Below are 72,089 nucleotides of genomic sequence, written 5' to 3' on the forward strand. Positions count from 1 at the left end.
CCATAACTCGTCGCCACTGTAAAGTCCTGTCCCCTCAGTACAGATTCACACGAGGCATGTAGTGAAGTCAAGGTCACTCGGGACCTGCATCTTTATTTCACAGCTCTGGAATGCTGCACTTGCCTGAGACCTGTCCTTATATACCTGTCTCTTGTAAGTGCACCCCTGGTGGTAAGGTATGCTGGTGGTTATAGGTCATATCTTATTACAGTCATGTATAGCATGTTAGGATACAGTTATATATAATAATAATGTAAGATACATGACATCACCCTCAACCAAGGTCTTATTGTCTTTATAGGTTCAGTCCCTCAGGTGGTCTACACTCTCGCGTGGAGTGTCTGAGTTGTGGTTCAGTTGTTTGCCTTGGTGTCTGTTTTTCTTTGGGTGTGGTTGCTGGTATCTCGCCTGGGCTGTCTGTTTCGATTGGTGTGATTGTTGTTGACTCGCCTGGGCTGTCTGTTGGGATTGCCCTTTCCTCAGGTTGTTCCCTCTGTCTGTCCACTAGGTGTGGTGCGAGTTCCACATTGTAGTCTGCCTCTGGTTCCGCAGTGTTGTTGGTAAATCTGCTTTTGACTTGGTCTACATGCCTCCGGCAGGTTTTGCCATCGTCCATTTGTACTACCAGTAGCCTGTTTCCTTCCTTGCCCGTTACTGTCCCTGCAAGCCATTTGGGACCCCTGCCATTGTTTAGTACAAACACTTTGTCCCCTATCTCATTCCATCTCCCCCTCGAATTTCTGTCATGGTACTCAGTCAGCTTACGGCGTTTTGCCTCAACGATTTCATGCATGTGTGGGAGGATTAATGAGAGCCTTGTTTTTAAAGTCCTTTTCATCAACAGTTGCGCGGGGGGGGATCCCAGTCAGTGAGTGCGGACGAGATCTGTATGCCAGCAGCAGTCGCTACAGGCGACCCTGCAGCGTGGGACCTTGGATTTTAAGCATGCCTTGTTTAATGATTTGCACTGCTCTCTCCGCCTGGCCGTTGGAGGCCGGCTTGAACGGTGCCGTCTTGACGTGATTTATGCCGTGGTCAATTATAAAGTCTTGGAATTCTGCGCTGGTGAAGCACGGACCATTTTCACTGACGAATATGTCAGGGATTCCGTGCGTTGCAAACATGGTTGCGAGGCTCTCCACAGTGGTGGAGGTTGTGCTCGAGTTTAAAATGGTGCATTCGATCCACTTTGAAAATGCATCTACAACTACGAGGAACATTTTTCCCATGAATGGGCCCGCATAGTCTACGTGCACTCGCAACTACGGTTTGGTAGGCCAGGGCCAGGGGCTAAGTGGAGCCTCCCTGGGGGCATTGCTGAGTTGGGCACAAATGGTGCACCTTCGGATGCAGAGCTTCAAGTCCGCGTCAATACCAGGCCACAGACGTGGGATCTGGCTATGGCCTTCATGAGAACGATCCCCGGGTGCTCGCGGTGGAGCTCCCGGACAAATGCCTCTCTGCCTCGCAGAGGCATGACTACTCGGCTGCCCCACATCAGGCAGTCTGCTTGTAGTGATAGCTCATGCATGCGCCTGTGAAAGGGTTTTAATTCCTCGGGGCAGGCATCGCGAGCCTCTGCGCAGTCGCCAGTTAGGACACATCTTTTTACGAAGGATAACATGGGGTCGCTGGCCGTCCAGGCTCTGATTTGACGAGCCGTCATGGGCGAACCTGTGGACTCAAAGGCATTGATTGCCATGACTATCTCACAGTCTGTTCGTCAGACCCTTCCGTGGTCGCCAGGGGTAGCCTGTGCCTGGTCTGTGCCTTATGGTATAGTCGTAGGACGCCAGCATGAGTGCCCACCGTTGAATTTGCGCCAAGGCGTTGGCGTTTATTGCCTTGCTCTCGGATAGGAGGGACGTGAGGGGCTTGTGGTCGATTTCTAACGCGAACTTGGCCCCGAAAAGGTATTGGTGCATCTTTTTGACACCGTACACGCACGCGAGCGCCTCCTTCTCTACCATTCCGTACCCGCGCTCCACCCGCGAAAGTGACCTGGAGGCATAAGCTATGGGTTGTAATTTGCCCGCACTATTGACATGTTACAAAACGCACCCGACCCCATATGCTGACGCATCGCATGTGAGAACTAGCTTTTTACCTGGGTCAAAGAAAGTCAAAACACTGTTGGAACACAGAAGGTTGCGTGCCTTATTGAAGGCGCATTCCTGGGCGTCCCCTCAAAACCAATCGCACCCCTTCCTGAGTAGCACGTGGAAAGGCTCCAGCAGTGTGCTTAAGTTCTGCATAAAGTTCCCAAAGTAATTGAGTAGCCTGAGAAAGGCGCGCAATTCTGAGACATTCCGGGGCCTGGGTGCCAGGCGAATTGCTTCTGTTTTGGACTCTGTTGGGTGGATTCCATCAGCGGCAATCCTTCTGCCCAAAAATTCAACCTCGGGTGCGAGAAACAGACACTTGGATTTCTTGACTCGTAGGCCTACCCGATCCAACCGCTTTAGTACTTCCTCCAAATTACGGAGATGGGAGTCGGTGTCCCTGCCCGTGATAAGTTTGTCGTCTTGAAATACAACCGTCCCCGGGATGGACTTGAGCAGACTCTCCATGTTGCGCTGGAATATGGCAGCTGCCGACCTGATGCCGAATGGGCATCGATTGTACATGAAAAGGCCGCGATATGTGTTGATGGTGGTGAGTAGCTTGGATTCCTCGGTCAATTATTGCGTCATATACGCAGATGTGAGGTCTAATTTTGAGAAAAGTTTACCTCCAGCCAATGTGGCAAATAAGTCCTCCGCTCTGGGCAGCGGGTACTGGTCCTGTAGGGAGACTCTGTTTATGGTAGATTTGTAGTCCCCACAGATTCGTACGGATCCATCAGGCTTCATGACTGGGACGATGGGATTTGCCCAGTCGCTAAATTCCACAGGTGATATAATGCCTTCCCGCAGAAGCCTGTCTAGTTCGTGTTCAATCTTTTTCCTCATCACATAGGGTACAGCTCTGGCCTTGTGATGGACTGGTCTAGCATCCTGTGTGATGTAGATTTTGACTTTGGCCCCTGGCTGAAAGAGATGTTCAAATCACTTTATAACTGTTGAGCAGGAGGTCCGTTCCTCTAATGACATGGCATGGACATCATCCCATTTCCAGTTTAGTTTTGCCAGCCAGCTTCTCCCCAGCAGTGCTGGGGGGTCTCCGGGGACAATCCACAGGGGAAGTCGGTTCACTGTCCCTTTGTGTGTGACAGAGAGCATGATGCTGCCGAGGACTGGTATGATTTCTTTGGTATAGGTCCTTAGTTTGGTGTCGACCCTTGTGAGTTTTGGTCTGTCTCTTTTATGCGGCCACAGTCATTCAAATTGTTGAGCGCCCATGAGAGATTGACTTACTCCCGTATCCAGCTCCATGTTGACAAATATCCCGTTGAGTAGGACCCTCATCAAGAAAGGAGGCGTCCTGTTGTAGGAGCAGCGGCCATTGATCGTGTTGACCCGCTGTACATCGGTGTCCCGGGTACTGTCCCCACCATCTTCTGGTCCGCTTTCCGACCCATCCGATTCGTATACCAGCCGAGCTGCCGCTTTTTTGCACATGCAGGCCAAATGCCCTGTATATTCACAATTTCTGCAAACAGCCTGCTGAAATCGACATCCCCTTGACGAGTGCCCACCTCCACACCTCCAGCACAGATCTGTTCCATTGTTCAAAGTGTTCCCAAAGAATGAGCTGCGTCTGGCTGATCTCTCTTGAGCTTCTCTCAGTTTGTAGTTGATTGCTCGCATTGTGGGTTGATGAGGTGTGAACGGCCGTTCCTGTGGCCCTTGATGGCTTCTGCCTGCTGTCAAGAGCCTGTTCTTCTGGTTTTGTCTGTGTGTGGGGGTAGCAGCTTGTTTAGTGCTGTGAACTTCTTGTTCCGATATTTCGTTAGTTGTCGTATCTGCATTGTGAATCAACCTCGTTTCTTCTTCCCCTACCAAGAATGTCTGTGCAACCAGTGCTGCTGCCTCTAAGGTCAGGTTCTTGGTCTCTATGCCTGCGTGACCTATTCCTTCAATGAAAAAGTCTCTCAGCATTTCTCTCCTCAGTTCATCGGAGAACTCACATAAACTAGCCAACCTCCGAAATTGCGCCACGAAGTCGGGTATGCTCTGGCCCACACAGAGTCTGTAGTTGTAGAACCTGTGTCTGACCATGTGTAGGCTGCTCGCTGGCTTCAGGTGGTCTCTTACCAGTGCTCAATTCTTCAAACAACTTGCTTGCTGGTTTCTCGGGTGCCAACAGATCCTTCATTAAAGCGTATGTTTTCGAGCCACAGCTGGTCAAGAGATGGGCTCTTCTCTTGTCTGGTTTATCATTGCCTAACCAGTCTTTGGTTACAAAGCTTTGCTGGAGCCTTTCTATAAAGTCCTCCCAATTGTCTCCCGCATTGTATTTTTCATCTGATCCGTTGTTCGCCATTCTGTGGATTCTGTAATCCCATAACTCGTCGCCACTGTAAAGTCCTGTCCCCTCAGTACAGATTCACACGAGGCATGTAGTGAAGTCAAGGTCACTCGGGACCTGCATCTTTATTTCACAGCTCTGGAATGCTGCACTTGCCTGAGACCTGTCCTTATATACCTGTCTCTTGTAAGTGCACCCCTGGTGGTAAGGTATGCTGGTGGTTATAGGTCATATCTTATTACAGTCATGTATAGCATGTTAGGATACAGTTATATATAATAATGTAAGATACATGACATGGGCGGACCCTTATTCTAAGATCATGCCCTCTAATTCTAGTCTCCCCTATCAGTGGAAACATCCTCTCTGCATACACCTTGTCAAGCCCCCCTCATAATCTTATACGTTTCGATAAGATCAACTCTCATTCTTCTGAATTGCAATGAGTAGAGGCCCAACCTACTCAACCTTTCCTCATAAGTCAACCCCCTCATCTCCGGAATCAACCTAGTGAACCTTCTCTGAACTGCCTTCAAATCAAGTATATTCTTTTGTAAATATGGAAACCAAAACTGCACGCACTATTCCAGGTGTGCCTCACCAATACCCTGCATAACTGTAGCAAGACTTCCCTGCTTTTATACTCCATCCCCTTTGTAATAAAGGTCAAGATTCCATTGGCCTTCCTGATCACTTGCTGTACCTGCATATTACCCTTTTGTGTTTCATGCATAAGTACCCCCAGGTCCCGCTGTACACACAGCACTTTGCAATCTTTTTCTATTTAAATAATAACTTGCTCTTTGATTTTTCCTGACACTTTCCAACATTATACTCCATCTGCCAAATTTTTGCCCACTCACTTAGCCTGTCCTTTTGCAGATTTTTTGTGTCCTCCTCACACATTGCTTTTCCTCCCATCCTTGTATCATCAGAAAACTTGGCTACGTTACACTCGGTCCCTTCTTCCAAGTCATTAATATAGATTGGAAATAGTTGGGGTCCCAACACTTATCCCTGCGGCACCCCACTGATTACTGATTGCCAATCAGAAAATGAACCATTTATGTTTTCTGTTCATTAGCCAATCCTCTATCCATGCTAATATATTACCCCAACCCTGTGAACTTTTATCTTGTGCAGGAACCTTTTATGTGGCACCTTGTCAAATGCCTTCTGGAAGTCCACATCCACTGGTTCCCCTTTATTCTCCCTGTTTGTTACATCTTCAATGAATTCCAAACATCTTTGGAAATTTTGGGCCACTTGGGGCATCGAAGGAAAAGATGGTGAAGATTTATGTTTTATTTGAATGCTTACAGTTCTATCATTGAAAGGAGTAGCATCAATAGTAAGTTTTCTTTGATCTGTTTTATTTTTAAAGTTCCATAAAGTTGATGTGAAATAACCAGGGAGTCCCTTTGGCCAGGGATAGGAGCGGGCCAGTGCGGATTTCTCTAACTGCAGGTAAGGCTTTTTCCCACTGTGTTTCTTGTGTCTGTGCACCGATTTAAAAAATATCGTTAATGAGGAAAGTTGGCCTTATGGTCCGAAATGGCACGTATGCTACTTTTCAACGTACGCGAGTGCCAGAATGTATGGCGCCAAACATTCTGCTGCTGGTAGTCGACACCGACGCCCCAACATTGGGAAACTTTAAACTAACCTTCAGCTCCAGAAAAATCGCTGGGCACTGATAAAACGGCGCCCAGTGCTGGGCAAAATTGGGGCCATAGTCTCAGAATAAGGGATCGGCCATTTCGGACTGAGATGAGGAAAATTTCTTCACTCAGAGAGTGGTGAATCTTTGAAATTCTCTACCTCAGAGGACTGTGGAGGCTCAGTCGTTGAATATATTCAAGACAGAGATCAATAGATTTTTGGATATTAAGTGAATCAAGGGATACCGGGATCATGCAGAAAAGTGGAGTTGAGGTAGAAGATCAGCCATAATCTTATTGAATGGTGGTGCAGGCTTGAGGGGCGAAATGGCCTACTCCTGCTCCTATTTCTTATGTACAAACAAAGCACTGGAGTTCATTTCTCGAGGAATAGAATTGAAAAGCAGTGAAGTGATGTTAAACTTATATAGAAATTTGGTTAAGCCACACTTGGAGTATTGCGCACAGTTCTAGTCGCCATGTCACAAAAAGGATATAGAGGCACTGGAGAAGATGCAACCGAGATTTACAAGGATGATACCAGAACTGAGGGGAAAGACTGAATAGGCTGGGGCACTTTTCCCTAGAAAGGAGAAGGCTGAGGGATGACCTAATCTTTAAAATAATAAAGTGGTTTGAAGGCAATGTTCATTCATTTATTTTTGGGTGTGTGGCGCATTTAGAATGCCGCACATGCATGTTTTTTCTCATTGAAAAGCCGGCGAGACAGGCTGCGTGGGAGGTGCAGAGATTCAAGGGAACATTGTTGATAGGATAGACGTAGAGAAGATGTTTCCACTTGGGGGGAATCCAAAACTAGGCATCAGAGTCATTAGATAGTCACCAATATATCCAATAAGGAATTCAGGAGAAACCTCTTGACCCAGAGGGTGGTGAGAATGTGGAACTCGCAGTCACAGGGAGTGGTTGAGGCGAATAGTTTAGATGCATTTCAAATGAAGCAAGGTAAATACATGAGGGAGAAAGGAATAGAAGGATATGTTGATAGGGTTAGATGAAGAGCGGTGGGAGGAGGCTTGTGTGGAGCATAAACACCAGTGTAGACTAGTGCCAAATGGCCTGTCTCTGCCTTATACATTCTACGTAATTCTCTGTAATGTATTTCAGCCTCACGAGATATCTGCACTCCTGAAACTCTGCCGTCTTGAGCATCCCTGATTATAACTGCTCAACCATTGGTGGTCGTGCCGTCTGTTGCCTGGGCCCTAAGCTCTGGAATTCCCTCCCTAAACCTCTCTGCCTCTCTACCTCTCCTTCCTCCTTTAAGACGCTCCTTAAAGCCTACCTCTTTAACCAAGCTTTTGGTCATCTGCCATAATTTCTTCTTATAGAAACATAGAAAATAGGTGCAGGATAGGCCATTCGGCCCTTCGAGCCTACACCACCATTCAATATGATCATGGCTGATCATGCAACTTCAGTACCCCATTCCTGCTTTCTCTCCATACCCTTTGATCCCTTTAGATGTAAGGGTCACATCTAACTCCCTTTTGAATATATCTAACGAACTGGCCTCAACAACTTTCTGTGGTAGAGATTTCCACAGGTTAACAACTCTCTGAGTGAAGAAGTTTCTCCTCATCTCAGTCCTAAATGGCTTACCCCTTATCCTTAGATTGTGACCCCTGGTTCTGGACTTCCCCAACATCGGGAACATTCTTCCTGCATCTAAACTGTCCAGTCCCGTCAGAATTTTATATGTTTCTATGAGATCCCCTCTCATTCTTCTAAATTCCAGTGAATATAAGCCTAGTCGATCCAGTCTTTCTTCATATGTCAGTCTGTTATCCCGGGCATCAGTCTTATGTGGCTCGGTGTCAAATTTATTTGTTTTGGCTTATAGCCTTGGGAGGTTTTACTATGTTAAAGACGCTATATAAATAAAAGTTGTTGTTGTAAATCTCTGATTACTGCCGCTCACAGTTCAATAGCCAAAAAAAATGGACTGCAGATAATGAGTGATCTTGCCTGGTTCTACTCTCGAGACCAATTGAAACACACGGAATGTATACATTTGTGTGAGCGTATGGAGTTTGAATCAATTGCACAAAGGGCAGTCCTTCAACCACGTTCATCGAATTAAACATTTCCCACTTTGAGGGGAGTAAAATAGATTTCATTATTGCTGGGCCAGAGATGGGGATAAATCAGCCAGAGATCCTGCCCCTGATCATTATACTGTCATGCTTCTAGAAGTTCGCACGTGAGCGAAGGCAGGGGTAGGGCTTGGCTGTGATGGCTCTCTTGGTTGAATGGCCCGCAGCTCCCAATACCATAGCTCATAGGGGTAATAGAGTGAGGTAATGGGGCACTGCTGTGGAACTGTACCCCAGCACAAGGACGCTTCCAGGGTGGAACAGCGCTGACAGAGACCTGCGACACTGCGGGCCACACGTGTCAGCAGCTTCCGACTGTGGAATTAACTCTTCAATAAGGAGATGGGGAGAAGACTGGAGAAAACAAACACAGCAAACCTATGTAATTATCTTTACAAACACCAACTAGTGTGCTCATCTGATAATAAAGGTTCAAACAAAATACTTGGTAAAACATATAATTATCATCATCATAGGCAGTCCCTCAAAGAGAGGATGACTTGCTTCCATGCCGAAAAGGGATGAGTTCACAGGTGTTTCAATGAAGGACCTAATATTCCAGGTCTCGAACTACATCCTGAAGGGTGGAAGATGCCTGTGCGTGGATTTTTTTAACGTGTGGTGGCCGTTGCATTTAATTAGTACAATCGCCTGTTCACAAGGTGTCCATGTGCACGATCAGCTTACGGACAATTTACACAAAATACAATACTTTTTTCACATGTTGGTAGCAGATCTTGACTTTGTGCGAGAGTGTAAAACGGGCGATAATGAATCGGCAGCCCGATTTACATCTCTCCCCGTTTTCATTTCCATTTGCAAAAAAATGGCAGACTCATCATCACAGTTTTACACTATCGGACCAAAGTCATGATCAAACCCGTTGTGCCTTCATTGGGGGTAATCTTGACTTTGGGGGATGGTGTTAAAACCGATCGCTATGGGAGCAACTGTCATGTATGTAGACCATGTATACTAACTGTATAGTTACATAAGGTGTGCCACCAGAGGGCACTGCGGTGGGAGACCTGAGCGTCATCTGTATAGGTGTTCAGGGCCCAGTATAAAAGGCTGCCCACCCATGCTTGTGCCTCACTCTGGAGTTACAATAAATGGGACTAAGGTCACAACAGCTCAAGTACAATACTAGATCTTGTGGAGTCATTCATAAGAGTATTCACGACATAACAGCAACCACCTGTTAAACACTTCTGCTGATTTTTGTTTCCATTGAAGCCAGCAGACAACGAAAATCAGGAAAGGCATTTAATGGACGACGGAACCAATACTAAGCGTTTTGGCAACATAGGAACAGGAGTAGGCCACTTCCATCCAAAGTCAAGGGCACCCCCATTTTGTGGCAAAGTGTGCTTCTCAACAAGTAATTCAGCGACACTTTGTACCTGAATTTCACATCTAACCTGTAGAAAGTGCAAACGTAATACAACGCTCAAAATGGCATACAAAACAACTTGTATTTATATAGTGCCTTTAAAGTAGTAAAACATCCCAAGGCGCTTCACAGGTGTATTATAAGACAAGAATTTGACACCGAGCCACATAAGGAGAAATTAAGACAGATGACAAAAAGCTTGGTCAAAGAGGTAGGTGTTAAGGAGAGTCTTACAGGAGGAAAAAGAGGTAGAGAGGCGGAGAGGTTTAGGCAGGGAGTTCCAGAGCTTGGGGCCCAGGCAACCGAAGGCATGGACACCAATGGTGGAGCGATTATAATCAGGGATGCTCAAGAGGGCAGAATTAGAGGAGCGCAGACATCTCGGGGGATTGGGGGGCTGGCAGAGATTACAGAGATAGGGAGGGGCGAGGCCATGGAGGGATTTGAAAACAAGGAGGAGAATTTTGATGTGAAGGCATTGCTTAACTGGGAGCCAATGTAGGTCAGTGAGTACGGGGGTGATGGGTGAGCGGGACTTGGTGCGAGTTAGTGGTTACAACTTTGGCTGCCTCACTTTGGCTCGTGTGGTTAATTTATAAAAAGGAAGTCGTTGATTGTCGCCGAGCATATCTTACAGAAAAGTTGTCAGCGTTGCTTCAGCTTCCCGTCTTGTAAACTCCCCCCTAACCCTGTCGGTGCATGCACCAGATAGCCCAGTGGAAGGAATTAAAAATACTTGGAATTCAAGCCCATAAGCCAATTGAGGCATCCAAGTGACCTCATGAAGAGTCCTACAGTTTATAAAAACAACCTGAATCCTGGGGTTAGGTTCCGACCTTTCATTCACTTTCTAGTATCTGCCGTTCCATTGAATGCCAGCTAAGATTTTAATCCCAGCAAATACCTGGGGCAAATTGGAGAGGCATCTGCCCTCATTGTGTTCGTCTCTTGCTTTCCAAGTTTTTATTGTAACTTAATATGCAAAAGTTAAAAAAAAATAACAAAATGACTTGTCAGAGTGAATTGGAACATAGGTGCAGGAGAATTCAGCCCCTCGAGCCTGTTCCGCCATTCAATGAGATCATGGCTGATCTGCAAACTAACTTCATATACCCGCCCTTGGCCCATATCTCTTAATACCTTTGGTTACTGTAATGTATACACCTGTGAGTATTCTCACAGGTTTGTAGAGGCGTTGAGGGCATTGCATGGAGCAGTCCCGTGCAATAAATTTTTAAGTCATTTCACGGGCTCCCAGGTCGCCTGCAATTTCTGTGGTCTAGAGGAATCCATGTTCCATGTTTATGTAGAGTCTGCGAGGTTACAGCCCCTGTTCCAATATTTAAAGGGGCTGCTCCTCAAATTCTGATTGCACTTCAATCCAACACTCCTGATCTTTGGGCACCCTGTGCGGAGGGGAGCGGGTAGGTCCGAAGGCCTCCTCGTAGGACTGCTCCTGGGCACGGCCAAGGGTGCCATCAGCCGGACCAGGGAGCGGGCGGTCGAGGGGGTCGTTCAGCCCGACTGCCTGCCTCGCTTCCGCGGTTACATCCGAGCCAGGGTGTCCCTGGAGATGGAGCATGCGGTGGGCGCCGGAGGGACTGGAGTGCATCATCACCCCTGGCAACCAAACTTTAATTTGAACCATGTAATGTCTAAAGTTTAATTTGTTTAAGTTTGTCGATTTTAGTTGCCCCCCCCCCTTTAATCAGGGGGCACTTGATTTAATGATTTATTGTTTTACAGATAAACCAAAATAGTTGTAGAGCTGTTGCATTGTGAATAGTTTAGCCAGTTACATGATGTTCACAAGACTCAATAAAACCCCAGAGAGTTGGGTCTAGGTCATCCACGATGAGGTATGCAGTTGTGAGCCTAGTAGATGAACTGGTAATGTGTCGTGTGATTATTAAACCTAGTTCTTAATAAATCAACTAGTTCTTAATAGCAATGTGTCGCTATGAATTCTTAAGCAAAGAACCCATGAAGTAAATACATTATAGATACAAATACACATATGCTGTCCCTTGTTGGATTTTGAACGAGTGTAACAGTGAATGAGTGATGAAGTCAAAGAAACATGCAAGAATATGGAAAATACTGAGCGAGAAAAGGTCATTTGCCCCATCCAGCCTCTTCCTTTCCAACAGACCCCAATTATTTCACCCAGTCATGGACTCAGCTCTATTTAGCTTTGATAAAGTTCTGTGAAATTTCTCCCTGACTCATAGATAATCCAGGATAACAATCTAATCTTATACCTACATTATTCAAGCACAACCAGTTACATTCCAAATGTTATGCCCCGAATGTATCTTAGGTGTCAGCCTTTGCTCAATCTGCAACACACTTGTCTCTGGGTCAGAAGGTCATGGGTTCTAGCCCCACTCCAGAGACTTGAGCACAAAAATCCAGGCTGACGCTTCCAGTGCAGTGCTGAGGATGAGACGTTAAACCGAGGCCCCGTCTGCCCTCTCAGGTGGACGTAAAAGATTTCACGCCACTATTTGAAGAAGAGCAGGGAAATTCTCTTCAGTATCCTGACCAATATTTATCCTTCAACCAACATCACGAAAACAGATTATCTGGTCATGGTCACATTGCTGTTTGTGGGAGCTTGCTGTGCACAATTTGGCTGCTGCTAAAGTCCAGGACAGGAAAGGCCTAAACTTTCCATGTGGGGATCCAGAGGAGCACGCCTGCAAGGGAAAGTAAACTGCTTACCTTTCATGACCTCTTCAACTCCCGATCCTCTTCAGAACTGCTTTGGACTAGTGGGAAAATCAAGGAGGCTTCACCACTTCAGAGATAAAATGTCGTTGGGATCTGATTGGACACAAACATGTCAATTAGGACCCCTCTGGCTTCAGGCAGGTGTGCCTTTGATGCCAGCTCCGAAGAGAGAGTTAAAACCACACACCCGGAATCCAGGCAGGTTTGCATTGGGCAAGCGACCCGGGTCCATTTTAACACTCAGTTTCCGCCGGTCGGTTAAGGTTAAAATCTCACTCCCGATGTATTCGTCCAGCTCTTTACATGGGGATTTAATTGAAGAATGAATTGCTTTTGCTGGGAGTTTGTTCAACATAATCTCTTGCTAGAAGTCAATCTCTTACTCATGTGCTATAGGGCTACGATTACACTTTAAATCACTGCGTCCCTCAGTATAATCTAGGGCTCCCAACACTTTAAGGGCCTGGATCATATCCTCTCTCAACTTTCTTTTCCGCATTGATAGGAAGTTAAAGCCCTAAATCCTGGAACAGTTCTCGTTATTTTTCTCTGAATTCTTTCCAATGTATCAAAATCCTATTGAGGATAAGGTACCGAAAAATTGTACGCAGTATTTGCAATGAACTATACAAGGTTAAAGTAGTCTGTTTCAACTTTATCAAATGTCCCAACGATGCACACAGTGCTAGATGACCTTTGTTGATGACAGGTTCATACTGACAGGATGAAACTGATAATAATGGGTACTCCCCCACACACACATAAACACAGCACCCCTCTGTTCAAAGAAAGAACTTGAATTTATATAATGCATTTCAAAGCCTCAGAATGTCCCAAAAATGTTTTAAAGCCATGTAAATACTTTTTGAAGTATTCCCTTTTGAATATATCTAACGAACTGACCTCAACAACTTTCTGTGGTGGAGAAAGTTAGATGTGGCCCTTACGACTAAAGGGATCAAGGGGTATGGAGAGAAAGCAGGAATGGGGTACTGAAGTTGCATGATCAGCCATGATCATATTGAATGGTGGTGCAGGCTCGAAGGGCCGAATGGCCTACTCCTGCACCTATTTTCTATATTTCTATGTTTCTATGTTTCATCCCTCACCCAACATCCCTAAGATGTAGTCATCATCACATTGCTGTCTGTCTGTCTGAGACCTAGCTCTGTCAAGCCTGTGTGGTGACTGGTGTGCAACGGTCAGAATCTGGCCAGGACACCGGGGAGAACACCCTGCTCTTCAAAATGGGATCCTTGACATCCACCTGAGGGAGCTGACGGGGCCTCGGCAGTGCAGCACTCCCTCAGTGTCAGCTTGGGTTTTGCTCAAGTCTCTGGAATGGGACTTGAACCCACAACCTTCTGACTCAGAGGCGAGGGTGGCACCCACTGAGCGAAAGCTGACACCTAAGATACATTCCGGGCATCTTTTATGATGCACAGTATATTTATAATTGTTCTAAAACGCGCACTGTGTCAGTGCAATGAAATGCCCCAGCCGCTCAGAAAGCTGATAGGAGAACAATGGATGGTAGACTCATAGGCCCAACAGCACATGGAGATGAAGTGTCACAGGGAAAGGTTCTGCCAAGGGAACACGCAGCTCACAATGAAAGCTAAAAACCGAGGGGAATAAAGAGCTGCTAATCTATGACAGTACATTTGCAAAGCGTTCTGAGTGGCTTCCTGTGACTCATAGAGGAATTTATTACTGAAGATTACAGAGTATCCAGATTAGTTTAAGGTTGTTTTGCAATAGATTTGCAGACTTACTCACTATACAATATAATCGACTCAGAGGACAATAGTCACTTCTCATTGAATAGCAGGGTACTTATCTGATTGAGGGTTTCAGCAAAGCTGCAGAACACAGTGGCTGTGTTTCCTTTGCCATCTTTTAACCCATTAGCTTGTATCCTGTGGAGTTGCTCACGGGTAGTTTGGGGTCGCGAGCGTACTTGTACTGCCAAAATAGAAATGATAGTCAAGTGGTTTATAGCGACCAAACAGCACCTTATCCGCAATGCCAGCTTTATATCTGGGCAGCAAGTTCAAGATCTACCCCTATGTCTTCACTCACTGCAGCGTGCAAGTCCCCAAATTTAATAGTTTCATCGCTGATCACAGTGAATATATATGGGATGCTCACTACATTTTCCCATCACATTTGAAGGTGAAACGTAACACAGCACTGAACCATTAATACAGGCTAAGCTAAAGAGTTGGATTTATTTACAGATTTTATCCAGAGAGAGAGAGCAAGGCATTAAAATGGTGCAGTGCTTCAAAACAACATAATCAGCATGAATGACACAATATTTCTTACAGTTTCTGACAATTGACTTTGGATGAAAAAATAAAGTTAGTGTAATTCGTGGATCTTCAAAATGGGACATTTCGGCTGGACCCCTCTGTTTTTAGCTTTCATTGTGAGCTGCGTGTTTCCTAGAAAGAAAGAGCATGCATTTGTATAGAACCTTTCACATCCTAATGATGTCCAAAGTGCTTTACAGCCAATGAAGTACTTTTGAAGTGTAGTCGCTGTTATAATGTAGGAAACGCAACAGCCAATTGCGCATGGCAAGGTCCCACAAAGAGCTATGTGATAATGACCAGATAATCTGTTTTAATAATGTTGGTTGAGGGATAAATATTGCCCAGGACCCCAGGAAGATCTCGAGATTTCTTATATCCACCCAAGAGGGCAGACGGGGCTTCGGGGTCTCATCCGAAAGCCTCCTTTCCTTAAGGCCTGTTAACACCACAAATTGGCGGCCACGCTGCGGAGTGCAATGGCCATCCACTTTTCGTGTAATGGCCGCCGGTATCAAAATTCCGCTCCTGCGGTATCCCAGCAGTGACCTTCTCTCCGCGCCCCCACCCCTCCGTCCCCAACCGCTCCACTGCTGCCAATCCGTGCTAAGTGCATCATCACAGTGCGCACTGCCGATGTTTCCCCCCCGACAGCGAAAATCCACCATGAAAATCTTCCTCCCTCCGGGCGGTGCCAAAACCTGCTTTTTCCCGGTGGTGCAGTAAGGTGGCCTTCTGCAATGGCGACGCGGCTCCCATTAACGGGGAGGACACACTGCCGTGCCACCATGTTTTTTTTTGTTGGCTGACTGCCATGTTGGGCCGACAATTATGCCCCCCGGGTTCGGCAAGGATGCCAACAGGTAGCCTGGCACCCCCTCTTGGATGCCAGGCTGCTGGCCCGGCCGAAACCCTCCCTGGTGGCCCAGTGGACCGAAGCTTAAAAATCGCGCAGGCTCTCCTCTTTAAGTGAAGTGGAGAGCTGTGGTGACACGGTGCCATGATGACATCATCAGTGCTACGCTGATGACTGACAGTGGCGGACACTACACACTCCCCCCCAACTTCCGCCCCTCTAGTCTACTCACCGCCATACTACCGCTACCATTATGAGCGACTTCCGGTCCGCCTGGAAAAAAAAGCCAAAGAGCAGAATTTCGCTCAAGAGGCCACCTCGTCCACTGCGGCGGTGAAAACAGTAGAGACGGGGTGCATGCACCCCATTTCCAGCAGTGGACAATTTTGGCCCCGGTACCTGTGACAGTACAGCACTCCCTCAGTACTGTGCTGTAGTCTCAGCTTAGCTTATGTGCACAAGTCTCTGGAGTGGGACTTGAACCCACAACCTTCTGCCTCAGAGCACAAGAGTGTTACCACTAAACCACAGCTGACACTACAATTTTAGAAGAGCCTTTATAAGTGCCAAGGAGTAAAAGCAAAGGATGAGTTATGTCCTTCTGACTCAGAGGCGAAAGTGAACCAAAGCTGACACATCCTCTTATAGCAGCATTGAAAGCCAACAGCCAGAGCAGTACCATTATGCCATGGGGCTTCTTTATATTAGAACCTGTTTGATTAAGATGATACCAGCAGATATATTAAACGTTTTTACACTTTGGGTTTTAATGGATTGAAAGCTTGCAACTTCCTCCGAGACTGATCTTCACACTTTATCATAAATACAAATTACAACTCCATCTCTGTGGTTTAAACAGAAACGACACGGGAAATCCTTACTTGTCCATTAAAACATTACAATTTGAATAACTTGGGATCAATGGCTTTTGAGATTTTTGTCTGGAAAGACCACCATCAGCCACCATCACACGAGTATTTGGAATTCATCTTAAGACGGATCTTGAGATTCAGCCAATTTCAAGATGACAGAGGTCCAAACTGTCTTAGAATTCCCGGCCCTGGAATTCTTGGAAATACACTGTATTCCAAACCTATCTGGTTGTCCCTGCTGGAAACCAACACCCACCCCTGTGCAAAAACAAAGTTCTATCTTTAACTCACGACAGCCCTTGATGGAACCCTTCACGCATGACACAAATGTGTGCATTGATGAGAACGGCAATTCTGCAATCCCGCCAATCGGGAGATGGGATCACTGCACGAGCATGATGTCCAGTCCTTGAGGAAATAGGGTACAGCGAGGTCAGATCATGAGGTTCCTTTCTATTTCTCACAGGCACTTGGAGGGTTGAGAATGACAGCGGACAGGAAAAGAGTTCCTGCTCCATTTAAACTGAGTGGAGCAGCAGCGATGGAATCTAATCAAGGTACCAGCGGGAAGAATTGTCCCCTTTTGGATGAAAATATATTGGATCTTCTACTAAAAAAAAAGGGTGGGAATAACAATTCTAGAGCTCGCTGGATGTCTAGAGATTTACAGGGCAGGATAAAGACAAAAAGGGAAGCTTAGGTCATACAGTGTGACGTCCGAAATCCGGAAACCTCGGGACCGAGACCTTTCCGGATTCCGGGTGTTTCCAGATTTCGGAACTTCTTTGCCGAGGCTGAAGTATGTGGGGTCGAGGGTCAGGCAGCGTCAGGCCGCTGAGGGCCAGGGGGAGGTCGAGCCGCCAAGGCAGGGGAGTACGGATTTCGGAACATTTTCTGGTTTCCGGATGACCCCACCACGGATCGGCTGGGCGTCCGGATTCCGGAACATTCTGAATTTTGGAACTCCGGATTTTGGACACTCAGCCTGTATACCGACGGTTAAATACTGTAGAATCTCTGGAGGAATATAGAAAGTTCAGAAGTAAAATTAAAAAGGATATTAGGAACGCTAAGAAAGAGCATGAAAAATTCTTGGCAAGTAAAATTAAGGAAAACCCAAAGATCTTCTACAAATATATTAAGAGTGTCATGTATGTAGACCATATATACTAACTGTATAGTCACATAAGGTGTGCCACCAGAGGGCACTGCGGTGGGAGATGAGTGTCACCTGCATAGGTGTGCAGGATACAGTATAAAAGGCTGCCCACCATGCTTGTGCCTCACTCTAGAGTTACAATAAATGGGACTAAGGTCACAACAGCTAAAGTATAATACTAGATCTCGTGGAGTCATTCATAAGAGTATTAAAGACATAACAACTGGCGACGAGATTACGAACTTTCATGCAAAAATGACTAACGTTGGTGCATTAGAAAAGTTCTCAGAGGGTGAAGATTGGGAAGCCATTACGGAGCGGCTTGACCAATATTTCATAGCCAACGACCTGGTAGGCAATGATCCGGCTACTCTGGCAGATAAGCGCAAAGCTATCCTGTTGACTAGTTGTGGGCCTGCGGTCTACGGCCTCATCAGGGACTTGTTTGCACGAGTGAAAACAACGACCAAGTCATACAAGGAGCTGAAAGTGCTAATTCAGGACCAACTCAAACCGAAGGTGATCATCCTCACGGCCAGGCATCGAAGTACACTGCTGACCTCAGGAGGCTGGCAGGACCGTGTGAATTTGGTGCATCCCTCGCCAATGCATTGCGGGACGTCTTCGTAATTGGCATCGGTCATGAGGCCCATCTTCACAGGCTACTGTCTGCCGAAACCACTGTCACTCTGCAGGTGACGTCACAGCCAAGAGGGTAAGTGATTGGCTGGTGATTGGTGAGTAGTTTTTCTTTTTTCTCTTCTATAACAGTGACTAAACTTTAACATTGTTGTAGCCAATTTAAGTGTATCTAAGGGTTAAGTAATGGCAGGAGAGCTCGGTCGGGTGTTATGCTCCTCCTGTACCATGTGGGAACTCAGGGACGACTCCGGTATCCCTGACGACTATGTGTGCAGAAAGTGTATCCACCTCCAGCTCCTGACGGTCCGCGTTGCGGAGTTGGAGCTGAGGGTGGATTCACTCTGGAGCATCCACGATGCTGAGAATGACGTGAGTATCACGTGCAGAGAGTTGGTCGTACCACAGGGAAAGGGTCCATAGCCAGATAGGGAATGGAAGACCAACAGGAAGAGCAGTGCAAGGAAGGTAGTGCAGGAGTCCCTGTGGTCATCCCCCTGCAAAACAGATACACTGCTTTGGGTACTGTTGAGGGGGATGACTCATCAGGGGAGGGCAGCAGCAGCCAAGTTCATGGCACCATGGCTGGCTCTGTTGCACAGGAGGGCAGGAAAAAGAGTGGGAGAGCGATAGTGATAGGGGATTCAATTGTAAGGGGAATAGATAGGCGTTTCTGCGGCCACAACCGAGACTCCAGGATGGTATGTTGCCTCCCTGGTGCAAGGGTCAAGGATGTCTCGGAGCGGGTGCAGGACATTCTAAAAAGGGAGAGAGATCAGCCAGTTGTCGTGGTGCACATTGGTACCAACGACATAGGTAAAAAAAAAGGGATGAGGTCCTACGGAACGAATTTAAGGAGCTAGGAGCTAAATTAAAAAGCAGGACCTCAAAAGTAGTAATCTCGGGATTGCTACCAGTGCCACGTGCTAGTCAGAGTAGGAATCGCAGGATAGCGCAGATGAATACGTGGTTTGAGCAGTGGTGCAGCAGGGAGGGATTCAAATTCCTGGGGCATTGGAATCGGTTCTGGGGGAGGTGGGACCAGTACAAACAGGACGGTCTGCACCTGGGCAGGACCGGAACCAATGTCCTAGGGGGAGTGTTTGCTAGTGCTGTTGGGGAGGAGTTAAACTAATATGGCAGGGGGATGGGAACCAATGCAGGGAGACAGAGGGAAACAAAAAGGAGGCAAAAGCAAAAGACAGAAAGGAGATGAGGAAAAGTGGAGGACAGAGAAACCCAAGGCAAAGAACAAAAAGGGCCACTGTACAGCAAAATTCTAAAAGGACAAAGGGTGTTAAAAAAACAAGCCTGAAGGCTTTGTGTCTTAATGCAAGGAGTATCCGCAATAAGGTGGATGAATTAACTGTGCAAATAGATGTTAACAAATATGATGTGATTGGGATTACGGAGACGTGACTCCAGGATGATCAGGGCTGGGAACTCAACATCCAGGGGTATTCAACATTCAGGAAAGATAGAATAAAAGGAAAAGGAGGTGGGGTAGCATTGCTGGTTAAGGAGGAAATTAAGGCAATAGTTCGGAAGGACGTTAGGTTGGATGATGTGGAATCTATATGGGTAGAGCTGCAGAACACCAAAGGGCAAAAAACATTAGTGGGAGTTGTGTACAGACCTCCAAACAGTAGTAGTGATGTTGGGGAGGGCATCAAACATGAAATTAGGGGTGCGTGCAATAAAGGTGCAGCAGTTATAATGGGTGACTTTAATATGCACATAGATTGGGCTAACCAAACTGGAAGCAATACGGTGGAGGAGGATTTCCTGGAGTGCATAAGGGATGGTTTTTTAGACCAATATGTCGAGGAACCAACTAGGGGGGAGGCCATCTTAGACTGGGTGTTGTGTAATGAGAGAGGATTAATTAGCAATCTCGTTGTGCGAGGCCCCTTGGGGAAGAGTGAGCATAATATGGTGGAATTCTGCATTAGAATGGAGAATGAAACAGTTAATTCAGAGACCATGGTCCAGAACTTAAAGAAGGGTAACTTTGAAGATATGAGGCGTGAATTGGCTCGGATAGATTGGCGAAGGATACTGAAGGGGTTGACTGTGGATGGGCAATGGCAGACATTTAGAGACCGCATGGATGAACTACAACAATTGTACATTCCTGTCTGGCGTAAAAATAAAAAAGGGAAGGTGGCTCAACCATGGCTATCAAGAGAAATCAGGGATAGTATTAAAGCTAAGGAAGTGGCATACAAATTGGCCAGAAATAACAGCGAACCCGGGGACTGGGAGAAATTTAGAACTCAGCAGAGGAGGACAAAGGGTTTGATTAGGGCAGGGAAAATGGAGTACGAGAAGAAGCTTGCAGGGAACATTAAGGCGGATTGCAAAAGTTTCTATAGATATGTAAAGAGAAAAAGGTTAGTAAAGACAAACGTAGGTTCCCTGCGGTCAGAATCAGGGGAAGTCATAACGGGGAACAAAGAAATGGCAGACCAATTGAACAAGTACTTTGGTTCGGTATTCACTAAGGAGGACACAAACAACCTTCCGGATATAAAAGGGGTCGGAGGGTCTAGTAAGGAGGAGGAACTGAGAGAAATCCTTATTAGTCGGGAAATTGTGTTGGGGAAATTGATGGGATTGAAGGCCGATAAATCCCCAGGGCCTGATGGACTGCATCCCAGAGTACTCAAGGAGGTGGCTTTGGAAATAGTGGATGCATTGACAGTCATTTTCCAACATTCCATAGACTCTGGATCAGTTCCTATGGAGTGGAGGGTAGCCAATGTAACCCCACTTTTAAAAAAAGGAGGGAGAGAGAAAACAGGGAATTATAGACCAGTCAGCCTGACAACGGTAGTGGGTAAAATGATGGAATCAATTATTAAGGATGTCATAGCAGTGCATTTGGAAAGAGGTGATATGATAGGTCCAAGTCAGCATGGATTTGTGAAAGGGAAATCATGCTTGACAAACCTTCTGGAATTTTTTGAGGATGTTTCCAGTAGAGTGGACAAGGGAGAACCAGTTGATGTGGTATATTTGGACTTTCAGAAGGCTTTCGACAAGGTCCCACACAAGAGATTAATGTGCAAAGTTAAAGCACATGGGATTGGGGGTAGTGTGCTGACATGGATTGAAAACTGGTTGTCAGACAGGAAGCAAAGAGTAGGAGTAAATGGGGACTTTTCAGAATGGCAGGCAGTGACTAGTGCGGTACCGCAAGGTTCTGTGCTGGGGCCCCAGCTGTTTACACTGTACATTAATGATTTAGACGAGGGGATTAAATGTAGTATCTCCAAATTTGCGAATGACACTAAGTTGGGTGGCAGTGTGAGCTGCGAGGAGGATGCTATGAGGCTGCAGAGTGACTTGGATAGGTTAGGTGAGTGGGCAAATGCATGGCAGATGAAGTATAATGTGGATAAATGTGAGGTTATCCACTTTGGTGGTAAAAACAGAGAGACAGACTATTATCTGAATGGTGACAGATTAGGAAAAGGGGAGGTGCAAAGAGACCTGGGTGTCATGGTACATCAGTCATTGAAGGTTGGCATGCAGGTACAGCAGGCGGTTAAGAAAGCAAATGGCATGTTGGCCTTCATAGCGAGGGGATTTGAGTACAGGGGCAGGGAGGTGTTACTACAGTTGTACAGGGCCTTGGTGAGGCCACACCTGGAGTATTGTGTACAGTTTTGGTCTCCTAACCTGAGGAAGGACATTCTTGCTATCGAGGGAGTGCAGCGAAGGTTCACCAGACTGATTCCCGGGATGGCGGGACTGTCCTATCAAGAAAGACTGGATCAACTGGGCTTGTATTCACTGGAGTTCAGAAGAATGAGAGGGGACCTCATATAAACGTTTAAAATTCTGACAGGGTTAGACAGGTTAAATGCAGGAAGAATGTTCCCAATGCTGGGGAAGTCCAGAACCAGGGGACACAGTCTAAGGATAAGGGGTAAGCCATTTAGGACCGAGATGAGGAGGAATTTCTTCACCCAGAGAGTGGTGAACCTGTGGAATTCTCTACCACAGAAAGTTGTTGAGGCCAATTCACTAAATATATTCAAAAAGGAGTTAGATTAAGTCCTTACTACTAGGGGGATCAAGGGGTATGGTGAGAAAGCAGGAATGGGGTACTGAAGTTGCATGTTCAGCCATGAACTCATTGAATGGCGGTGCAGGCTAGAAGGGCCGAATGGCCTAATCCTGCACCTAATTTCTATGTTTCTATGTTTCTAAGGCCATCAGCATCAGCCAGGCGTTCATGACCTCAAGCTGTAGCTCCAAGCAGATGATGACTCACTCCCAGGACTCAAGCCCAGCAAGTACTGTAAATAGAATGGCACCTTTCACAGGCAGAACTGTTGAATGTGAATCTGCCAAGGGCAGTGCATACAGGCCCTCGAGTCCCTTAACTCAGAGTCCGCCGTGGGGTGCAAACGTAAGTTGAGTAGCATCATGCTGGCGTTGTGGAGGTAATCACAGGGCTCATCAGTGTCGGTTCAGAGACTACGTGTGCAAAGGCTGCAGCACAAAGGGCCACCTCCAGCGAATGTGCAAAAGAGCTGTGACTCACCACGTGGAAGAGGATGGCTGTAAATCCAGCGCGGATTAGGAGGAGATGGCTAGAGAGGCAGCTCAGTCCCAGGACGAAGTGTAACCTGCATCACAGATTGTCCTCTAGTGATAATGGAAGTCGAGATAAATGGCGTTCCAGTCTTCATGGAAGTGGACACGGGGGGGCGAGTCAGTCAGTAATGAGCCAGGAAACCTTTGAGAGGCTATGGAACGAACAAGCTGAACAACCCAAACTGGTCCTGGTTCAGGCAAAGCTGCATACCTACACCAAGGAACTGATATCAGTTGTTGGTAGTGCAGATGTAAGTGTATCCCATGATGGTGCGGTGCACAATTTACCATTGTGGATTGTTTCAGGTGATGGACCAACGCTACTTGGAAGAAGATGGATGGAGAACTGGGAAGACTACATCCCTCCAGTGATTGACGTCCTTTGTGTCCAGGCAGAACAAGCCCCTACCTTCGGTTGGACCAGGCACTGGAGAGCAGATCCGCGCAGCCCCCGAGGCACAGACCGCTCATCACGACTGCGTGGCGATGATCCGGCCGAGACGACCCGAACGCACCTTCCCGGTTTCAGTGGCAGGGCTCCTGGGGAGGAAGATTGGATCCAAGGGCGCCTTCCCAGCTTCAGTGGCAAAATCCCTGGGAAAGAAGATCGCGGCAGTTGACATCATGGACAGGGAAAAGATGGCGTCCAAACCACGAGGTGCAGCGCTAATGGAGCAACGACAGGTGGTTCCACGCAAGGAAGACAATTGGGGTAAAAGTACTAAGGCTATTTTAAAGGAGGCCAGCAACCCGCTATTTTTGAATGAAGTGCTTGAAATTGGTAACCGATTTGTAAAAGTCCAGCTGTAACGAGCAAAATGTTGTTGAGCAATCAGTCAATGTAGCGGGCGAACACCTAATGGTCGTATACAGGTCCAGCGGGCTACCCAATGCTGTAGCCTGCGTCCCCGGGACCAGAACTATGTATCATAAAGTGTCCCCACAGCTGATAGAAGTAGACAAGCCCAGAGTAAACAATCCCGGAGAGCAGAGGTACCGGTAGCGATATCCTGCCTCAGATCGGTTTAACATTGCAGGCACCCGATGGCATGAACCGCCACGGGCCAAAAACAGTAAACTGCGCCTATGCTCGCAGTTGGCTACCGTCGCCCACCACCCAGGTGGAAATGGCGCAGTCCACAAACCCACTCGCCACCACGGCAATGCCCAAGAACGAAGGGTCACCCGCGACCAGCCAGGATCCCAAACTAGAGAGTGCTCACAACGGTGCCCTCAAGGAAATCCAGTCAGCAGTCCCCTGCGAACTGCTAATCAAGACAAGGCAGCCCCACCGTCGCTTAGACGAAATGCTCACTCGCTCAGACCGGTTCCCAGGGAACAGCAGCGACACTGTGCAAACGAAAAGGACAGGGAGGTCACAGACACATCAGCTGTCTTTGGGCCTGCCCGACACTAAGAGTAACGGCAAGAGCCCTGAGCTCTGGCAACTCGAACAAAATTAGCTTACCTCGCCCACAGACCCACTAGCATGGGGCGCTGCACCACCACCAGACGACCCGGATCTCATCTGGCCGTGCTGGAACTAGATTGTCCTTGTGTATCTATACTGATATACATGTACTGATCATGTAAATGTACCACACAAAAAGAAATGCAACTGTAATCCACCCAATAAATGTACCAAGATGTAAATGTGATGAACTTGAATGCAACTTGCATGTAACGGGCCATTAGCATGATCTCTGTCTGGACTCACAACCAGAAACCACTGGGACCTCCACTGACAACAAATCTCACTACCAACCCATCCAAACTAAAAGCGACCCTCCAATGGTCAACCAGGAAGTGCAAAGCCGAGGTCACCGTCAATGTACGAGTCAATTTGCATTAAAGACTTGGGGGGGAAGTGATGTCATGTTCGTAGACCATGTATACTAACTGTATAGTCACATAAAGTGTGCCACCAGAGGGCACTGCAGTGGGAGACCTGAGGGTCACCTGCATAGGTGGCAAGTTGGATTCAAAATTGGCTCAAAGGTAGGAAGCAAAGGGTAATGGTTGATGGATGTTTTTGTGATGAAGGATGCTTCCAGTGGGGTTCCGCTTGGCTCAGTACTGGGTCCCTTGCTTTTTGTGGTATACATCAATGATCTAGATTTGAATATAGGGGGTATGATTCAGAAGTTTGCAGATGACACTAAAATTGGCTGTGTGGTTAATAATGAAGAGGAAAGTCATGGACTGCAGGAGGATATCAATCTACTGGGCAGGTGAACAGAACAGTGGCAAATGGAATTTAATTCGGCGAAGTGTGAAGTAATGCACTTGGGGAGGGCTAATAAGGAAAGAGTATACATATTAAACGGTAAACCACTTAGAAGTGTAGATGAACAAAGGGACCTTGGAGTGCTTGTCCACAGATCCCTGAAAGTAGCAGGCCAGGTGGATAAGGTAGTTAAGAAGACATACAGAATGCTTGCCTTTATTAGCCGAGGCATAGAATACAAGAGCAGTGAGGTTATGCTTAAATTGTATAATATACAGGACTGGTTGGGCCGGATGCTCTTTACCTTTCCGCCATTGTTCATTGTTCATAGGTTTATATGTAACCTTCAGGGCTGCAGACCGAGGGCCGTGTGGCTCTTTAAAGCACTAAGGCCCGAAACATCGCCCATTTTTGGGTGATAGCGATCATAGTGCAATGTCTAGCTCACAGAGTTAACGTTTCGGGTTGATGACCTTTCGTCAGAACTGGCGAATGTTGGAAAAGAACACATTCTTAATCACTGAAAGAGGGAGGGGAAGAAAGAACAAAAGGGAAGGTCTGTGATAGGGTGGAAGGCAGGAGAGATTAGAGAGACAAAAGGGATGATGGCCGAATTGAAATGGTAATGATAGAGGTTAGAAAAAGGATAACCTGGATAGGGTGTGAATGGCGTAGTAATAAGTAGCTTCCACTATAAGCCATCTGACTCCCACAGCTACCTGGACTACACTTCCTCCCACCCCGCATCCTGTAAGGACTCCATTCCATTCTCCCAGTTTCTCCGTCTCTGTTGCATCTGCTCTGACGACGCCACCTTTCACACTAATACCTCTGACATGTCTTCCTTTTTCTTCAACAGAGGATTCCCCTCCGCCGTGGTTAACATTGTCCTCGACTGTGTCCATTCCATTTCCCGCACCTCTGCTCTCACCCCTTCCCCTCCTTCTCAGAACCACGACAGGGTTCCCCTTGTCCTCACCTTTCACCCCACCAGCCTCCACGTTCAATGGATCATCCTCTGCCATTTCCACCACCTCCAGCGTGATCCCACCATCAATCACATCTTCCCCACCCCTCCCTTCTCAGCATTCCAAAGGGATCATTCCCTCCGTGACACCCTAGTCCATTCCGCAGTCACCCCCAGCAGCCCCTCCCCTTCCCACGGCACCTTCCCGTGCAAGCACAGGAGATGCAACACATGCCCTTTTACCTCCTCCCTTCCCACTGTCCAGGGCCCCAAACACTCCTTCCAGGTGAAACAGCGATTTACTTGTACTTCTTTTAATTTAATATACTGTATTCACTGCTCATGATGTGGTCTCCTCTACATTGGAGAGACCAAGCGTAGATTGGATGACTGCTTTGCGGAACAACTCCGTTCATTCTGTAAATGTGACCCTGAACTTCCGGTCGCCTGTCACTTTAATTCCCCGCTCCACTCCCACTCTGACCTCTCCGTCCTCGGTCTCCTACACTGTTCCAATGAAGCTCAACCCAAGCTCAAGGGACAGCACCTCATCTTTCAATTAGACACTTTACCGTCTTTTGGACTCAACGTCGAGTTAAATAATTTCAGAACATAAACCCTGGCTATCTTTGGTTCCCCTTCGCTCTCCCCCATCTTAGAAACATAGAAACATAGAAAATAGGTGCAGGAGTAGGCCATTCGGACCTTCGAGCCTGCACCACCATTCAATGAGTTCATGGCTGAACATGCAACTTCAGTACCCCCTTCCTGCTTTCTCGCCATAACCCTTGATCCCCCTAGTAGTAAGGACGACATCTAACTCCTTTTTGAATATATTTAGTGAATTGGCCTCAACAACTTTCTGTGGTGGAGAATTTTTTTTCTTCTTTCTTCTTTTTTTCTCTTTGTCAGCTAGTTATTACCCCACCATTCACACCCTATCCAGACTAACCTTTTTCTAACTTCTGCCATTACCATCTCAATTCGACCCATCATCCCTTTTGTCTCTCTAATCTCTCTTGCCTTCCAACCTATCACAGACCTTCCCTTTTGTTCTCTCCTCCCCTCCCCCTTTCAGTGCTAAAGAATCTGCTCTTTTTGAACATTCGGCATTTCTGACGAAGGGTCATCGACCCGAAACGTTAACTCCGTGAGCTAAACTTTCCACTATGGTCACTATCGCCCAAAAATGGACGATATTTCCGGCCTTAGTGCTTTTTTTATTTTTCAGGATCGCTGGAATATCGGCCATTTTAAAAATGCTAGTTTCGCCTTTTTAATTTGGGCGATAGCCTTAGCGATGTGAAATGAACCTTAGCGATGTATTCAGTCATGCAAGGCTGGCGCCCATAGCAACGGCCTTTCTGCGCATGCGCGTTTTTTTCAGCAAATAACTTTTCCCACGATTCGGGAGGTCAGGGGTCACCTGCGCATGCTCAGAAGACTGAAAGAGAGGGAGAGAGAGAGCAGGAAGGTTTGGAAAGAAGTGTGTGGATTGGTCAAGATGTTAAACGAAGAATCTACAGATAGTATGCAGCAGGAGCTTTCAGGGAGAAGGAGAGCAAAAGCGTTCTCTGATGAGACTAATGAGGCCCTGGTTAATGAGGTCAAAAATCGGTGGGGCCAATTAACCCAGGGTGGGCATGGGAAACCTCCATCCTGCATTTATCAAAAAATATGGGGCGATATCGCCGCCCTGGTATCATTGGTCGCCCACAATAGGCGTGAGGCAGACCAGTGCCGCAAGTGATGGAACAGTCTGGTTGCATCGGCAAGAGTAAGTATTCAATTATTACATTTTAAATTGTAATAGTGCACTGACTCATTAATTAGAATGTAAATCTGCCGGATTGTAATTAAGCTGGGTAATCTTGGGTAGCTTTCCTGCTAAGATTTGGACTGGGGTCGGAACCTATGGCCTTTAAGTCTAATTTTGCAGTATTAATTATTATTATTTAAAGGCTTTGATCAAAAATTGTGGCCAAAGGAATGACTGGAAACAGGCAGACTGCAAACATTTGGCATTTCTGCCACTTTAGTTTAGAAGGAGAATTTTTGTGTGCTGTGAGCAATTCTTTAACTTGGGCACCGTCTCCTTTTGGGTTACGTTGGTGGATGAGGCACGACTGAGCACTGAGGGGTCCGGTCACATTTACCCAGCCTGTGTGAGTCTCTCTGGCTACTGTCACTCACACAGTGAACCAGCCTGGACTGGGGGAGAGCTGCCCTGGCTCACTGTCTGCCCTGGGGCACTTTGAGACATTAGCTCCACACGGAGGTCTCTGAGCACAGCCCAGGGACACGTGCCCCCTCCCATTACACTCCTGTCATTGCCGAGCTCACCAGCGGTCCTGATTCCCCCCCCCCCCCCCCCCCCGGGGGACCTCCATCAATTCAAATAGACCGCCTACCTCCTCTCAGGCGCCGAATGGCACGGTCCATGGATGGGGCCTTTCCTGGAGATTGTACGCGAGATGTTTGGTGTCAAGCATTAGTTCATAAACACGATCTTATTAAATATTTTCTCTGAATGTAGATGTTATAACCATGCATCCATTGTGGACACAAACTGCATTAGCATATAACGTTAACGTTAACAATGAATAGCATGTGAGATGATTCATTGTGGATTACAACATCTGTTGTGTTTCCGTAATAGTACCTAGTCAATTAGCTTATGCCATGCTCTTGTCACATTTGCAGAGGAAGATATCAAAAAATCGGGCGGAGCAGAGGCGAACTGGAGGAGGGCCTGCTGACCTGCACCCTCTCACCGATCTGGAGTAACATGCCGCAGCATTACTCGTGGTGGCGCCGATCCCATTGTTGCGCCACGTGAGTAATGTGTAAAGCAGTGGTAAACCAGTGGCAATTTAAAGTAATTTAATGGCAATCGATTAGAATATATGAATGATGTAATGTTATGCGTGCAGTTTCTGTACTCTCAGGTTAATTATATGTAACATCTCTCATTCACATTTATTGTAGTAGTGTTGCTCCTCGTACAAATGCCAGTGCAGCGCAAGTATTCTCATGTATCCCCTTCTCTTCTAATAACCTCAATTATGTTTTCCAGCTCCCCAAGTGCAACGGGAGGCCCCTGGAGCAACACCCGTACCGCTGCAGGTTGTGCTCACCACGGGTGAGGAACAGCAAAGTGAGGAGGAGGAGGAGGATGTAGCGGGGCCAAGCGGCTTGCAGCACGCCACGCCAAGGTGTCCAGTGCCCACGCTGACCCATGGAGGTTGAGTTGGCGAGGCAGGCACACACTGCGACGGGCAGATGTCAATAAGAACATGCTGTCACTGCCGAGGGCAAGCGTAGACATCGATCGAGAAGCTCCTCCAGCCGCTTGGTGGGTTGATCAGCCATGATCTTATTGAATGGCGGTGCAGGCTCGAAGGGCCGAATGGCCTACTCCTGCACCTATTTTCTATGTTTCTATGTTGAGTGGCAACATTGCCACACTGTCTGCAAGATTAACGGAGGGCATGGAGCAGATATTTGCGGCAATGGGGCGAACGACCGACTCTGTCGATGCCTCGCGGCACGCGATAGTTTCGGGATACGACATTGCACCCCAAGGTGCCGTACCACCAACCAGCCCGACAGATGTGAGACAGGAGGAAGAACTTCCTTCTGTTGTGGAAGACGTTTTTGCGCAAACGTCTTCTCCTCCATCCAATCCACTGAGGTCATTCTGCCGACGTCAACCAACCCCCCCCCCCCCCCCGCCGCCCCCCCCCCCCCCCCACAGCAGCAGACATTGAGGTGCTCTGCTGCAAGATGTCTTGGTCCTGTTACTCGGGGATTACATGGGAAATGGGGGGTTACAACAAGTAGGGGGTCGTTACAGGAGAGAAGCGTGGCCGCAGCTGGTGGGGGGCGCGTATATTATTCTTTGTTACTAAAAATAAATTGTTGAATGTTGACTGTTGGGGATTGTGGGAGCTGGTTCATGTTACATTGTTGTGTTAAAAATGGTGTTCACTGTTGGGGGGAGGGGTGGCATTATATATATTTGTTAAAAAAAATTTTTAAGTACCTGTTAAATTGTTAAAAAATGTTATTTAAGTTTACAATTGTTGTGAAGTGTCTTCTAATAACGTATGGTAAAACAGCAACACAAGGGTTGGAAACAATGGCCAGGCCAGCCCAGGCAAGGATGAAATAGAAATATAGGCCCCAAGTTTCCACATGATTTGCTCCTGATTTTTAGGAGCAACTGGTGTAGAACGGAGTATCTTAGAAATCGGAACTCTCCACATTTAGTTTGCTCCAGTTCTAGTCAGTTAGAACAGTTTCACTTTGGAACAGAATTTTTTTTCAAAAGGGGGCGTGTCTGGCCACTTACACCTGATTTCAAAGTTTCGTGAGTGAAAACTTACTCCAAACTAACTTAGAATGGAGTAAGTGAAGATTTTTGTACGTTCGAAAAAACCTTGTCTACACTTTAGAAAATCAGGCGTAGGTTACAAATTAGGCGTAGGGAACGAGGTGGGGGGGGGGGGGAGGGGGGGAAGGGAAGTCATTAAATTCTACAATCAATCCTTAGTTATACTTATACAAATATTATACAAATAAATCCAACCTGAATAAAAATTTATAAGCAAAGAAAAGATTAAATAAACCATGTTCCTACCTGTGTGAAAGTGCTTCAGGCAGGCCTTTCATGTTGGAGACAGGCAGGGGTGTGGCGTCAGTGTCAAGACGGCAGCGGCAGCAAGCTTCGAGCTGAGCTGCAGTGCTTGAGGCAGGCCTTCATTCTCTTCGTGGCTGGCTGCGAAGAAGCAGCACCGGACGGACCCGAGGCCATTCGGCCATGAGATATCAGCGGCGTCAGTGGCTGGCCGGCAGCCGAAGAATCAACGCAGGACACACGCAGCTCATTAAGGTTCTTGAGGCCATTCGGCCACGCTTTAGGGCCGGCGTCAGTGGCTGGCCGGCAGCCAAAGAATCAGCAGCGGACGGACGTGAGGCCATTCGGCCATAGGATATCAGCGCCGTCAGTGGCTGGCCGGCAGCCGAAGATACAGCAGCAGCCTTCGAGCTGTGAGGGGGACTGAGGCCATTTGGACAGGGAGAGGCAGCCACATCGACAGTTTTATATTTAAATTTGCAGAATGGGTGCTGCATTGTCAACACCACATATTATTGCAAAGTTGAATTGGCACTCTTATTTCTCCAAACACACAGTCCTTACTTTGCATGCACCGGTTCTGCAAGTTTAGCAGTGAAAAGCTGAACTCACTGATTTCAGCAGGTGATTTATTCAGCAGTGCTGCTGAAAGCATTCCCTCACACACAGAAATATAAAAAAAAATTACATTACAAGCCTTGGCAGGGGTCCAAGAAACAAATCTTCACTTTTTCTGCAGTACTTTAAAAAATGGCCGAGTGCCAATGTTTGTGTGAGATTGCGCGCGCGCGCACGCTCCAACGCGCACGCGCAGGGTTGCCGGCACCACGAAGGCTAATTTAAATTGTACCCGCCCCCTGCTACTTAGAAAATTGGCGCGAGTGTTAGGCTCCACCCCCTGCTGCGAAGAGCGCGCTGCGCCAAGCAGACATCGAGCTCCAAGGAGCTCGAGAATATCGGACTTTTTTTTAGGCGCAGTTTTCGGCGCGAAAAACAGGCGCCCAGCTCGGAGGTGCGCCATTTTCGCCGCGGCACGAAACTTGGGGCCATAGAAACATAGAAAATCGGTGCAGGAGTAGGCCATTCGGCCCTTCGAGCCTGCACCACCATTCAATAAGATCATGGCTGGTCATTCACCTCAGTACCCCTTTCCTGCTTTCTCTCCATACCCCTTGATCCCTTTAGCCACAAGGGTCATATCTAATTCCCTCTTGAATATATCCAATGAACTGGCATCAACAACTCTCTGTGGTAGAGAATTCCACAGGTTCACAATTCTCTGAATGAAGAAGTTTCTTCTCATCTCAGTCCTAAATGGCTCACCCCTTTTCCTTAGACTATGTCCCCTGGTTCTGGACTTCCTCAACATCGGGAACATTCTTCCTGCATCTAACCTGTCCAGTCCCATCAGAATTTTATATGTTTCTATGAGATCCCCTCTCATCCTTCTAAACTCCAGTGAATACAGGCCCAGTCGATCCAGTCTCTCCTCATATGTCAGTCCTGCCATCCCGGGAATCAGTCTGGTGAACCTTCGCTGCATTCCCTCAATAGCAAGAATATCCTTCCTCAGATTAGGAGACCAAAACTGAACACAATATTCCAGATGAGGCCTCATTAAGGCCCTGTATAACTACATTAAGACCTCCCTGCTCCTATACTCAAATCCCCTAGCTATGAAGGCCAATATACCTTTTGCCTTCTTCACCTCCTGCTGTACCTGCATGCCAACTTTCAATGACTGAGGTACCATGACACCCAGGTCTTCTTGCACCTCCCCTTTTCCTAATCTGCCATCATTCAGATAATATTCTGCCTTCGTGTTTTTGCCACCAAACTGGATAACCTCACATTTATCCACATTATACTGCATCTGCCACTCGTTTGCCCACTCACCTAACCTGTCCAATTCAACCTGCAGCCTTTTAGCGTCCTCCTCACAGCTCACACCGCCACCCAGCTTAGTGTCATCTGCAAACTTGGAGATATTACTCTCAATTCCCTCATCCAAATCATTACTGTATCTTGTAAATAGCTGGGATCCCAGCACTGAGCCCTGTGGCACCCCACTAGTCACTGTCTGCCATTCTGAAAAGGACCTGTTTATCCCGACACTCTGCTTCCTGTCTGCCAACCAGTTCTCTATCCACGTCAGTATATTACCCCCTATACCATGTGTTTTCAGTTTGCACAACAATCTCTTGTGTGGGACCTTGTCAAAAGCCTTTTGAAAGTCCAAATACCCCACATTCACCGGTTCTACCTTGTCCATTCTACCAGTTACATCCTCAAAAAATTCTAGAAGAGTTGTCAAGCAGGATTTCCCTTTCATAAATCCATGCTGACTTGGACCGATCCCATCATTGCTTTCCAAATGTGCTGCTATTTTATCTTTAATAATTGATTCCAACATTTTCCCCACTACTGATGTCAGGCTAACCGGTCTATAATTACCCGCCTTCTCTCTCCCTCCCTTAAAAAGTGATATTACATTAGCTAACCTCCAGTACATAGGAACTAATCCAGAGTTGGAAAATGATCACCAATGCATCCACTATTTCTAGGGCTACTTCCTTAAGTACTCTGGGATGCAGACTATCAGGTCCCAGGGATTTATCAGCCTTCAATCCCATCAATTTCCCTAACACAATTTCCTGCCCAATAAGGATTTCCTTTAGTTCCTCCTTCTCACTAGATCCTCGGTTCCTTAGTATTTGCGGAAGGTTATTTGTGCTTTCCTTTGTGAAGATAGAACCAAAGTATTTGTTTAACTGACCTGCCATTTCTTTATTCCCCATTATAAATTCACTTGAATCTGACTGCAAGGGACCTACGTTTGTCTCACTAATCTTTTTCTCTTCACATATCTATAGAAGCTTTTGCAGTCAGTTTTTATGTTCCCAGCAAGCTTCCTCTCATACTCGATTTTCCCCCTCCTAATTAAACCCTTTGTGCTCCCCTGCTGAATTCTAAATTTCTCCCAGTCCTTAGGTTTGCTGCTTTTTCTGGCCAATTTAACACTATCCTTACTTTCCCTTGTTAGCCACGGTTGAGCCACCTTCCCCGTTTTATTTTTGAAGTTCATCCATGTGATCTTTAAATGTTTGCCATTGCCTATCCACCGTCAACCCTTTAAGTATCAATCGCCAGTCTATTCTAGCCAATTCACATCTCATACCATCGAAGTTACCTTTCCTTAAGTTCAGGACCCTCGACTCTGAATTAAATGTGTTACTCTCCATCTTAATAAAGAATTCTACCATATTATGGTCACTCTTCCCCAAGGGGCCTCACACAACAAGATTGCTAATTAGTCCTTTCTCATTACACATCACCAAGTCTAGGATGGCCAGCCCTCTAGTTGGCTCCTCGTCATATTGGTCCAGAAAACTATCCCTAATACACTCCAGGAAATCCTCCTCCACCGCATTGCTACCAGTTTGGTTAGCCCAATCAATATGTAGATTAAAGTCATCCATGATAGCTGCTGTACCTTTATTGCACGCATCGCTAATTTCTTGTTTGATGCTGTCTCCAACCTCACTACTACTGTTTGGTGGTCTGTACACAACTCCACTAGCGTTTTCTGCCCTTTGGTATTCCGTAGCTCCACCCATACCGATTCCACATCATCCAAGCTAATGTCCTTCCTTACAATTGCATTAATTTCCTCTTTAACCAGCAACGCCACCCCACCTCCTTTTCCTTTCTGTCTATCCTTCCTAAATGTTGAATACCCCTGTATGTTAAGTTCACAGCCATGTCTCTGTGATGCCAATTACATCATATCCGTTAACTGTTATCTGCGCAATTAATTTATCCACCTTATTGCGAATACTCCTCACATTGAGGCACAGAGCCTTCAGGCTTGTCTTTTTAACACCATTTGTTCCTTTAGAATTTTGCTGTAATGTGGCCCTTTTGGCTTTTTGTCTTGGATTTCTCTGCCCTCCACTTTTACTTTTCCTCTTTCTATCTTTTGCTTCTGCCCCCATTCTACTTCCCTCTGTCTCCCTGTATAGATTCCTATCCCCCTGCCATATTAGTTTAACCCCTCTCCAACAGCACTAGCAAACACTCCCCCTAGGACATTGGTTCTGGTCCTGCCCAGGTGCAGACCGTCCGGTTTGTACTGGTCCCACCTCCCCCAGAACCGGTTCCAATGTCCCAGTAATTTGAATCCCTCCCTTCTGCACCACTCCTCAGGCTACATATTCATCTGAGCTATCCTGCGATTCCTACTCTGACTAGCACATGGCACTGGTAGCAATCTTGAGATTACTACTTTTGAGGTCCTACTTTTTAATTTAGCTCCTACCTCCCGAAATTCATTTTGTAGGACCTCATCCCATTTTTTACCTATATCGTTGGTACCTATATGCACCACGGCAACTGGCTGTTTACCCTCCCCCTTCAAAATGTCCTGCACCTGCTCCGAGACATCCTTGACCCTTGCACCAGGGAGGCAACATACCATCCTGGAGTCTCGGTTGCGGCCGCAGAAACGTCTATATATTCCCCTTACATTAGAATCCCCTACCACTATAGCTCTCCCACTCTTTTTCCTGCCCTCCTGTGCAGCAGAGCCAGCCACGGTGCCATGAACTTAACTGCTGTTGCTCTCCCCTGATGCGTCATCCCCCTCAACAGTGCCCAAAGTGGTGTATCTGTTTTGCAGGGGGATGACTGCAGGGGACCCCTGCACTACCTTCCTTCCACTGTTCTTCCTGTCGGTCACCCATCCACTATCTGGCTGCGTAACCTTTACCTGCGGTAAGTCCAACTCACTAAACGTGCTATTCATGTCATTCTCAGCATCGTGGATGCTCCAGAGTGTATCCACCTGCAGCTCCAGTGCCACAATGCGGTCTGTCAGGAGCTGCAGCCGGATACACTTCCCGCATATGCAATCGTCAGGGACACTGGAAGCGTCCCTGACTTCCCACATATTACAGGAGGAGCTAACACATCTCCGAGCTCTCCTGCCATGACTTAACCCCTAGATTAACTTAATTTGGCAACAATCATGCTAAAGGTTACTTACTGATAAAGAAAAGAAAAACTACTCACCAATCACCAGCCAATCACTTACCCCCTTGGCTGTGACGTCACCCTTCAATTTCTTTCGACTTCTTTTTTGCCTTCTCTCCCTGCTGCGGCTGCACCAGCTGGCCTCTCCGATGCTCCTCGAACTCCCGACGCTGCTCCCTGACTGATGGGTCTTTTGTCGGCCTCCTGGATCTCCCGCTCCGCCTCTCTGTAACTCCTCGAACTCCCAACGCTGCTCCCTGATTGATGGGCCTTCTGTAGGCCTCCTGGATCTCCCGCTCCGCCTCTCCGATGCTCCTCGAGCTCTCGACGCTGCTACCCAACTGATGGGCCTTTTGTAGGCCTCCTGGATCTCCCGCTCCGCCTCTCCGATGCTCCTCGAACTCCCAACGCTGCTCCCTGACTGATGGGCCTTCTGTAGGCCTCCTGGATCTCCCGCTCTGCCTCTCCGATGCTCCTCGAACTCCCGACACTGCTTCCCGACTGATGTGCAGCTCGTTGTCGACCACAAGCAAATAATCATGACAGTTAATGCTAATTTTCCAGGGAGCAACGTAACGTAAAAAATGTAACGTAACTGTAACTGTAACCAACGTAACTTCATGCAAAGCCTTCATTTATGAGCTGCTGACAGGGCTACCACAGGGCTTTTCCAGTGATGTGGGGGGTGGGGGGGCGTGGAGGCATGGGTTCATCGCCAGGCTGATTGTCCTCTCTGAGGTCCACGTGTTCCTCCTCATTCTCCTCTTCCGTCGCCCCTCTCTCCTGAGGTGGGCTGGCGGTCCCATCTGACAATTGTTGTCCTCTCCTGATAGCTAGGTTATGCAACATGCAGCACACCACAATGAACTCAGCGCCCTGCTCAGAGTGGTATTGTAGGTTGTCTCCTGAGTGGTCCAGGCGCTGCTTCAGAACTACAATTGTCTTTTTGATGATATTGCGTGTAGCTATATGGCTTTCATTGTTGCACTTCTCGGCTTCTGTCTGGGGCTTATGCAGGGGGGGTCATGAGCCAATTGGCAAGGCCATATCTTTTATCCCCTAGCATCCAACCATGACCTAGTGGCTGACTCTTAAAAAGATCAGAGACAGTGCTCTCACGCAAGGTGTGCGCATCATGGTTGCTCCCTGGAAAATTTGCATTTACTGTCATGATTATTTGCTGTGGTCGACAACGAGCTGCACATTCAGGGAGTGGAATCCCTTTCGGTTCCAAAACACCTCTGCATCCTGTAAGGTGCTCGCACGGCGATGTGCGTACAGTCTATTGCTCCCTGCACCTTGGGGAAGTTTGTTATTCTGGAGAAACCCAAAGCCCTCTCAGTCTGTGCCTCCATGCTCATAGGGGAGGTTATAAAGTCCATCCTGCAAGTGTAAAGGGCTTCAGTCACCTGTCGAATGCAGCAATGTGTGGCATGCTGAGAGTTACGGCAAATATCGTCAGCTGAGGCTTGAAAGGAGCCCGATTCGTGGAAGGAAAGTGCCGCAGTAACCTTAACCTCAACGGGCAGTGCATTCCTGATGGTGCTGGTAGGCTGCAGATCTCCCTTGATGAGCTGGCATATCTCACTGATGACCTCCTTTCGGAATCGAAGCCTTCTAACACATGTGTTATTGGACAAGTCCAGGTCTGATCGTTTATCCCTATTGGCTGTAATATCTCCTCCTCCGCAGCAGTCTGTCACCTCTTTGATTGGGCACATAATGCTCCTCAATAAACCTTCTCCCATCTCTAGTCTACAGCATGTGAGTAATGATCAATACTGGTTGAGAAATTACAGGCCACATCACTATAAATCACTATAAATGCCCTTAATTTGTCATCAACAAATACAAATGTGATTAAATGATTGGCAAGAGTCAAAAAGGCCCTGTAAATCACTCACAAATTGCTTCTCCTGACAAGCACTTCAAGCAGCCTTTTATTAAAGATCTTCCAAGTTACAAAATGGCGTCCGTAGTGCGAGTTAAGGTCAGGTGAATGCAACTTTTCTTCAGCGTCTTTTTGGGCCAGCAATCATTTGGGCGAATTACGTATGAAATGCCGAAAGTAGCACTTGGTGATAATCTGGGCCATAATCGGGCGCTAGTTTCCATTATAACCAGTATTCTCAGCCTTGCACCAAGATGACGTCATTTTTTTAAAAATAGGCCGGGAGATGCAGCTCATTCCTGTATGCTGAAAGTTGTGCCGGCGATAAATGGGCTATAATCGGGTGCTTGTTTCCATTTTTGATCAAAAATGGGCGATAGCCTGAATCTCAGTGCTTACATGGGCGCTAAATGGGCGATGATGTGCCGAAAGTCTAGCCCTGTTTTTCTCTCCACAGATGCTGCCTGACCCACTGAGATTTCCAGCATTTTCTGTTTCAATGTCACATGGTTTGGATTCAGATGGACAGCTCTCTTAATGGGCTCAATCTTGCCCAACCCCTTCAGTGCACCGACTTTGCGCGCTGGAAACGGCACTGGAAAAAAGTCGCCCCATCCTGGCCGCTCTTCTAAGTCTCCGGAGTCCCAGCGTGGCGTGCATTCTGAAGTGGGGGGCGGAGCAACAGGCCAGCGGCGAAAACAGTGCCGGCACCTGCGCACATGCGCAGTGAGGTCTTTGTAAAACAACTTACTCCAAAAAAAATTGATGCAAGTCATGGCCAAAATTGGGCCCAATGAAAGTAACGTTCTGCCAATGGAATGGGTATCTTGTTAAGTTTTGCCCACTTAGTCTCCAATTTACGTGGCTATCTAGTGGTTATCTGCCTAAATTGTTGGTTTAGCGCCTATTTCCACCTCCATAACATTGCCCATCCCTGTCCTGCTTCAGGTCTTCTGCTGCTGAAACCCTCATCCATGCCTTTGTTACCTCTAGACTTGATTACTCCAACGCACCCCTGGCTGGCCTCCCATATTCGACCTACGTAAACTTGAGGTCATCCAAAGCCCATGTCCTAACTCACACCAAGTCCCGTTCCTCCATCATCATCATCATCATAGGCAGTCCCTCAGAGTCGAGGATGACTTGCTTCCACTGAGGAATCCAATGTGGGACCTACAGTCTCTGTCGCGGGTGGGGCAGACAGTGGTTGAAGGAACGGGTGGGTGGGGAGCTTCTTTCGTTGTCTACGCTTGGTTTCTGCTTGTTCTCGGCGATGGGACTTGAGGTGTTCAGTGGCCTATCGGATGCTCTTCCTCCATTTTGGGCGGTCGTGGAGTCAGGAGCACCCCTGTCTCAGTAACCTACATTGGCTCCCAGTTAAGCAATGCCTCGATTTCAAAATTCTCATCCCTCCATGTTTACAAATCCCTCCATGGCCTCGCCCCTCCCTATCTCTGTAATCTCCTCCAGCCTCACAACCCCCCAAGATATCTGAACTCTTCAAATTCTGCCCTCGTGTGCATCCTTGATTATAACTACTCAACTATTGGTGGTCGTGCCTTCAGCTGCCTGGGCCCTACGCTCTGTAACTCCCTCTCTAAACCTCTCTTCCTCTCTACCTCTCTCTCCTTCTTTAAGACTCTCCTTAAAACCTACCTCTTTGACCAAGCTTTTGGTCATCTGCCATAATTTCTTCTTGTGTGGCTCGGTGTCAATTTTTTTTTGTCTTATAGCACTCCTGTTAAGTGCCTTGGGACGTTTTACTACGTTAAAGGTGCTATATAAATATAAGTTGTTGTTCTTCTTTGTCCATTGCCTGGAGGCAATCTGTCCAATACACCAATTGCAGCTGGTAAGCTGAGAAAGGGGATGGGCTTCTATCGGTGCTGTCCATTTCCTAGATACTGTGTTGGGACAGAGGTGGCTATCCGTCTAAGCTAAACTCTTCCTGAGTGGTATGATTGGGTCTAAACTCTTGCTATCCCTTTTACTGATGGTGCGTCCCCTGGGAGGACAGACACACCAATATTAGCGTCCTCGACCAGGCCAACATCCCCAGCATTGAAGCACAGACCGCCCTAAGTGGAGGAAGTGCATCCGGGAGGGCGCTGAGCACCTCGAGTCTCATCACCAAGAGCATGCAGAAAACAAATGCAGGCAACAGAAAGAGCATGTGGCAAACCAGTCCCACCCACCCCTTCCCCTCAACGACTATCTGTCCCACCTGTGACAGGGACTGTGGTTCTCGTATTGGACTGTTCAGCCACCTAAGGACTCATTTTAAGAGTGGAAACAAGTCTTCCTCGATTCCGAGGGACTGCCTATGATGATGATGATGTATCTGTCTGAGCTGCCCCTTTCCCTAATGGTATTGGGGAGGTAACCTTTCTCAGCTGTAACCTTTTCCGCATGGTCATAGTGGTCCATCTAAGCTGTCACTTTTCTGAACGCTGCGCATCGGTGAGGCGATCTCTCTGACCTCTTCAATTCCAGAATCGTCAAAGAAGACTTGTACAGACTCAATGCATTTTTAATTTGTTTATGCATTGTAAAAATTTCCAGGGGGAGATGGGGGGGGAATCTCCAAAACTAAAGTTCGAATAACTATAAACACTCATTCTTAAAACAGCTCACTAAACAGCAAATGTTACAAGAGTTTCAACGGCAACGGTCACAGAAACAATGTGCACCATGTCTTCAGTGCTCTGGTAAACCACTATGATGCAGAATTTCCCTTTGAGAGACTTTGTAATTTCCCTCACACAAGCGGCTTCTGAGAAGTGAAACTGCCGTCATGATGTGGGAGGAGGTGAGGAAAGAAGTTGATAGGTTATGCAGAAGAGCACCGCATTTTTATGGTTTAATTATGTCATCATAATCCCTTCAATGAGATTCGTTTTTGCATAACCAATATTTTCCATTTAATGTGCCGTCACTCTGTTCTGTGGGATTCCCTCACACCACACAATACGGCTCTGGACTCAACTGTGGTCTCCAATTACTTCATTTGGCGGGCAGAACATCTAATCTTGCCCAGGGCACTGAACACAGGGATCTCTGGTGTTTTGAAGGGCAGGGATGCAGGAACTCCCAAGCTGGGAGTCCCTACAACCCACGGCCCCACCGCTTCCTACACCAGTGGCCATGTTTGGGCCAGTCGAATGATCCAGGCATACCCAGGTCCCGGCCTAAGTTGAGGGCCTTCAGTCACATCCCTGTTGCAGTTACAGTGGGCATTTGTCAAAGTGGGATGTGGATTTTCAGCCCTATGGTGTTTACACATCAAGCCCATCTTTAACCATCATCATAGGCAGTCCCTCGAAATGAGGATGACTTGCTTCCACACCAAAAAGAATGAGTTCAATGAGTGCACAGGTGTTTCAATGAAGGACCTGATATTCCAGATCCCGAACTACATGTTGAAGGGTGGAAGATGCCTGTGCATGGATTTTTTTTAACGTGGGGTGGCCATTGCACACCAGCCACCACACGGGCTTGACAGAGCTAGGTCTTGGTCCAGTGGCAAGGGTTAACCAAGACGACTGGAGACCAGCTCTGCTGCACAGACCTAGTGCGCACACATATCGCAGTGTGGGCTGTTAGCTTTATAACACTTTAACATTACAGGCAGCATCCCCCAGAATGCTACTATGGACCTTATGTTAGCCAGTTAAGGCCAGCAATGAAGAAGGCTTGAAATGGGTCCTGATCCGCCCTTGTGGCCACATGAAGTGTGCAACCTGAGAAGTGCAGCACAAGGAGAAAATGTGGCAAAGGCAAGTGTGTGCCCTTATAAAAGAGAAGCAAGACTTGCATTTGTGTAGCATCTTTCACGACCACCGGACGTCTCAAAGCACTTTACAGCCAATTAAGTACTTTTGGAGTGCAGTCACTGTTTAAATGTGGGAAATGCGACAGCCAAATTGCACACAGCAAGCTCCCACAAACTGCAGCGTGATAATGGCTAGATAATCTGGTTCTGTGATGTTGATTGAGGGATAAATATTGGCCAGGCACCGGAGATAACTCCCTTGCTCTTCTTTGAAATAGTGCCATGGGATCTTTTACATTCACCTGAGAGGGCTTGGTTGAACATCTCATCTGAAAGACGACACCTCCGGCAGTGCAGGACTCCCTCAGCACTGCACTGGAGTGTCAGCCTAGATTTATGTGTTCAAGTCTCTGGAGTCTCCAGTTGCCCTGGGAAGGTGGTGGTTGGCCTTCTTCTTGAACCTCTGCAAGTCCTACGAACACAGTTGGCTCTAAATGACCTCGGAAATGGCCGAGCAAGCCACTCTGTTTCACAAACAATTGGTGCTCCCACAAAGAGATGCAGCAATTGTTTGAACAATGGAGTGGCTTACTAGACCACTTCAGAGGGTATCCAGAATAAACAATGTAGCGTGCCACTGGAGTCACAAGTAGGTCAGACAGGGTAGGGATAGCAGGCTCCCTTCTCTGAAGTCCATTTGTGACCCGATTGGGAGTTTATGCCAATTTTCAAGGTCATTTTTATTGAAGCTGGCTCACGAATGACCAGAATTAAAAACTGCAGTGTGGACTTCCCATTTTGTTCAAAAAATATTCTCAGTGAAGAATTTTTTAATTTGCCGTTTACTTTTCTTTTACTCCTCATTAGTGATCTCATAGCTGAAAGGCCTGAGCTCACCTAGGAACATAGGAACAGGAAGGCCATTGAACGGTCGTAGCCTGTCCCACCATTCAATGAGATCGTGGCTGATCGGGAGGTCGAGAGGCAGAGCGGCAGGTCCCAGGCCTACATAAGGCCAGCGTAAGTCGGGGAGGCCCAGCAGAAGGTCGAGAGGCAGAGCAGCAGGTCCCAGGCCTACAAAAGACCAGCATGAGTCGAGGAGGCCCAGCGGGAGGTCGAGAGGTGGAGCTTGTGCAGCTGCAGTGGGGAGAGAAAGCAAAAAAGTAGAAAGAAATCAAAAGGTGACATCATAGCCAAAGGGGTAAGTGATTCGTAAGTAGCTTTTCTTTTTCTTTTTACATCAGTAAGTAACCTGTTAACATTGTTGTCTTTTTCTTTTTATATCAGTAAGTAACTTGTTAACATTGTTGTCGTCCAATTAAGTGTATCTAAGGGTTAAGTCATGGCAGGAGAGCTCGGACACGTGATATGCTCCTCCTGTACTATGTGGGAACTCAGGGACACTTCCGGTGTCCCTGACGACTACGTGTGCGGGAAGTGCATCCGCCTCCAGCTCGTGACGGACCGCGTTGCAGAATTGGAGCTGAAGGTGGATTCACTCTGGAGCATCCACGATGCTGAGAGTGACGTGAGTATCACATTTAGTGAGTTGGTCTTACCGCAGGTAAAGGGTCCACAGCCAGATAGGGAATGGAAGACCAGCAGGAAGAGCAGTGAAAGGAAGGTAGTGCAGGGGTCCCCTGCGGTCAACCCCCTGCAAAACAGATACACCGCTTTGAGTACTGTTGAGGGGGATGACTCATCAGGGGAGGGCAGCAGCAGCCAAGTTCATGGCACCGTGGCTGGCTCTGAGGAAAAAGAGTGGGAGAGCGATAGTGATAGGGGATTCAATTGTAAGGAGAATAGATAGGCGTTTCTGCGGCCGCAACCGAGACTCCAGGATGGTATGTTGCCTCCCTGGTGCAAGGGCCAAGGATGTCTCGGAGCGGGTGCAGGACATTCTGAAAAGGGAGCGTGAACAGCCAGTTGTCGTGGTGCACATTGGTACCAATGATATAGGTTAAAAACAGGATGAGGTCCTTCAAGACGGATTTAAGGAGCTAGGAGCTATATTAAAAAGTAGGACCTCAAAAGTAGTAATCTCAGGATTGCTACCAGTGCCATGTGCTAGTCAGAGTAGGAATCGCAGGATAGCTCAGATGACTACGTGGCTTGAGCAGTGGTGCAGCAGGGAGGGATTCAAATTCCTGGGGCATTGGAACCGGTTCTGGGGGAGGTGGGAGCAGTACAAATCGGACGGTCTGCACCTGGGCAGGACCAGAACCAATGTCCTAGGGGGAGTGTTTGCTAGTGCTGTTGGGGAGGAGTTAAACTAATATGGTAGGGGAATGGGAACCAATGCAGGGAGACAGAAGGAAACAAAATGGAGACAGAAGCAAAAGACAGAAAGGAGATGAGTAAAAGTGGAGGGCAGAGAAACCCAAGGCAAAAAACAAAAAGGGCCACCTTGCAGCAAAATTCTAAAGGGTCAAAGTGTGTTAAAAAGGCAAGCCTGAAGGCTCTGTGCCTCAATGCGAGGAGTATTTGGAATAAGGTGGATAAATAACTGCGCAGATAGCAGTTAACGGATACAATGTGGTTGGCATCACAGAGACATGGCTCAGGGTGACCAAGGCTGGGAACTCAATATCCAAGGGTATTCAACATTCAGGAAGGATAGACAGAAAGGAAAAGGAGGCGGGGTGGCGTTGCTGGTTAAAGAGGAAATTAATGCAATTGGAAGGAAAGGCATTAGCTTGGATGATGTGGAATCGATATGGGTGGAGCTACGGAATACCAAAGGGCAGAAAGCGCTAGTGGGAGTTGTGTACAGACCTCCAAACAGTAGTAGTGATGCTGGGGAGGGCATCAAACAGGAAATTAGGGGTGCATGCAATAAAGGTGCAGCAGTTATCATGGGTGACTTTAATATGCATATAGATTAGGCTAACCAAACTGGAAACAATACGGTGGAGGAGGATTTCCTGGAGTGCATAAGCAATGGTTTTCTAGACCAATATGTCGAGGAACCAATTAGGGGGGAGGCCATCTTAGACTGGGTGTTGTGTAATGAGAGAGGATTAATTAGCAATAGGGAAAGAATGACCATAATATGGTGGAATTCTACATTAGGATGGAGAATGAAACAGTTAATTCAGAGACCATGGTCCAGAATTTAAAGAAGGGTAACTTTGAAGGTATGAGGCATGAATTGGCTAGGATAGATTGGCGAATGATACTTAAGGGGTTGACAGTGGATAGGCAATGGCGGACATTTAGAGACCGCATGGATGTACTACAACAATTGTACATCACTGTCTGGTGTAAAATTAAAAAAGGGAAGGTGGCTCAACCGTGGCTATCAAGGGAAATCACGGATAGTATTAAAACCAAGGAAGTGGCATACAAATTGGCCAGAAATAGCAGCAAACCCGGGGACTGGGAGAAATTTAGAACTCAGCAGAGGAAGACAAAGGGTTTGATTAGGGCAGGGAAAATAGAGTACGAGAGGAAGCTTGCAGGGAACATTAAAATGGACTGCAAAAGCTTCGATAGATATGTAAAGAGAAAAAGGTTAGTAAAGACCAACGTAGGTCCCCTGCAGTCAGAATCAGGGGAAGTCATAACTGGGAACAAAGAAATGGCAGACCAATTGAACAAGTACTTTGGTTCGGTATTCACTAAGGAGGTCACAAACAACCTTCCGGATATAAAAGGGGTCAGAGGGTCTAGTAAGAAGGAGGAACTGAGGGAAATCCTTATTAGTCAGGAAATTGTGTTGCGGAAATTGATGGGATTGAAGGCCGATAAATCCCCAGGGCCTGATGGACTGCATCCCAGAGTACTTAAGGAGGTGGCCTTGGAAATAGCGGATGCATTGACAGTCATTTTCCAACATTCCATAGACTCTGGATCAGTTCCTATGGAGTGGAGGGTAGCCAATGTAACCCCACTTTTAAAAAAAGGAGGGAGAGAGAAAACATAGAATTATAGACCAGTCAGCCTGACAACGGTAGTGGGTAAAATGATGGAATCAATTATTAAGGAAGTCATAGCAGCGCATTAGGAAAGAGGTGACATGATAGGTCCAAATCAGCATGGATTTGTGAAAGGGAAATCATGCTTGAGAAATCTTCTGGAATTTTTTGAGGATGTTTCCAGTAGAGTGGACAAGGGAGAACCAGTTGATGTGGTGTATTTGGACCTTCAGAAGGCTTTCGACAACGTCCCACACAAGAGATTAATGTGCAAAGTTAAAGCACATGGGATTGTGGGTAGTGTGCTGACGTGGATTGAGAATTGGTTGGCAGACAGGAAGCAAAGAGTAGGAGTAAATGGGTACTTTTCAGAATGATAGGCAGTGACTAGTGGGGTACCGCAAGATTCTGTGCTGGGGCCCCAGCTGTTTACATTGTACATTAATGATTTAGATGAGGGGATTAAATGTAGTATCTCCAAGTTTGCAGATTACACTAAGTTGGGTGGCAGTGTGAGCTGCGAGGAGGATGCTATGAGGCTGCAGAGTGACTTGGATAGGTTAGGTAAATGGGCAAATGCATGGCAGGTGAAGTATAATGTGGATAAATGTGAGGTTATCCACTTTGGTTGTAAAAACAGAGAGACAGACTATTATCTGAATGGTGACAGATTAAGAAAAGGGGAGGTGCAATGAGACCTGGGTGTCATGGTACATCAGTCATTGAAAGTTGGCATGCAGGTACAGCAGGCGGTTAAGAAAGAAAATGGCATGTTGGCCTTCATAGCGAGGGGATTTGTGTACAGGGACAGCGAGGTGTTACTACAGTTGTACAGGGCCTTGGTGAGGCCACACCTGGAGTATTGTGTACAGTTTTGATCTCCTAACTTGAGGAAGGACATTCTTGTTATTGAGGGAGTGTAGCGAAGGTTCACCAGACTGATTCCCGGGATGGCAGGACTGACATATCAAGAAAGGCTGGATCAACTGGGCTTGTATTCACTGGAGTTCAGAAGAATAGAGGGGATCTCATAGAAACGTTTAAAATTCTGACAGGTTTAGACAGGTTAGATGCAGGAAGAATGTTCCCAATGTTGGGGAAGTCCAGAACCAGGGGTCACAGTCTAAGGATAAGGGGTAAGCCATTTAGGACCGAGATGAGGAGAAACTTCTTCACCCAGAGAGTGGTGAACCTGTGGAATTTTCTACCACAGAAAGTTGTTGAGGCCAATTCACTAAATATATTAAAAAAAGGAGTTAGATGTAGTCCTTAATACTAGGGGGATCAAGGGGTATGGCGAGAAAGCAGGAATGGGGTACTGAAGTTGCATGTTCAGCCATGAACTCATTGAATGGCAGTGCAGGCTCGAAGGGCCGAATGGCCTACTCCTGCACCTATTTTCTATGTTTCTATATTTCTAACTCCATATCCCCGCCTTTGGCCCGTATCCCTTAATACCTTTGGTTAACAAAAATCTATCAATCTCCGATTTAAAATTAACAATTGACCCAGCATCAACTGCTGTTTGTGGAAGAGAGTTCAAAACTTCTACCATCCTTTGTCCTTGATTCCTAATTTCACTGCTGAAAGATCTTATCTTACTTATCTTATCTGGCTCTAAATGTTAGACTGTGCCTTCCAGTCCAAGACTCCCCAACCAGTGGAACTGGTAGCTCTCTGTAATGTATGTACATAAGGTCTGCCCACCAACAGGGGGCACTACCATCAGAAAACTTCGGGTCATAGGTCCACTCGTGCTGGGCCCGGTATATAAGCTGAACCTCACCTTTGTATCTTTACTTCTGGAAGCCATTAAAGACTGAGGTCACTGGCTCACAGTACATTGTATCATTTCATACACCACATTCTCTATTTACCTTATCTGTTCCCCTTCATATCTTGAAAAATTCGATCAAATCTCCCCCTAACCTTCTAAACCTTCTTCATTTAGAAAGACACAGATTAATCAAGGACAATCAGCATGGATTTGATAAGGGAAGGTTGTGTTTGACTAATATTTTGAGGAGGTAACAAGGCGGGTCGATGAAGGCAGTGTGTATGATGTAGTGTATATGGATTTTAGCAAGGCTTTTGATAAGGTCCCACATGACAGACTGGTCAGGAAAGTAAAAGCCCATGGGATCCAGGGCAAAGTGGCAAGTTGGATCCAAAATTGGCTCAGAAGCAGGAAGCAAAGGGTAATGGTCAATGGGTGTTTTTGTGACTGGAATTCTGTTACCAGTGAGGTTCCGCAGGGCTCAGTACTGGGTCCCTTGCTTTTTGTGGTATATATCACTGATTTAGACTTGAATGATTAAGAAGTTTGCAGATGATACAAAAATTGGCTGTGTGGTTGAAAATGAAGAAGAAAGCTGTAGACTGCAGGAAAGTATCAATGGACTGGTCAGGTGGGCAGAACAGTGGCAAATGGAATTCAATCCGGAGAAGTGTGAGATAATGCATTTGGGGAAGGCTAACAAGGCAAGGGAATACACGTTAAATGGTAGGACACAGAGAAGTGTAGAAGAACAAAGGGACCTTGGAGTGCAGGTCCACAGATCCCTGAAGGTAGCAGGACAGGTGGACAAGGTGGTTAAGAAGGCATACGGGATACATGCCTTTATTGGCCGAGGCATAGATTATAAGAGCAGGGAGCTTATGCTTGAACTGTATAAAACATTAATAAGGCCAGAGCTAGAGTACAGCATGCAGTTCTGGTCACCACATTACAGGAAAGATGTGATTGCACGAGAGAGGGTACAGAGGAGATTTACAAGGATGTTGCCTGGACTGAAGAATTTTAGCTATGAGGAAAGATTGGATAGGCTGGGGTTGTTTTCTTTGGAACAGAGGAGGCTGAGGGGAGATCTAATTGAGGTGTATAAAATTATGAGGGGCCTAGATAGAGTGAACAGGAAAGACCTATTTCCCTTAGCAGAGGGCTCAATAACCAGGGGTCATAGATTTAACATAGTTGGTAGGATGTTTAGAGGGGATTTGAGGAGAACTTTTTTCACCTAGAGAGTGGTGGGGGTCTGGAACTCACTGCCTGAAAGGGTGGTAGAGGCAGAAACCCTCATCGCATTTAAAAACTACTTGGATGTGCACTTGAAGTGCTGTAACCTACAGGGCTACGGACCAAGAGCTGGAAAGTGGGATTAGGCTGGATAGCACTTTGTCGGCCGGCATGGACACGATGGGCCGAATGGCCTCCTTCTGTGCTTTAAATTTCTGTGGTTCTATGGTTCTATTTTGTGTAGTCACTCCTCGTAATTTAACCCTTGGAGTCTGGGTAACATTCTGGTAAAGCTTCACTGCACTCCCTACATCTTCAAGAATTCTCCCAACTCCTTCTAAAGAATTTGCCGCTCAGAATGTGGGTCCTGAGACATAGTGGAAAATACATTCCAGGAAACAAGTTTTCCCCGGTACCGAACTGTATAACCTGTTCACATAAAATCGCTTTGTGCTCTAGTTAACACAGACATTAATCTGTTTAAAATAAGCAGTGTGCTGCCGGAGGAACTTAAGCCCTGTAATGATTGGTTAATTATAGACTGGTTTTATTGAAAACTTGCATGAACAACAAATTTGTATCCTGATGTCTGCTTGAATTTCCCAGGACAACCGTGCAAAAATGTATAACTTCTCCCGCAAAGATATGAATTATCCTCCCACCCGAGGACACAGATTTAAGGTAATTGGCAAAAGAGCCAGAGGGGAAGTGAGAAGATTTTTTACACAGCGAGTTGTTACGACCTGGAATGCACGGCCTGAAAGGGCGGTGGAAGCAGATTCAATAGTAACTTTCAAAAGGGAATTGGATAAGTACTTGAAGGGGAGAAAATTTCAGGGCTGTGGGGAAAGAGCTGGGGGAGTGGGACTAATTGGATCGCTCTTTCAAAGAGCCGGCACAGCACGATTTACTTACCCGCCTTTATTCCATATCCCTTGATAACCTCACCTAACAAAAACCTATCAATCTCAGTCTTGAACATTTCAATTGAACTAGTTACCACAGCCTCTTGGCAGCACCGGATTAATCCACAGGCCCTCATATTTATTAGGCCCTCGACTTTAGGCCCTAATTTTTATGTCATTGACCCTAAATCATTATCACAAGGTTGGTTAAGCAATATCAAAAATAACTGCATAATTATATCTTCAGAGGTGCAAAATATTGCATCCTTATGGCTCAAAGTGTGTATAAAATTCTGTGACAATCTTGAAGCATGTATAAACACCAAAAAAAATTCACGCGGAGAGTTGTGTATGCTGTTCATAGGATCAATGCATAATATCTGGTCTGATCATTGTGAACGCTTACGGAAGGATGAAGAATTTTCATTTATCTTTTGAAAGTGGAAATGTAGGTGTCAAAGTCAAATGTCAAAAGTATTTGGTAGAGTATGTATGTCCTCATAGATATCCCGCGATATCCCTCATAGATATCCCGAGATATCCCTCATAGATATCCCGAGATATCCCTCATAGATATCCCGAGATATCCCTCATAGATACCCCGAGATATCCCCCATAGATACCCCTAGATATCCCGCATAGATACCCCTAGATATCCCTCATAGATACCCCGAGATATCCCACATAGATACCCCGAGATATGCCTCATAGATACCCCGAGATATCCCTCATAGATACCCCGAGATATCCCTCATAGATACTCCGAGATATCCCTCATAGATACCCCGAGATATGCCTCATAGATACGCCTAGATATCCCTCATAGATACCCCGAGATATACTCCATAGATACCCTTAGATATCCCCCATAGATACCCTTAGATATCCCTCATAGATACGCCTAGATATCCCTCATAGATACCCCTAGATAGCCCTCATAGATACCCCTAGATATCCCACATAGATACCCCTAGATATCCCACATAGATACCCCTAGATATCCCACATAGATACCCCTAGATATCCCACATAGATACCCCTAGATATCCCTCATAGATACCCCTAGATATCCCACATAGATACCCCTAGATATCCCACATAGATACCCCTAGATATCCCACATAGATACCCCTAGATATCCCACATAGATACCCCTAGATATCCCACATAGATACCCTTAGATATCCCACAAAGTTACCCTTAGATATCCCACAAAGATACCCCTAGATATCCCACATAGATACCCCTAGATATCCCTCATAGATACCCCGAGAACCTTCATAGACACCCCGAGATATCCCTCATAGATACCCCAAGATATCCCCCACAGATAACCCTCAAAATCCCTCATACATACCCCTTGATATCCCTCATAGATACCTCTCGATAACCCTCATAGATACCCCTTGATATCCCTCATAGATACCCCAAATTTCCTCATAGATACCTCTAGATATCCCTCATAGATACCCCTAGATATCCCTCATAGATACCCCTAGATATCCCTCATAGATACCCCGAGATATCCCACATAGATACCCCGAGATATGCCTCATAGATACCCCGAGATATCCCTCATAGATACCCCGATATCCCTCACAGATACCCCGAGATATCCCTCATAGATACGCCTAGATATCCCTCATAGATACGCCTAGATATCCCCCATAGATACCCTTAGATATCCCCCATAGATACCCTTAGATATCCCTCATAGATACCCCTAGATATCCCTCATAGATACCCCTAGATATCCCACATAGATACCCCTAGATATCCCACATAGATACCCCTAGATATCCCACATAGATACCCTTAGATATCCCACATAGTTACCCTTAGATATCCCACAAAGATACCCCTAGATATCCCACATAGATACCCCTAGATATCCCTCATAGATACCCCGAGATCCTTCATAGACACCCCGAGATATCCCCCATAGATACCCTTAGATATCCCTCATAGATACCCTTAGATATCCCTCATAGATACCCCTAGATATCCCTCATAGATACCCCTAGATATCCCACATAGATACCCCTAGATATCCCACATAGATACCCCTAGATATCCCACATAGATACCCCTAGATATCCCACATAGATACCCCTAGATATCCCACATAGATACCCCTAGATATCCCACATAGATACCCTTAGATATCCCACATAGTTACCCTTAGATATCCCACAAAGATACCCCTAGATATCCCACATAGATACCCCAAATTTCCTCATAGATACCCCTAGATATCCCTCATAGATAACCCTAGATATCCCTCATAGATACCCCTAGATATCCCTCATAGATACCCCGAGATATCCCACATAGATACCCCGAGATATGCCTCATATATACCCCGAGATATCCCTCATAGATACCCCGGGATATCCCTCATAGATACCCCGAGATATCCCTCATAGATACCCCGAGATATCCCTCATAGATACGCCTAGATATCCCTCATAGATACCCCGAGATATCCCCCATAGATACCCTTAGATATCCCCCATAGATACCCTTAGATATCCCTCATAGATACCCCTAGATATCCCTCATAGATACCCCTAGATATCCCTCATAGATACCCCTAGATATCCCACAAAGATACCCCTAGAAATCCCTCATAGATACCTCTCGATAACCCTCATAGATACCCCTTGATATCCCTCATAGATACCCCAAATTTCCTCATAGATACCTCTAGCTATCCCTCATAGATACCCCTAGATATCCCTCATAGATACCCCTAGATATCCCTCATAGATACCCCGAGATATCCCACATAGATACCCCGAGATATGCCTCATAGATACCCCGAGATATCCCTCATAGATACCCCGATATCCCTTATAGATACCCCGAGATATCCCTCATAGATACGCCTAGATATCCCTCATAGATACCCCGAGATATCCCCCATAGATACCCTTAGATATCCCCCATAGATACCCTTAGATATCCCTCATAGATACCCCTAGATATCCCTCATAGATACCCCTAGATATCCCACATAGATACCCCTAGATATCCCACATAGATACCCCTAGATATCCCACATAGATACCCCTAGATATCCCTCATAGATACCCTTAGATATCCCACATAGTTACCCTTAGATATCCCACAAAGATACCCCTAGATATCCCACATAGATACCCCTAGATATCCCTCATAGATACCCCGAGATCCTTCATAGACACCCCGAGATATCCCTCATAGATACCCTTAGATATCCCTCATAGATACCCTTAGATATCCCTCATAGATACCCCTAGATATCCCTCATAGATACCCCTAGATATCCCTCATAGATACCCCTAGATATCCCACATAGATACCCCTAGATATCCCACATAGATACCCCTAGATATCCCACATAGATACCCCTAGATATCCCACATAGATACCACTAGATATCCCACATAGATACCCCTAGATATCCCACATAGATACCCTTAGATATCCCACATAGTTACCCTTAGATATCCCACAAAGATACCCCTAGATATCCCACATAGATACCCCAAATTTCCTCATAGCTACCCCTAGATATCCCTCATAGATAACCCCAGATATCCCTCATAGATACCCCTAGATATCCCTCATAGATACCCCGAGATATCCCACATAGATACCCCAAGATATGCCTCATAGATACCCCGAGATATCCCTCATAGATACCCCGAGATATCCCTCATAGATACCCCGAGATATCCCTCATAGATACGCCTAGATATCCCTCATAGATACCCCGAGATATCCCCCATAGATACCCTTAGATATCCCCCATAGATACCCTTAGATATCCCTCATAGATACCCCTAGATATCCCTCATAGATACCCCTAGATATCCCACATAGATACCCCTAGATATCCCACATAGATACCCCTAGATATCCCACATAGATACCCCTAGATATCCCACATAGATACCCCTAGATATCCCACATAGATACCCTTAGATATCCGACATAGTTACCCTTAGATATCCCACAAAGACACCCCTAGATATCCCACATAGATACCCCTAGATATCCCTCATAGATACCCCGAGATCCTTCATAGATACCCCGAGATATCCCCCATAGATACCCTTAGATATCCCCCATAGATACCCTTTGATATCCCTCATAGATACCCCTAGATATCCCTCATAGATACCCCTAGATATCCCTCATAGATACCCCTAGATATCCCACATAGATACCCCTAGATATCCCACATAGATACCCCTAGATATCCCACATAGATACCCCTAGATATCCCACATAGATACCCTTAGATATCCCACATAGTTATCCTTAGATATCCCACAAAGATACCCCTAGATATCCCACATAGATACCCCTAGATATCCCTCATAGATACCCCTCAAAATCCCTCATACATACCCCTAGATATCCCTCATAGATACCTCTCGATAACCCTCATAGATACCCCTTGATATCCCTCATAGATACCCCAAATTTCCTCATAGATATCCCCAGTTATCCCCCATAGATACCCCGAGATATCCCCCATAGATACCCCAAAATTCCTCATAGATATCCCTAGATATCCGCCATAGATATCCCTAGATATCCCTCATAGATACCCCGAGATATCCCTCATAGATACCCCTAGATATCCCCCATAGATATCCCTCAAAATCCCTCATAGATACCCCTAGATATCCCTCATAGATACTCTGCGATATCGCTCATAGATACCTCTAGATATCCCTCATAGATACCCAGATATGTCCCTCATAGATACCTCGAGATCACTCATAGATACCCCTAGATATCCCTCATAGATATCCCGAGATATCCCCCATAGATACCCCCTGATATCCCTCATAGATACCCCAAGATCTCTCATAATAACCCCGAGATATCCCCCATAGATACCCCGAGATATCCCCCATAGATACCCCGAGATATCCCCCATAGATACCCTGAGATATCCCCCATAGATACCCCGAGATCTCCCTCATAGATACCCCGAGATCTCCCTCATAGATACCCCTAGATATCCCCCATAGATGCCCCGAGATATCCCTCATAGTTGCCCCTTCGATATTCCTCGTAGGTACCCCGAGATTCCTCATAGATACCCCGAGATATCCCTCATAGATACCCTGAGATATCCCTCATGGATACTCCGAGATATCCCTCATAGATATCCTGAGATATCCCTTATAGATACCCCTAGATATCCCTCATAGATATCCCAAGATATCCCTCATAGATACCCCTAGCTATCCCCCATAGATACCCTGAGATATCCCCCATAGATACCCTGAGATATCCCTCATAGATACCCCGAGATATGCTACTAGAAACTACCAGGGGTAAAGCAGGAATATTCAAAATTAAGTTCAGAGAATTTTTTGTTTGATATCACAGTGTAAAGGCTGGAAGAAACCATTCTCTGTTTGAATTGTATGCTGTTTTCTAATGTACATTGCTTTGATTTTTGTTAGTTGTTAAATTTGAATAAATATACAATTATATTTGCTTGATGATTTTATGAATTGTATGCAATATATAGTACATATATAGGACCTTCCCTCCTATTAGCCTTAAGTCCCTCACAGCCTTAATCTGGTTCTGCCTCTTGGGCACATCCATCTCACAGATGAAGCGTCAAACCAAGGCCTCGTCTGCCCTCTCAGGTGGATGTAAAAGATCACATGGCACTCTTTCGAAGAAGAGCAGGGGAGTTATCCCCGGTGTCCTGGCCAAGATTTATCCCTCAATCAACATATCAAAAAATGATGACCTTATCATTATCACATTGCTGTTTGCTGGGCTGCCGTGTTTCCCACATTACAACAGTGACTACACTCCAAAAGTTCTTCATTGGCTGTAAAGTGCTTTGAAACGTCCGGTGGTCGTGAAAGGCGATATATATAAATGCAAGTCTTTCTTTTCTTTCTTTCACATATCAACTGTGCATTCCTGCTTTCAATGTCATTTTCTGACATTGCACTTCTGATGGGGAGCATTGCCCATCAAGAGAGCCTATTGGAAACTTGGGAACTTGCAATGCATGGTTTTCCAACGGGTAGTTTTAATAGTTGGAACATTTTGCGCAGTGCATGCCCAAATTTCCAATATGTGCTCTCGGCAAGCATGGTCAGAAACATAGAAAATAGGTGCAGGAGTAGGCCATTCGGCTCTTGAGCCTGCACCACCATTCAATAAGATCATGGCTAATCATTCACCTCAGTACCTACCACTAATATTTACAGGGATTGCCCTTTGGTTATATGGCTCTTGCTGGCAGTTAATTTCCAATCATTCACCCCCAAACTCCCACCTCTGCCCCACATTTTTTTTTCCACATTGGCATTTTCCTCCATTCCCACCTGTCGGCTCTGACCTCCCTCAGTCTTCCCCTGTTGCAAGCTCGCTACACTTTACAAGTGACGCATGTCCGCTGGCCCTGCCCCTGCTCAGCCTCACTGCAACAAGAATAAAGAAAGGTTTGCACTGGTGTGCAATGTGTGTGCTTGCGTATAGGCCTGTGAGTCCCAGCCCTGCCAGGCAATTGGCACCAGAACCAGAGGGGGAAACTAGGAGATATTTTTTTAACGCAGTGAGTTGTTGTGATCTGGAACGCGCTGCCAGAAAGGCTGGTGGAAGCAGATTCCACAGTAACTTTGAAAAGGGAATTGGATAAATAATTGAAAGGGAAAATTTACAGGGGTATGGGGAAAGGGCAGGCAAATGGGACTCATTGAATAGCTCCTTCAAAGAGCCAACGCAGGCACGATGGGCCGAATGGCCCCCTTCTGTGCAGTATCATTCTGTGGTTCTATTGCCCATCTCTGTTACGACGCATCTTTAAGTCTTAAATAAATACAATTATGAGCCCCGATATTGCTTTGCATATCGTCTGGGGGATGCTCACTTTTCAGTCACTACAGAGGGGGTCTTTGCTCTCTTTATAATGCCCTGCAATGTCTTGGGCTTCTGGGACAGGATGGAATTCCTGGCCTCCCCACTCACTTACCTCCTGTTGTGTCCTGCCCTCACTCATGTCCACGGACAAGCATTTCCCTGCACGGGTGGGTATCGTTAGGGGCCGGAAGATTGGCAGCTGCCTCCATTCCTGGGGAGAGAGAGAGAGAAAGAGAGAAAGAAAGAGAGAAAGAAAGAAAGACATTTATATAGTGCCTTTCACGACCACAGAATGTCTCAAAGCGCTTACAACCAATGAAGTACTTTTGAAGTGTAGTCACTGTTGTAATGTGGAAAATGCAGCAGCCAATTTGCGCACAGCAAGCTCCCACAAACAGCAATGTAATAATGACCAGATAATCTGTTTTTTTTGTTATGTTGATTGAGGAATAAATATTGGCCAGGACACCAGGGATAACTCCCCTGTTCTCCTTTGAAACAGTGCCATGGTTTATTTTACGTCCACTTGAGTGAGCAGACGGGGCCTCAGTTTAACATCTCATCTGAAAGACGGCACCTCCGACAGTGCAGCGCTCCCTCAGCACTGCACTGGAGTGTCAGCCTAAATTTTTTTTGTCCCTGGAGTGGACTTGAACCCACAACCTTAGTCCATTCCACTGCCACTGTTGCTAACCCAGCTGTGGTCAGCTAACTCAACACAGGCCAGTGAGCCTGAGATCTTCGAGCTCTGTGCCACACCAAGTAATGCATTGAACCCTTTAGAAAAAAAACAGACTTGAGGAAGGATGTCAAGGCCTTGGAGAGGGTGCAGAGGAGATGTACTAGAATGGTTCCAGGGATGAAGGGCTTCAGTTATATGGAGAGACTGGAAAAGGTGTGGTAGTTCTCCTTAAAGCAGAGGGTGATTTAATCGAGGTGTTCAAAATCATGATAGTTTCTGATAGAGTAAATAAAGAGAAACGGTTTCCAGTGGCAGGAGGGTCGGTAACCAGAGGACACAGATTGAAGGTAATTGACAAAAGAACCAGATCTGGAACTCACTGCCTGAAAGGGTGGTAGAGGCAGAGACCCTCATCACATTTAAAAAGTACTTGGATGTGCACTTTGATACGTCCTTACTATACAGTATAAATGCATGCGAGGCCCATGCTTGAGAGAAGGTCAGTCTGTGACCTGTCCTTTAGTCCATAGCACTCAAGTGATAGAAGTGGGTGGAGCTTCCCCTTTTATATCTGAAGGTCGAGGTTAGGAGAGTCTCCCACAAGTTCACCACCTAGTGGTCAGTGTTCTCACAGTGTACAACTTAGGTCAGATTATACATGGGTTACAATGCTGGTTGAATACATGTCACACTTGAAGTGCCGTAACCTACAGGGCTACGGACCAAAAGCTGGAAAGTGGGTTTAGGCTGGATAGCTCTATTTTGGCCGGCATGGATACGATGGGCTGAATGGCCTCCTTCTGTGCCGTAAATCTCTATGATTCTATGCGGCAACTTGGCAGAAACGCGACAGCTTTCCAAAATAGACTAATGAGAACGGCAAAATGTCACATCCAACACTACACGAACTGCAATTGCTCTGAAAATTGCTCACTCTGCTGAGCCGAGTCACAATCTGATGAGACACAAAGTTAATGAGATTTGTGCAATCTATGGCAGTGTCCATCAGTATAATTTGCTCTGAGGGTGCAGATGCCAGCAGGGTTAACCTTGCCAGTACCTAGAAAATGCTTTGTTGAGGATGAAGGGGTTGGTTTAACCTAAGCTACAGCAACTGACATAATTTCATAGTACGAAACTTGGGAATGGTACTATCAAAAAGCTGTGGTTTCGTACAGTGCAGCTTGCGAGATGAAAGAAGTGTATGAGAAAGCATTATCCTTTTGACAAGTCTCAGAGCCAGGATTAGGGATATTGCTATGTGGAGGGCACTGCCGGCTATGATGATGCTTTCATCAATGAACATTATTAATATCAAAGGGAGATTTTTATTCCTTTTTAGTTATTACTGCGGCTTCACATTTTGTGGTCCTATATATTATGGGCTGGATTTTCGGATCGTTTGAGACCCGGTTTTCGCCGGGTTTTGACCCTCTGCGGCGAAAAATGGGGCGCTCAGCTGTTTTCCGCTCGGGCGCGATCCTCGGCTCAGTTTTTGCGGTGGCGTTTAGAAGCACCGCCAGGGAATGCAGCGCTGGGTGTGTTTCGGTGACACCGCGGCCAGTTTTGAAAATCACCCGACCCGTACACCGCGAAACGCGCCCCGCGATGACTGCCTGGGAAAACACAGCGGTCCCGTCCTGTCGCCGCCGGTGAGGGGATAAACTACAAAAGAAGTGTTTATTTTTTTATATTTTTGCAACAATTTGTGAGGTAAGGGTGTTGGCAATGTTGTATAAATGTTTTCTTGATTTTTTTTCTCCCCCTCCCAAGGCCTCTCTCAGAGCGCTGCCGGCCCCGCTCTAACGTTATCGAGGTTCCCGTTTTTGCCCTGCAAAAATAGTTCAACGGCTCCCTTTGCGCTGTGCCCCAGCACAGAACCCAAATGACGAAAGTTAAGCAATTAATCGTGAACATGTATTGGGCGGTAAATTTCCTGCCCCGATTCCGTTTTCGCCCCGAAAACGGCAAAGCCGAAAACCCAGCCCTAGCTAGTTCTGGAAGTGATTGTAATGGCCACAAACCTGGTAGTTTAATTTAGTCCTAAAACAAGCAGCAAAATACTACTGTGATATATTCTTACGACATCACTAACAGAAGCACACACACACACACACACACACAAGATGGCTGTACACAGAAACTGTCATCATGTGACCTTGCCACATGACCCTTTTATTATTTACATCAGTAGTTGTATTACCACAGTAGTTCACTAGGTGAAGCACTAGTGCACTAGGGGAGCTCCATTACCACCATGGATGCTGCAAATCTGAATGGCTGGAAACACTCAGTTGGTCGGGCAATATCTGTGGAGAGAGAATCAGAGTTAACAGGCCTGAAATCCCGGTTTTGGGCTTCCCGCGGGCAGTCGCCTGAAAAGAAGAAAAAAGATGCGCACCTACCTTTTGCTCGGGCTCCCATCAGCGATTCCAGTTTTAGGCCTCTTTTTCATGCACACTGGGGCACGTTCACGTCTTACAGGTGTGTAACTGAAGCTGGAGCTGGAGTCACATGGGCCTGGACACCCAATCAAGGTAAAGTATTCTCATTCGTAGTAATAGCTCCGTAACTCCGAGTTCCTATCAATGAGGAACCCCCCCCCCCGCTCCCCGCAAACACCCAAACACAACATAAAAAATAAAAAACACCTCACATATTTAACATTAATTGAAATTAAAGTTAATGAAATGTTTTAGAAAAAATATATTTTTTTAAGTGTTGTAATTAGGATTTAAAATAAATTTACCTTATTGGACAGGTTTTTTAACGTAAAAATGTGCTTTTAAATTTTATTTTTATATGTTTTTTATATGTTTTAAAACTCTTATGCTGGTAAAAGTAGGCTATGCCCCTGCTTTTACCAGGTGCAAGAGTTTTAAGGACATTCGCTGGGCAAGAGTTGGGCAAATAGCGCAATCTCTCCCGCGCGAATGTCCCGGCTGCGGGGATGCAGAAGATCTGTCAAGCCAAAACTTGCACCAAAAAATGGCAAAAAATGGGTCAGGACGTATTCGGTACGCACCCGGCAAGGCCGGAATTTCAGGCCCAAGGTTTCAGATCGATGACAGTTCTGATGAAAGATCATCGACCTGAAACGTTAACTCTGTTTCTCCCTCCACAGGTGCTGCCTGACCCGCTGAGTGTTTCCAGTGTTTTCTGTTTTAATTTCAGTTTAATCCTACATCAGTGTAATATTCCGCAAGATCCTGCAAATCCCCTGGGAGGATAGACGCACCAACGTTAGTGCACCAGCATTGAAGCACTGACCACACTCGACCAGCTCCGCTGGGCAGGCCACATTGTTCGCATGCCCGATACAAGACTCCCAAAGCAAGTGCTTTACTCGGAACTCGTCCATGGCAAACAAGCTAAAGGTGGGCAGAGCAAACGTTACAAGGACACCCTCAAAGCCTCCCTGATGAAGTGCAACATCCCTACCGATACCTGGGAGTCCCTGGCCAAAGACCGCCCTAAGTGGAGGAAGAGCATCCGGGAGGGTGCTGAGCACCTTGAGTCTCGTCAGCAAGAGCATGCAGAAACCAAGCGCAAGCAGCGGAAGGAGCGTGCGGCAAACCAGACTCCCCACCCACCTTTACCCTCAACGACTGTCTGTCCCATCTGTGACAGAGTCTGTGGTTCTCGTATTGGACTGTTCAGCCACCTAAGGACTCATGTTAAGAATGGAAGCAAGTCTTCCTCAACTCCGAGGGACTGCCTATGATGATGATGCACTGTCAGAGTTGCCATCATTCAGATGAGACGTTAAACCAGGGACCCATCTGCCCTCTCAGGTGGGCATAAAAGATCCCATGGCACTATTCGAAAAAGAGCAAGGAAGTTCTCCCCAGTGTCCTGGCCAATATTTATCTCTCAACCAACATCACTAAAAACAAATTATCTGCTCATTATCACATTGCAGTTAGTGGGACCTTGCTGTGCGCACATTGGCTGCGCATTTCCTGCAAACAGTAATTACACTTCAAAAGTACTTCATTAGCTGAAAGGTGCTTTGGAACATCCTGAAACACTATATAAATCCAAATTCTTTCTTTTTTCTGTCTTTACATCATTCTGTATGACAGGATCATCATCATAGGCAGTCCCTTGAAATCGAGGAAGACTTGCTTCCACTCTAAAAGTGAGTTCTTTGGTGGCTGAACAGTCCAATACGAGAACCACAGTTCCTGTCACAGGTGGGACAGATAGTCGTTGAGGGAAAGGGAGGGTGGGACAGGTTTGCCGTATGCTCCTTCCGCTGCCTGCGCTTGATTTCTGCATGCTCTTGGCGACGAGACTCGAGGTGCTCAGCGCCCTCCCGGATGCTCTTCCTCCACTTAGGACGGTCTTTGGCCAGGGACTCCCAGGTGTCGGTGGGGATGTTGCATTTTATCAGGGAGGCTTTGAGGGTATCCTTGAAACGTTTCCACTGCCCACCTGGGGCTCGCTCGCCATGTAGGAGTTCCGAGTAAAGCACTTGCTTTGGGAATCTCGTGTGGCCCGTCCAACGGAGCTGATCAAGTGTGGTCAGTGCTTCAATGCTGGGGATGTTGGCCTAATCGAGAACACTGACGTTAGTGCGTCTGTCCTCCCAGGGGATCTTCAGGATCATATCTACAGGGCTGTAGTGATACCTGCCCTACTGTATGGCTCAGAGACATGGATCATATACAGTAGACACCCCAACCCCTGGAGAAATACCACCAACGATGTCTCCGCAGGATCTTGTATGGCAGGATAGCCTTTTGACAGCCACCTGAATCCAGCTCTTAGCAAAATGACTCGTTTCCTATCATTCACAGCAAGCAAGTAGATTGTATTGGACAGTGGGATTTGTCTGGGCCCTTGAGCACTGGAATACTGTGGAGTTGGTACAATGGATTTGCAATAGTACAGTGAGGGCACACAAGTTGTGACCCTCTGTTGAAATCATAGAATCATAAAACGGTTACAGCACAGAAGGAGGCCATTCAGCTCGTCGAGCCTGTGCCGGCTCTCTGCAAGAGCACTTCAGCTAGTTCCACTTCCTCGCCCTTTCCCCGTAACCCTGCAATTTTCATTCCTTCAGATACTTATCCAATTCCCTTTTGAAAGCCACAATTAAATTTGCCTCCACCACCCTCTCAGGCAGTGCATTCCAGATCCTAACCACTCGCTGCGTAAAAATGTTTTTCTTCATGTGGCCTTTGATTCTTCTGCCAATCACCTTAAATCTGTGTCCTCTGGTTCTCGACCCTTCCGCCAATGGGAACAGTTTCTCTCTATCTACTCTGTCCAGACCCCTCATGATTTTGAAATCGTGGCACTGCCATCTTACTTTAAGCTCATGAAGCAATAGAACTGCTGCAGGTATTTGTGACGGTTTTATAAAATGTACGGTAAAAATATTTAAATCAGAGTTTGGAGGGCACACAAGGTTGGCATATTAGCAGTATATTCTCTTGAGACTGGGGAAATACAAATCATATTTTTTATATAATGCGTCAGTGGTGGGACAGGGGTTTGCACATGTGATTGCTTATACAGAGATATTCCAGTTTCAGCTGTGTAGGCATGAGGAAGCTACAAGCAAAGGTCAGATGCTTGCTCACAAGGAGGAGAGCAATGAGGCAGAGAGTCCCTGCCACATACTTCCCATTGGTGGCTGGAACCCCTGGCAGATGGCCTAGATGCAGTTTCACAGGCCATTCCTCTTGGCCCATCCATTGTGCACAGCCCGGCAGATCTCTGGAGGAGAAACAGGGAGAAAATAAGTGTCGCAGGCCAAAAAAAAAAAGTTTTCTTCTGAAGCCAATGACTTTGTTATTTTTTTTAGAGGATGTAACTTCTGCTTTTCTAAAATATCCGGGAGGGCACTGAGCACCTCGAGTCTCATCGCCGAGAGCATGTAGAAATCAAGCGCAGGCAGCGGAAAGAGCTTGCGGCAAACCAGTCCCACCCTCCCTTACCCTCAACAGTGACAGAGACTGTGGTTCTCATATTGGACTGTTCAGCCACCTAAAGACTCATTTTAAGAGTGGAAGCAAGTCTTCCTTGATTCCGAGGGACTGCCTATGATGATTACATTTATGAAGGGTTGTGACAGAGTAAGTAGGCAAAAGACTATTTCCTCTGATTGGGAAGTCAGTCAGAAATCTAATTGTATTTTTTGAAGAAGTCACAAAGTTGGTGGATGCAGGAAGCCCATTGTCTACTTAGATTTCCAAGAAAGCTTTTGACAAGGTACCACACAACAGGCTTCTCTACAAGAGTGGAGCCTTTGGTATTAGTGGAAATATATTGAGCTGGATACAGAACTGGCTGGCAGGACATGGGAAAAATTGTTGGATTTGGATCTGTTTGGAGTCCAGTCACCACAGGGATCAGCGTTGGGACCGTTGCTTTTTACTATTTTTATTAATGATCTGGATTCAGCGGTTGGGGGCACAATTTGGAAATTTGCAGATCTGTAGAAGAGATTCATCTGCTTCAGGCAGATCTTAATGTGTTGGGAGATTGGGCTCAAGACTGGAAAATTATGTATCACTTAGATAAGTGCAGTGTTACACATGTGGGCAGGGAAAATGCTCAACATTCATACACCCTCCAAGGAAAGGCATTAAAGATGGTGGAGATAGAAAGAGATTTGGGCATTCTAGCGCATACATCCTTAAAGGTACACGTGCAATGCCGTGCAGCAATAGCTGGAACAAATCGGGTGTTGGGGTGTATCCATGGGACAATTGAATATAAGACGAGGCGTACTGTTTTGTCCTGTTTTGGTCTCCTCACATGGTGGGTGATATTGAGGCTCCGGGAAGGATGCAGAAGAGGGTCACTAGACTAATTCTAAGCCTAAAGCATCTTAGTTATCAAGATAGGTTGAAGGAGTTGGGACTCTTTACCTTAGAGCAGCGTAGACTTAGGGAGGGATATGATACTGAAGGGAATAGATGGTGTTCCAGCTGATCGTTTGTTTTAATTAAACAGGTTAGGCAGGACCAGGGGCACACATTTCAGTTGTATCGGGCTAGATCGAGGTTAGATGTCAGGAGGTGGTTCTTTTCCCAGAGAACAGTAGACCTCTCGACCAAACTGCCGTTCCATGTGGTGAATGCAGACTCACTGAACTCCTTCAAGCAAAAGCTGGACCTGTTTCTGGCTGCGGCAGAGATTACCTCTTACAGAAGGGAGGTACTGCAGGGAATTTAATGGCCAGAGTGATCTCTTGGACTAGTTCCGATCGCCTAGATGTATCAGAGAGGAATTTCCCAGATTTTTTCCCCCAAATTGGCCTGGGCTTTTTATCTGTTTTTTTTTTTGCCTCTCCCTGGAGATTGCATGGTTTGGGGTGGGGTGGAGTGTGTGTGTTGTGATACACAAGGTATCTCCATTGTGTGGGACAGACTCGATGGACCAGAGGGTCTTTACCTGTCCGTTATTGTTCGTATGTTCGTAACAATTAAAAATTGCGCCATTTCCACCCCGTTGGTGGGCAACGGTAGCCGGCTGAGGGCATCGGCGCAGTTCTCAGTGCCTGGCCTGTGGCGGATGGTATAATCGTAGGCCGACAGTGTTAGTCCCCATCTTTGGTTTTGCGACAAAGCATTAGTGATTATGCCTTTGCTTTCCGAAAATAGTGAGATTAGGGGCTTGGGGTCGGTTTCTAACTCGAACCTGAGTCCGAACAAATACTGGTGCACTTTTTTACCCCATAGACACAGGCCAAAGCCTCCTTCTCGACCATACTGTAGGCTCTTTAGGCCGTGGATAGACTTCTAGATGCATATGCAACTGGTGGGAGTTTGCCCGCTACATTTGCTTGCTGTAAAACACACCCAACACCGTACGACGACGCGTCACATGCTAAAACTAGACGTTTGCTTGGGTCATACAATACAAGCAACTTGTTCGAACACAGCAAGTTTCTGGTCTTTTTGAAGGCGGCCTCTTGATTTTGACCCCAAACCCAGTTGTCTCCCTTGCGTAGCAACTTGTGCAACGGTTCGAGCAAGGTGCTCAAACCTGGAAGAAAGTTACCGAAATAGTCGCGGAGTCCCAGGAACGAGCGCAGCTCCGTTACATTTCGTGGTCTGGGTGCATTCTTGATGGCCTCTGTTTTCGAGTCCATGGGCCTGATTCCATCTGCTGCAATCTTCCTCCCCAGGAATTCTACCTCTGGTGCCAGGAAGACACATTTGGATCGTTTCAACCGGAGTCCGACTCTGTTTAGTCGACTTAAAACCTCTTCCAGGTTGTGCAGGTGTTCTGAGGTGTCGCGGCCAGTGATGAGGATGTCATCCTGAAATACAATGGTGCATGTAACCGATTTCATTAGCCTCTCCATGTTCCTTTAGAAGATGGCTACAGCCGAGCGGATCCCGAACAGGCACCTGTGATACAAAAACAATCCCTTTTGTGTGTTAATGCACGTTAATTTTTTCGACGACTCAGCCAGTTCCTGGGTCATGTAAGCGGAGGTTAGATCCAGCTTGGTGAATGCCTTTCCCCCTGCTAATTTCGCAAAGAGATCATCGGCTTTGGGTAGCGGGTACTGATCCTGTAATGAAACTCGGTTGATCGTTACCTTGTAGTCGCCGCAGATTCTGACCATGCCATCACTCTTAAGTACCGGAACAATCGGGCTGGCCCACCCTTTGAATTCGACTGGTGATATGATTCCCTCACATTGAAGTCTGTCCAATTCGATCTCCACTTTCTCCCTCATCATGTAAGGGACCGCTCGAGCCTTGTGATGAACAGGCTGTGTCTCGGGGACCAAGTGGATCTGCACTTTGGCGCCTGTGAATTTGCCGATACCTGAATAAATAGGGATGGGAACTTGCTCAGCACTTGAGCACAGGAAGCATCGTCCACTGAAGATAGTGCTCTGACGTCTTCCCAGTTCCACCGAATCTTCCCCACCCAGCTTCTGCCAAGCAGCGTTGGCCCGTCGCCTGGTACAACCCACAGTGGCAATTCGTGTATGTCTCAATCATAGGATACCTTTACGTTCGCACTGCCAATAACTGGGATCACTCCCTTGGTGTAAGTGCGCGGCTTTGTCTGAATCGGGCTCAGCTTGGGTCTTTGTTCTTTATTGCCTCTCAAATGCCTTCTGGCTCATAAGTGACTGACTCGCCCCCGTGTCCAACTCCATGGAAACAGGAATGCCATTTATCTTGACTTTCATCATCATGGGGGGGACTTATGGTAGTGAAGGTGTGCACCCTGTGCACTGCTTCCTCAGACTGAGTCGCCTCTCTAGCTTGTACTGTATGATCCTTGCTGGATCGGAAACCTCTTGCCAACTCCTCTGCCACGTTTTGAGTCGCAGTTCTTCTGCACATTCGCTGTGGGTGGCCCTTTTGACCGCAACCTTTGCACACAGTGTCTGAATCGACACAGACGGACCCGATGGTTACCCTCACAACGCCGGCATGTTAAACGATTCACATTTACATCCCTTGAACGGACTCTGAGTAGGACTAATTTTTTGATCAATAGTTATTTTCTGCACAGTACTTGCCAGTGAATTTTGATTCTGGGAGAATCTCAATGTTGAGGTCGTGATCGCCTGGCTTAAGGCGATAGTCCACTTCACGTCCCGTCTCGTCGGGAAAATGTCCCGCAACACATTATTGAGGAGTTCGCCAAATTCGCACGGTTCCACGAGCCTTCGTAGGTCTGCGACATATTCCGCTAAATCCTGGCCCTCGGTGCAGCAGTGTGTGTAGAAGCGATACCTGGCCAGCGAAACCCGAGTAAAGGCTTCACCCTCTGTAAACTTTTCTAAACTACCAACGACAGCCATCTCTGCGTGTAAGTCCGTGATCTGTTCTCGTCGCCAGTTAATGTGTCGCTACTTATCTGTAGAATAACTTCACAAGGCCTCGTGCTGTGCTTGAACTGCTGTGACCTTAGTCTCTGTATTGTAACCCAGAGTGAGGCAGCAACGTGGTGACCAGCCTTTTATACAGCTTCTGCCTGGGCCTCCCACAGTTGCACCCTCTAGTGGTACCAGCATAGTATATACAGAGTATACATATATGACAATCAGTGTTCTCGATCGGGCCAATATCCCCAGCATCGAAGCACTGACTACACTCGACCAGCTCTGTTGGATGGGCCACATCATCCGCATGCTCGACACAAGACTCCCAAAGCAAGTGCTCTACTCGGAACTCCTACACGGCAGGCGAGCCCCAGGTGGGAGGAGGAAACGTTTCAAGGACACCCTCAAAGTCTCTTTGATAAAGTGCAACATCCCCACCGACACCTGGGAATCCCTGGCCCAAGACCACCCAAAGTGGAGGAAGAGCATCCGGGAGGGCGCTGAGCACCTCGAGTATCATCGTCAAGAGCATGCAGAAAACAAACACAGGCAGTGGAAGGAGCTTGCAGCAAAGACTCTTTCCTTCAACCACTGTCTGTCCCACCTGTGATAGAGACTGTAATTCCCGTATTGGACTGTTCAGTCACCTGAGAACTCACTTTGACAGTGGAAGCAAGTCTTCCTCGATTTCGAGGGACTGCCTATGATGATGATAAGCGCCATCTCTGTAGATGACTCATATGATAATGGCAAATGGTTAGCGCCATTTGCCCGATATTGGTGGCTGCCCATGATAAGCGTGGATGGTATACGTGTCGGGTACTGTGTGTGTAAATCTGAAGGCACAAGTCTCCATCTTACCACACTCCACAGCAATGAGCTGGGGCTCGAACACACTGTGCCGCTATACTGCATTGGGAAGCGAAGGGATTTGGGGGTCATTTAAAACGCATCATAAAAGTACTGAGGAAAATACTTTAAATGAACACCAACTATTTACTTCAAACTGTAAATAAGATTAACTGATTTAATAAAGTTATATCCCCCTCCTCCTCAAAAAAGAAGAATATCCTAGCGAATTAAATCAATACTCTTCTAAGATAGTGCAAGATTGACAAGCATGAATTTTAAATGAATGTTACAGAAACTTTTAATGCCAAAATCCTTAGGGGATTACTGGTGGTGGAGTAAGCAGAGTGATTTGGCAATGGAACTATCTTCATTTATAATTATTCACGTTTTACTGTCTGGCAGTCTCATTCTGGTTCCTCCGGCTGACACAAAACTGCACTATAAAAAAACGCCCTGAATTTAGAAAATACACCAACAGTTTCTGCTCTGGGAATGTAAATCAAAGAATCTTATAGCACAGAAGGGGGTCATTCGGCCCATCGTGCCTGTGCCGGCTCTTTGAAAGAGCGATCCGATTAGTCCCCCTCCCTTGCTTTTTCCTCGCAGTCCTGCAAATTTTTCCTTTTCAGGCATATGTTCCTACCCCTAACCCCAATCCCCTAACCACAATTCCCTTTTGGAAGTTACTATTAAATCTGACAATGGAAGTCCTTTTTAAATAAAATGTAGTCACTGTTGTAACATAGGAAATGCAGCAGTTAATTTGTACACAGCCAAGTCCGGTAATCAGCAGTGAGGTAAATGACCACATAATCTGTGTAGGTATTGGTTGAAAGATAAATATTGGCCAGTATACCTGGGAGAACTCCCCTGCTCTTCTTCAAATAGTGCCATGGGATCTTTTACATCCTCCCAAGAACACTGACAGGGTCTCAGTTTAACATCTTATCCAAAAGATGGAACCTCCAACAGATGGAGTATCAGCATAGATTATGCACTCATATCTCCAGAGTGATATTTGAACTCACAGCCTTCTGACTCAGAGGCAAGATTGCTATCATTGAGCCACGGCTGACAGATGTAGGAAAGTTGTTTAACTGTGGTGCTGTTTCACAAAATATCGCCTGATTTATTGCCACTTATCATGCACGGTTATGTGAGACTGTTAAAACCCCATAACATTTAGGTTATGCTTACCCTACACTACAACAGTAACTACATTGGCTGTAAAGCGTTTGACACGTCCTCAGGTCTTGCAAGGTGCTATATAAATGCAAGTCTTTCTTTTTGCCCTTTGGGTTTGGGCTGGCTGAGAGAGCTGGCCAAGTCCATTCTCTGTGCAGAGCAAATTTTAAGCAGCGTTTCCCTGGACTTACTGCATCATCAGTCGTGCCAGCAAAACAGAGAGCTGAAAAGGCAGCTTTCTGCCAGCCCTGCTGTTTCTGGAGCAGGCTAAAGAATGAGCTTGAAGGCAGCCAAAATGAATGGGAGTTAATCCAGACAAACATGAAGGCTTGAATCAATCACGTGAACTGCGAGTCCTGCGTTGGTTGTCATTTGCAGATGGCTCCACATTAGAGGACATCGGGTGAGAAATAATCCCCCTTGAGCCTCAAATAAAGGAAGAGGCAGGTGGTCATTTGTTGCAAAGACAGGGCAAAAAACACTGCATTAACAAATTGTCCTTTCACCTCGGGGACCTTTGTATGAATCCAGCCAAGGCTGACAGCATGAATGGTTTCCTTTCCCCAGATGGGTGTAATGTGTTGGGGCCGTCTCAGTTCGGCTTCTGGCAAGAACGAGCCCACAGAGCAAAACTGTTCTTAACTCAACACTGGTTTGGTGCTGATAAGGTTCCACAAGGTAGACTGGTCATGAAGGTTAAAGATTGATGGATGTTTTTGTGACTGGAAGGATGTTTCCAGTGAGGTTCCGCAGTGCTCAGTACTGGGACCCTTGCTTTTTGTGGTATGTATCAACGATTTAGCTTTGAATATATTGAGTATGATTAAGAAGTTTGCAGACGACACTAAAATTGGCTGTGTGGTTGATAATGAAGAGGATAGTTGCAGGAGGATATCAATCTACTGGTCAGTTGGGCAGAGCAGTGGCAAATGGAATCTAATTCAGAGAAGTGTGAGGTGATGCACTTTGGGAGGGCTAATAAGGAAAGGGTATACACATGAAGCTTAATAGTGCAGATGAACAAAAGAGCCTTGGAATGCTTGTCCACAGATCCCTGAAAGTAGCAGCCCAGGTGGATAAGGTGGTTAAGAAAGCATACGGAATGCTTACCTTTATTGGCCGAGGCATAGAATATAAAAGCAGGGAGGTTATGCTTAAATTGTATAAGACTTTGGTTAGGCCACAGCTGGAGTATTGCGTGCAGTTCTGGTCGCCATATTATAGGAAGAACATGATTGCACGAGAGAGGGTGCAGAGGAGATTTACTAGGTTGCTCCCTGGAATGGAGAATCTTAGTTATGAGGACAGATTGGATAGGCTGGGTTTGTTCTCATTGGAACAGAGGAGGTTGAGAGAAGACCTCATTGAGGTGTACAAAATATTGAGGGGCTTGGACATAGTGGATAGTAAGGATCTATTTCCATTGGTGAAGGGATCCATTACGAGGGGGCATAGTTTTAAGGTGGTTGGTGGAAGGTTTAGAGGGGATTTGAGGGCGGACTTCTTTATGTAGAAGGTTGTGGGGATCTGGAATTTGCTGCTGGAAGAGTGGTGGATGCAGAAACCCTCACCACTTTAAAGAGATGGTTGGATGGGCACTTAAAGTGCGGTAACCTGCAGGGTTACGGCCGAAGAGCTGGTAATTGGGATTAGACTGGATGACCTTTTGTTGGACGGTGCAGATATAATGGTAAGTACTGCAAGGAATCGAATACGGCCAGGGTGATCTCCTGGACTAGTTTCGATCGCCTGGATGGGTTGGTGAGGAATGTTCCCAGATTTTTTCTCCCTAAATTGGCCTGGGTTTTTAACTGTTTTTTTGCCTCTCCCAGGAGATCACATGGCCTCCGGTTGGGGTGTAGTGTAGATGTTTTCAGTATAAGGGCTGTTGCAGTTGTGTGGGGCGCACTGATTGGGCTGGGTGCTCTTTGCCTTTCTGTCATTGTTCATAGATTTATATGTAACCTTTAGGACTGCTGACCAAGAGCCATGCGGCTCTTTATCAGTCGGCGCGGACACGAGGGGCCGGAATGGCCTCCTTCTGCTCTGTAAATTTCTATGTTTTTATGTTTCTATCTCCAGAAGGAAGATTGTTTATTCTTTATTCGAAAATGGAAATGCCACACAGGCCCAGCAAGAGAGGAAAACATAGAAACATAGAAACATAGAAGTAGGTGCAGGAGCAGGCCATTCGGCCCTTCGAGCTGCACCACCATTCAATATGATCATGGCTGATCATTCAACCTCAGTACCCGACCCCAGCCTTCTTTCCATACCCCTTGATCCCTTTAGCCGTAAGGGCCACATCTAACTCCCTTTTGAATATATCCAATGAATTGGCCTCAACAACTTTCTGTGGTAGAGAATTCCACAGGTTAACAACTCTCTGAGTGAAGAAGTTTCTCCTCATCTCGGTCCTAAATGGCTTACCCCTTATCCTTAAACTGTGACCCCTGGTTCTGGACTTCCCCAAAATCAGGAACATTCTTCCTGCATCGAACCTGTCCAGTCCCGTCAGAATTTTATACGTTTCTATGAGATCCCCTCTCATTCTTCAAAATTCCAGTGAATATAAACCTAGCCTATCCAATCGTTCCTCATATGTCAGTCCTGCTATCCTAGGAATCAGTCTGGTAAACCTTCGCTGCACCCCCTCAATAGCAAGCACGTCCTTCCTCAGATTAGGAGACGAAAACTACACACAATACTCAAGGTGTGGTCTCACCTGTTGTGCATCTGTAAAGCATGCACTCCCATGTTCCGCCACCAGGGAGCTCATCCCCTGAAGTCCCAAGTGATCCCAGCATCCCTTGGGAGCACTGTGTTTAAGCCAGCCCCTAAGACCTGTTCCTCACTCTGGAGTATCTTATTAAAGACTGAGGTCACTGTTACTTTAACCTCCCTGTGTGCAGCCTCATCTGTGTTAGGAACACAATAACTGGCGACGAGAATACGAATCCAACGCAAAGATGCAGCAAACTGTGGGCATGCTGGAGAAGTTCTCGGAGGGTGAGGACTGGGAAGCCTTTGTCGAACGGCTAGACCAGTGCTTTGTAGCCAACAAACTGGACGGAGAAGGAAGCGCTGCAAAAAGTAGAGCAGTCCTCCTCACGGTCTGCGGGGCACCGACCTACAGCCTCATGAAGAATTTTCTGGCTCCGGTGAAACCCACAGATAAATCATATGAGGAGCTGTGTACACTAGTTAGGGAGCATCCTAACCCAAGGGAGAGCATGCTGATGGCGAGGTATCGGTTCTATATGCCAGTGATCTGAAAGTCAAGAAGTGGCGAGCTACGTCGCCGAGCTAAGGTGACTTGCAGGACAATGTGAGTTTGATGGCTACCTGGAGCAAATGCTCAGAGACTTTTTTGTACTGGGCATTGGCCCCGAGACCATTCTACGAAAACTTTTGACTGTAGAGACACCCGACCCTCAGTAAGGCCATTGCGACAGCACAGGCATTTATGTCCACCACTGATAACATCAAACAAATCTCTCATCACAAAAGTGCTAGCAATGTTCATAAATTAAC

The sequence above is a fragment of the Pristiophorus japonicus genome, chromosome 6, assembly GCF_044704955.1.
Source record: "Pristiophorus japonicus isolate sPriJap1 chromosome 6, sPriJap1.hap1, whole genome shotgun sequence".
Lineage (NCBI taxonomy): Eukaryota > Metazoa > Chordata > Chondrichthyes > Pristiophoridae > Pristiophorus > Pristiophorus japonicus.